Below are 60,948 nucleotides of genomic sequence, written 5' to 3'. Positions count from 1 at the left end.
CTTAAACATTTTATACTGGGGATTTTTTTTGTCTGTTTTTGAGGATGAAAAGTATGGTTGCATCTTGATCTTTCCTCCAGGAGGAAAAAACCCATCCGACAGTGTCTTATCAACACCTACCCAAGTCATGGTGGCAAGGAAGGGATGTAAAAGGGACAGAGGGAAAACTGTATCCCTCCAGCAATGCAGACATGGCATTTTGGGGCGAGGGGACTGCTGTGCCATTCCCAGGGTCTGAAGCCCTGGTTTACTTCAGCCTAATGTGATGAGGATCTCTTCAGTTTGTTTCTAATGCTAGTTCAGCACCTGTCAAGGATAGTCTCTGATTTCCTTGACATTGTCCCCTACCTCGGTCAGATCTTGCTAGCCAAATCGGTAGGGGGCAAGTCAGTTCACTCTCTGGGGCTGGCGACTGATGGTGGTCTTTCCGCTGAGATGCACAAACCTCACTTGCCCCTTGGTGTATGCCAGGGCTTGGCAGGCCTGGGCTGAGCTTGGTGGGGTGGCTGGGCTGCAGCTGGGGGCTCTGCATCTCTCTGCTGCTGCTGAAACGCTACCCTCACCCCGGGAAGGCTGGGTGTAGGGCACCCTGCTCCTGCAGCACCTGGGACCAGTGTCTGGTAGGCAAGTAACAAATGAGACGAGCTGTTGTTTCGCAGGACGTGGCCCCATCCCATGCAACAAGGAAGGTGGGAGGATCACTGGGCATGTGAAGAAGCTGTGGGGGAAAACTGGTGGTGGAGCAATCCTTTACTAGAGGTGCCTTACCTAGAAATCATTGCAAGCTAGGCAGGGGCAAGCTGCAAAGTCCAAGCTGTTCATGACAGGTGCTTTACCAGAAGGAATTTATTTAAGCGTGGCTTAATGACTCTCACTCATTGCTGGGCTAATCAGGACACTGGAGCTAATGAGAAACTCTTCCAAACAGCCTTAGTGATGTTAATAAGCCCTTGTACTAGTGCTTCTATGTAGGTCTGATTATGAACAGCAAAGCTTCTGCCCACAAGCATCTCGTGGTTAAATGCCACCATCTAGCGTTCAACGGAAGGGAAAAGATGCAGGGGAGAGGCAGGCAGCAAATGCATTTCATTAGCGACCTGAGAGCAAAGATGGCTTTGCAGCCCAGCAGCTAGCCCTGGCCCGAGAGCGCTGCGGACTCATCCTGGCCGGCACAGCCAGCTCCCAGCACCCTTCTCAGCAGGACACTCAAACCAGCAGGTCCCTACCTGCAACTGCTAGCGGCTGTGTAAAATCGAACATTGCAATTTAGAGCCTTGTTGTGATACAAGGAAGATCAGGAATGGCTGCAAATAGCTCCATAGGTGACTTTGTGGGGACAGAAAGAGAGATTAAGAGCAGATCTCTCAGGGAACTGGGTGCTGCAGGTTCCTGCTAGGCTGGTTTGCAGCCAGCATGGGTGCTGGTTGCTGGTGGGACAAATGAACACACATGCTGCAGGGGGAGGAGGGCAGTGTGGGGAAATGGTATTTGCTTTGCAATGCAGGCCAAATTGCGCGTGTCCCTCCGCCACAAGCCAGGCTGTAGTACTTCTGATGCACCCCCGGCTCTCAGCACTAACAGACAAGTATGGGAGCTCTGCGCATGCACCTAAGTTATTTTCTGAAGTGGCTTGGCTGCCTTCACCCAGCCAGGGGACAAAACTGAGACCCCAGCGAAACAGGGTCAGAGCGGCCTCGCTCTAGGGCGCTGTTAGACGAGCGGCAGCAGCGCGGCTTGAGCAGCTCTCCATGACCCCTCATCCAGCTCCTTGTGCCTGCAAGGTGGAGAGGGCAGTGTACGCGTGCCCATGGCTGCATGGGGAACCTCTCTGCCAGGAGAATAACCTGCCAGAAATGTTGGGTGTTAAGGCGGGTGTTTCTTTTTAGTTGGCTCAGTTTCCCAGTCCAGGTAAATTCTGTATATGAGCGGCTGGAGGCAGGAACTGTGAAGAGCTGCTGCCCTCGCAGACAGAGCTGCACCATCCTGATGTGGGATGTTGGATGTAAGAGGATACAGGGGAAAATGTAACAAAAACAGTGGGTCCGGGTGATGGCCATGATAATTATGTGTTTTATTGTGTCTTTGCTTCCAAAAATACAGGTCTCAGACACTTAAACTACAGAAAGCCTGTAGATTTGTACTTAGAGTGTGTGGGCAAGGCGGCAGCATTAGCCACGGTTTACACGGCTTCATAACTCTCCCTCTCATTAAGGTATTGCTATGAAAGAGCCACATAGCATGGGGAATGGGGCAGACAGGCTAAATTCAGGTTTTAAAGGATAAATATCTGTTCATAGCACTTTTCTGAACTGCCTTTGCATCCTCTGGTAACTAAACACCAGTTATGAGTCAAAAATAAAACTGGTAATGTTCCTCTAACCAAAGGCAGTATTTTGGGAGCTAATGAAGAAGAGGCTATTTGCATTTAAGATCAAAGTAACCGGTGTTTTGGAAAAAAACAAACAAACAAAGAAAACCCAACAAATCTACTTTAGCAGCTTGATAACAGTGCTGGCACAAGGACAAATGGGTATAAAGTAGCCATGAAAGAAAGTAGGCCAGAAACAAGGATACCCACCAAGAAATTAGATGATAGAGCAGCCTTCTGGCAGGGTTGGTGGAAGCCAGGAAGCTGATTGATTTTAAGATGTAGTTTAATCATTTCATGAAATGTCGGATGCTTGCTCAGGAATGGGGCATTGCAAATGTTGTTTCTGGACTGGACTTTCTTCTTATTAAAAATGCTCTCCATTTTCACTCCAGGATGGTTTAATAGTATCAGCAATAGTGACTGAGTTGAACAGGAGCTGGTAAATTTAACTGCCATGACATCCAAGCCAGAACAGACTCTCAAGACGACACAATTTGAAATATTGTTGGCTTTGGTCTAAACTAGCGCATGCTCCACTGCTATTGCAAATGGCACTGCAGCAGGGGCAGCACCACCTAAGCTCTCTGAGAAAAATATCTAGGGAAAATGAGTTGGGAGGTCACTTCCCTCCTTAGGTTTTAACCTGGCATTTGAGCCTGTAGAGGGTTACGAGTCCACCCTAAAATGTGAAACATACTCACCCAGGTTGGGACAGAGACTTCTTAGCAGAAGGCCCATGATGGTGGAATGTGTTTCTTTGCTTTGTTTGGCAAAAAGCTGTTGGTTTTATCAGTGTGAGGTGTCTAATTTATGTGACTGAACTCTAGTAATACACCTAGGGAGCTACCGGGAAAATAAATCTCTGTAGATGCTCTGGGTGATCGCCTATTCCCTGCATTTAGCAGAGCTAGCTGCTTTCCCTCTACTTTTTTTGCAGGGCAATGCAAAGTCATTTTCTTACGAAAGAAGAAACAAATTCTCTAGACACAAAGCCCTTCTGGGCAACTGTTGCAGTTTCTTCTGAAGTTTTCAAAAACCCCAAATACTTTTCCCTCTTTTATTGGGATCCATAACTTAAAAAGTTACTTAAAAGCTGTATGTGTCCCCTTTTCAGTGTAGGGGGAACATGGGAAGGTAATGCTTCCCTCCCTTCCCTGCTTCTTAAAGAAAGCCTGCCTTGTTTTAAATATTTTCCTTCTGCCTGTCTCCTTAGAAAATATTAGGGATATGGGGTCTGGTATTCATTATAAGCTCCCAACAGAGTAAGATCAATGAAACTTTAACTAAAGCAGCTGTGAGCCAATATGTTACTTAGCTGTTGAAGTTAAAAGCATTTATAACAAAAATTGAACTTAACCAGTTGGTGAGGACTTTTTTCCCCCTTTTTTCAGAAGTTTACATGATGTTGTCTTGTTACTAACACTTCATGGTCGCATGAGGTAGATCTTGCCTGAATTTCTTGTTTGTTTATCTTCCTATCTACTAGAACATGAAGCACTTGGATATTACGTAGGCATGGATGCTTTTATCTTTACAGTGATGATTTAACCACACACCCACCCTTTTCTTTCTGAATATGAAAATATTAAGGTAAAATATAAAAGTTTATTAAAGTTTTCCTTTTTTTTTTTTTTTTTTTTTTTTACAGCTAGCCTTTAAAAAAAGAAGCTTCCCCTACCCCCTCAAAAAAAGACAATACACAAAAGCCCAGTGCAGTTGTCAGGAAAGCTGTAAATATTTCTGCATATGCTGTTTGGTCACAGTGCATTACATACTGAATGCAGAACTGGCAGTATTTTCCCTGGGTAACTGTTCTCCTCCACCATGAAGCAGTCCGCCAGAGCTAGTGGCATAATGTGCATATTTTTATCGCAGTCAGATGGCTGAGCTGGAGTCATGAAAACCTTTTTGCGCTGGACAGGGAGTCCATTTTCATCCCTCTCTCAGCAGTGCAGTACAGAGTGGTCGAGGTTTGATCTGCCCACTAATGTGAATTCAGCTCTGCCTGAAGAGAAACTCCCCAGACTGATAGGAGGTTTACTCCAGCAAACAGAGGGTAGGAAGGAGTGGAAGGCAGCTGGCAGAGCATCCACATTGTCAAGCAGAGTGATATTTATTTTTTTTTAATCAGCAGTATTGCACCTAAGTCTGAGATGCAGAAAAACAGAGGAAAGCTCACACAAGAGTGACAAAATGATCAGAGGCCGGAAGGACTTACACGAAAAGATTGAAAGAGCTAAATATGTATACCTTGGCTAAGCAGGGACAACTAAGGCAGGTTTATATAACCATCCAAAGGGAACAGTCCCCTGGGAGAAAAATGGAATCTTTAGGCTAGTTCAAGGGGCTGTAACTCCGTTAACAGGAGGAATTTTGAAAGGCAAATATGGGTTAAACAGAAAAAGCTGTCCTCGTGATGTTGTTTGTTAAACTAAAATGACTTCCCACAGGGAGCAAGGGAAGCCCGGGTTCTCGGCTCGTCTGCATGTCAAGGGTGGGAAAGGGTTGCGCTTTAAAAAAGGGAGGAGGTTGGGGGGGGGGGGGAACTAGGAAAAAAATGAGCAATGGACTGGCCTGCCAGCTTTTTTGTCTTCCTGTTTCCTGTTCCCAGACAGAACATGCTTACTAGGAAAAATGACCTGTGTGGGCCGGTGATCCTAAGTGCCACTTGATGTTTGAGTCTGACAACAGTAACAGAAGGAAACTCTTCTGCTGGGTGGGACGTATGTATGTGCTGGGAATTAGCAACTGAGGACGTCGGAGGGTCACGTAGCAGAATCAGATCCCTGGCAAAGCTGATAATGATATGTAATGATGCGGCTTTATTTAATGTATTATGCACTGCACTAGCCATCTCAGGGGGTTTGTATGAGAGATGCATTGGCTATTTCAGGGCAGCAGAAATGATGCCAAAGAGAAAGCAGATCTGCATAATCATGTCTTTTGTTGCTGGCAGATGCACAGTCTGGACGCTGTGGTGGCTGAACACTTAACTCCAGAGCAATAGATGTAATATATACCTGTGAATGGTCTAGGGTGAAGAACAAGCAGAAAATGTCCTTCCCCAAATTATTCAATCTTCCTAAAACAATGTAAACAGTAGGTTTTCTGACCATCGTGTTCATGAGCAAAGCTCAAAAAGTATTCGAACAAAGAATCTATTTTCCCCAAAAGGGACATTCTCAACTCAGTGCTGAAAAAGTAGCAGAATCATTGATTTGAATGCAGAATTTGGGAAGGCAGCTGCTCCATCGTTATGTCATATCTTAAACATGCAGAAATTTCCCCACGAGAGATGACACCAATTCCTGCACCAAGCAAAGAGGTGCTTTGGAGCAAGAACAGTGGAAGGAGCAAAGATAATGTGAACAGCTAATAACTTACTGGCAGGAACTAGAAACCAGCACTTCTGGCCTTGTCCTCTGCAGCTTCCCAACAATTGCAGGATTCCCGACTCTACAGTTGTTTTCCAAGATGGAACAGGAAAACCCTGCCCCTTTCTGGCACCGCAAGGAGCAGCCGCCTCTCTGGCAGGCGCAGGATATGGTGCCTGTGAGCCCAGGGCAGTGCAGGTGTTACTGGTGAAAGGTCTGGGAATTGAACTGCCTTTCTTTCTAGAACAGGCAATTCAGGCAGTAGCTGTGCTGTTTCCTTGTAACGGTCCTTATGCCCTGGCTCAGAGCCAGAGGAACCCCCATCTGTGAGGCTAAAAGTTTATTAACTTCTGGCACCAGATTGACAGCATGGTGGGTAATTAACAAAAAAGACCAGATCCAGATAGACGTGCTGCCTGTGCTCCCCCTGAACCCAGCTCTATGACAACTGTTCCCTCAGTGGCCCGTTTAGGTGGGGGAGAGAGGAGGCAATACTGGAGACATTTATGACATCGGGTTACTGCTATTTTGGAGCCTGGCACATACACAGCAACTCCCTGCACACTGATGTCAGGGCTCTGAGTTTAATCTTCATATGAGCTGACCTTTGCACCCTAACATAGGTCTTTAAAGTCTATGCAAAGGGTAGCACTGCTCAGTCAAAGCTGGATGCTTAGATGCATGTAAAATCTTCCTCTGACCCTTTTACCAGACCAGCAGGCAAACCAAGGCCTGCAGTTGGATGCTGTGGGCTGTACCACCTCAACTGGTATATTTGCTAGTGTAAATTATTTCCTGGTTGCTGTATGTGAGGGTGCCTTGTAGCACCAAATACCAGGTGTGCTGACTGAGCACATCTTGCAGAAAGAGCTGCTGCCTGATGATATGATGAGCTCATCCTGCTGAATCTTGTCTTTCATTTAAACAACATTTCCAGTGCTTGTAGCTGCAAGGGAAACATTAAAAGTATGAGTTATTGTCTTCTTCAGGGCTTAGACAGCTATTGTTATGGGCTAGGGAGAGTGTGCGTTACAGTGTCCTTCCTGATTATGCTAGCTCCGCACTGTTATGTCTATTACATAGGTTGCAGAAGGTTTAAAGCCCAGTGGCCCAATGTCATGCGGTGGCATGGCGCCTAGCAGGAAAAGCGTCTTGACCCCATAGCACTTTGGGGTTAAATGAGTTGTTGTGGATTCTCTAGTGGGGGTACCAGTGAGATGTGGTTCTAGTTACTAGACCTGGGACAGCAGAGCCATCTCAAGGGGCTCCTAGTCTCTCATGCTCTGCTGCTTGTTTTTGCCCACCTCCTGAAGTTTACTGCCCTCTAAACTGGGTAAATCAGCTGTTTGTGTGACTTCGCTCTCCAGTGACTCTCTATGAATGACCCTTTTTATCTAAACATATCTTTCCTCCCCCATTCTTCACATGTGGAGGAATATTTTTGTTTAGAAAACATAAAAATTGGTATTCAAGCCCCCTGAAAGTTGGGTTGGTAAAACGGAAGGAGAGAGAATAGGGAGTGTGAGAAGCTGGGAGTGGAAACCTCCTGAGCTGAGTCTTCCACTGAACTGACTGTAGTATCAAATCATATTTATAGCAATACCATGTATTCCGGTATCTTTAGTCAATACGAAGAGAAAGACTTTTTATTGGCATAAGGATTTCCAAAGAATTATAATGCTTTAATTGCATCTTTTTCAAAATGAAAGCTGGAAAGCAGCTCTGCGGAGAAGGACCTGGGAGTGCTGGTGGACACCAAGTTAAGCATGAGGCAGCAATGTGCCCTTGTGGCCAAGAAGGCCAATGGTATCCTGGGGTGCATCAGGAAGAGTGTTGACAGCAGGTCGAGGGAGGTGATTCTCCCCCTCTACTCAGCCCTGCTGAGGCCCCATCTGGAGTACTGCGTCCAGTTCTGGGCTCCCCAGTACAAGAGGGATGTGGCACTACTGGAGCAAGTCCAGCGAAGGGCTACAAAGATGATTAGGGGACTGGAGCATCTCTCTTATGAGGAAAGGCTGAGAGAGCTGGGCCTGTTTAGCTTGGAGAAGAGAAGGCTGAGAGGAGATCTTATCAACGTGTACAAGTATCTGAAGGGAGGGTGTCGAGAGGATGGAGCCAGACTCTTTTCAGTGGTGCCCAGCGACAGGACGTGAGGCAACGGGCACAAACTGAAACACAGACAGTTCCATCTGAACATGAGGAAAAACTTCTTCACTGTGAGGGTGACAGAGCACTGGAACAGGTTGCCCAGAGAGGTGGTGGAGTCTCCTTCTCTGGAGATATTCAAAACATGCCTGGACGCAATCCTGTGCAATGTGCTCTAGGTGACCCTGCTTGAGCGGGGGGGTTGGACTAGATGATCTCCAGAGGTCCCTTCCAACCTCAGCGATTCTGTGATTCTGTGATTCTATGAATATAGTGGCATAAAATTCTGTATGTGCTAGGCATAATTCCTGGATGGTTAAACAGTAGATAAAATTGGAACTTGTGTTTTTTCCAGCAAGATCTATCAGAAGGTTGGAGGAACCAGGATGTCATATATATATGAGTGTGTGTGTGTGCATATATATGTATATTTATGTATATATACATAAAGAACAAGTTTTATCCTTTCCGCTTTGTGTTTACATATGTAATGTGACAGCATTAGTACAGCTAATTTAAAAGGGCTGTTGTGATTACCACTTAATGACAGTTTGTCTGGTTCGCGCAAGTCTGTTGTTTTAATGTTGTGTTTGCTTAGTATAACATTTATCTAAAAATAAGTGATGGGACATGTACCATCTTCCCCAGATAAGAAAAGCATGTGAAAGTTAGGAGAAAAGCATTGTAGGTGGTATAAAGATGAAAAGACTTTTGCAGCATTAATAATACAATCCAGCCTTCTGCAAGGGTCTGACCTCTATTTCTTAAATATATAACAAAGCAATATATACCCCAGCTTTGTCATACCTGGAGGCTTACTGCAAAATCCACAGCTTTGTGTGGGGGTTTGCTTTTCTGGGGTTTGTTGTTGCTGTTGTTCTAGTTTTTTAGATAATCGCTCTTTGTGAACTGTGTGGCAGCCAGATGTGTGTTTGAGCAGTTAATGTGCCACAAGAAAATGGAGGTCCTTGTTAAAGCTTTGCATCAGAGGGTAGTGCTTTGGGAAGCATCAGCCCTTGCTATGATTATATCATTAAGCAGATAATTTCTTGTCCCTTAAATACCATGCTTCCTGTTGTCATATCCCAAAATAGGATTTTCCTGTTTCTGCAACAGCAGTGTACTCATTTACTTATTTCTAGATGGTGATCCACTTTAGCTCCCAGCCATTACACATATTACTACTTCCAGAACAGGTATTTCCAATTTTGTACTGGTAGATTAGACTTCTCCTTCCTAAACATAGTTTGCCCTTGTTCATGCAGAATTTTATCTTGTTGAATCATTCCTCTCATTTGTCAGACTCATTCTGAATTCTGTTCTTGTCTTCCGAGTATTTGACACTCTTCCCAGGCTGATTCATCTGCATGCTTTAATACTGTATGCTCTATTCTGCTAAACAAATTATTAATGCAGGCGTGCTAATAAGATATCCCTGATTCCACAAAGGAATTGTTCCCAAGTTTGTCAATGAACTACTTTGAACACAGACACTGAACAGGGTGTGCTTCTAGCTTACAGTGAATTTTATCCTGACATTTCCCTGTTTGCTTAAGAAGGTACCATGTGGCATACCACTAAAATCCTATTACAGTCAAATTTAACACATATGTATCTTTTCCCCTTGCCCACTAGCTCAGTTATTCTAGTACAGAGAGGAAATATATTCATTTGAAACAACTTGCTCCTGATTGTCTGTCATGTTGGCAAGAAACAGCCTCTCAGTTTACAGATTGAAAATGCATATAAAATGATTACTTAATCTTTTGTTCCATTGCCTTTCTGGTCTTTGAAGTTAAGCTTGCCAGTCTAAAATTCTCTGCTCCCCTGGGAAGCTGGGTATTCAGGATGATGCTAGAGATTTTTCAAAGACGGTTTATCGGTTACTTCAATGAGTATCCTAAGGATATTGCAAGTGCTGTCTGCTTGAGTACACGTAAACTTTATTCTATTTTTTTCCTACTATGGCCTACACTCTTCGCACCCTTCTTAAAACGAATACTGGGTCTCACTTAAGCAAAAGGCGAAGACGACATGACATACCCAGTCTTTGCAATATTCTCTCTGCTAATAACAAAAATTCTTGCCAGTACGAGTCACTGGGGCTGTGTAAACAAAGAAAGAGATGGTTTGCCAAAACCAAGATGTGGTATGAACTGAGTTGCTTGGAATTGTAATGGCAGAGCATGGTCATGAGCAGCAGCAATGTCACAGGCTGCATTTGGGAGTTCATCTAATGTTGGGTTAATACAGAAAGGAGCTCAGGAGGCCTTCGGGAAATGTCTGTGGGCTAGCCAAAGAAGGACATATGATCCTGCAGAAGCTCTCCCATTACCCTCTGAAAGTTTGCAAACAGCTTTGACCCAGGAAAGTGTTTTTGTAGTGGTGCACAACTTGCTTTCACAGGGTCGTGGTACTTCCTCACGACTTCACATTCAGTGTCCAGAACTAAACATACTCATCCAGTGTAAACTTGTCCTGATGATTCAAATATTAACCCAGAGAGGGGGAAAAAAAATCTTTTACTTTGTACCTGTAAGTATCATGTTGGCCCAGATATCCTTTGTCCTTCTGCAGCTGGCATAAATTCAGCACAAAAGCATAAAGCTAACCTAAACCCTACCACATGCACTAGATGATGTCAAAAACATGGTGTGTAATGTCACATTGGCATTAAATCTCTATTGCTGTGTGATCTGATAATGTATAATTCTGCTGCTAATGAGCCTTAATTGCCTCATACAGTGGCAAACCCCAGAGACGGAGACAGTGCCTTCTCCAGATCCCAGCAAAGAGGATGTGGTGGGTTCCTGACACAGCTGCTTTTTCCCAAGCTACAGCCATTAGCCTAGCCCTAAATAACAGACTCGCACCAACCACGAGCAGCAGGTCTGCAACTTCAGTGATGAGCTACAGATCCATGTGTTAGCATAAGCTACCTCAGGGACTAGTTGAACACTGCTGCAGAGCTATAATTAACAAGATGCTAATTATTATGTTTGGCTGGGAAAGACAGGTGTGAGGAACTGCATCTAAGGGATTTTAGTGTAAGCCAGCTGCAACTAGGTAGGTTAAGCAGTGAGGATCAGTTTGAACTGTAGTAGAGTAACTCTTGAGGCTCTCAAAATGACTGCTGAATAACACAGGCCTGTGGCGGTAATTTGCTCACTGAATTAGAGTCTACTGAGTTCATCTTAGTGGAAAATGTGTGCTATAGCTAAATACATTTATGGTTAGTGGATAAAGACTCTTAGCATGTCACTAACATCTATTTGGTGAGGAGCAACTTGAAGGGTTTAGCTTTCCTGAAAAGTGTGTACAAAGAAAAATGGAACAACACAGTGAAAAAATTAATTCTAAATGTCTGTTATTCTTTTCTTTCTACCTCAATTTTCATTTACTTTCTTTGAAGATTTTGAAAAAAGCATTTGGTGCTTAAATGTGAAATTCTCTGTGCTTAGTTTTATGCCATCTCTCTGAGACTTGTACAGAGTAGCTCTAGAGCCTTTGTTGCTGCTACCTCTAAGAGAGCTACACTTGATCTATCTGTAACAGAAATGTGTTAATTCACAGAGCCTTGGGAAAAAAGGACAGGGAGCAAATAGACAAATAAGCGAATAGGAAAGAAGAAAGTAAAGAAAGGTGGGAGCAGAGTAACTTAGTGAAAGCAGTAATGAATATGCTCACTGATAGCAGAAGAGGGTGCTAACAAACACTTCTGCTTCTGTTCACAGAACCATTGTGGAAGCTGGGCATGTGCTGAGTATGTCTTTGGTTATGTGGCTTATACAAGCAGCTTCACTTGGGATCTGAGGGGCAGTAATTTTTCAGATGGTCTTCAACAACTGAAGGTAGAGTCTCTGAACTGGAGCCCCTCTTTTTTTCTGTCCTCCTTTTTTTTATGTTCCCTCCTTCCCCCTTGTTTATAGCTGTCTGTAGGGTGAAACCGTATACCCAGATCATCTTCCAGTAAGTTATTCCAGAGGTCTACCACCAGTTGGTGAAGAACCACCTCCTTTTGTGTGGTTTGAACCTGCATCTTATCAGCTTCATTTGATGACTTCTAATTTTTGTACTGGAAGAGTCAGTGAACAGCTAATCCCTATCCATTGTCTTTATGCCTTTCATGACTTTGTAGATCCTCATCAAATCTGCCCCCACTCCCCATTCAAGAAGGATATGCATTTATGGCCTACTGCTTTAAGAACAACAATAACAGTGTTACAGCCCAGCCAGCAGTGGTCAAGAATTGTGCATCCCAAACAACCCCTCTGACTTGCCCCTCTAGTTCCCAGGAGCAAATGAACAAGCTGGGATTTCATTCTGGCTTTCACTTAGTCTCCTGCTGCCTCATCCCCTTTTTGCTTTCAAATAGTCATGTAGGGTAGAGCATATAAACAGGCCTCTAGTAAGGAAGCAATGGTAAGCCTTGAGCCTACCATAGAGGACGTGACATCTTAATTTCAGATAGCCAAATGTATATTCCCTAGCCATTTAAGATGTTTGATGGTGTAGATTGAGACTGTGAACTACTTTATGGACTAGGGTCATCACAGATTAGGCCGACTTGTCAAATAGCAATGATGGTATTTCACCAGTAGCCTTGATGAATTTAACTAGATAGATTTCAGCCTGCTTGTGTGGAGAAATGTAGGTGTTCTGCACCTCACTAGACTAGCCAGTAGCGGGAGTGGTGAAAAGTCCCAGGTGGTCAAAAAATGGCCTGCAAGCCCCAAAGGGAGAAATATTCCTTCATGTTAACACAGAACATGGAGAAACTGGGTGGAAACAGATGGGTCTGTAAATGACTCTCGTGTGTGGGAACTCCACGTGAATAAAAGAGTACCAGACCTCTGTGTGGTAACACCTTTGGCTAACAGGGAAGCCTTTCAAAAAGTGATCCTTACCTCCTGGATCCCCTCCTGACTTTCACTTCCCTGCTCCCAATGGTCTGAAAATGGATGAAGAGGAGATTTCTGGCTTGCAGTAACAAAGACAATGCTTTTAGGCTGCAGTTTCACACTGCTAAAATGAGCTAACAGCTGTTTCTTAATGGGGTGCTCCTGCTCCTTCCTCTCCTCTCTGTGCCAGCACTTGTTTTGATCCCACTGCAAGCTGATTTTCAGGGAGTTAAACTAGCAAATCTGCTTGCTGCCTTTTTCAGGGCTAGTTTTTGCTAGTTTAGCTCGGTGAAATGGCTCACTGTACGGTCAGAAGAGACAGAGTGTTGACAGCAACAGGACTGACTGCCTGTTCCAATGTTACCTGTTAGAACGGTGTAGCCCATCGTGAAATCACTGGTGTTACATTTTAGATGGCACACCTGAATCTGCCTTTTTCAGTAGGTAAGGGTTATAATCCACATGGATTATCACAAGTGTTGTCTTTTATTGCCAAAATTCTTTCTTCTACTACACATTCTCCTGTGTGAATCATCTTTGCTTTTTTCACAGAGCCAGATGTCACACAAAATGCAAGTATTTTTGTAATCAAAGAGCTAGTGATACTGCTAGCTGTCCATGCTATATACCTCTAGCTACGCATCTTTGTCATCACTGACTCTGCACATAGCAGAAATAACATTCTCAGTTTTGATATGCTGCACACTGTTGCAGTTTGAGGAACAGAAAGGGGAGAGAGGTGCTCATATAATGCTACAATGTCAGGGGCATCCCGTGCAGTATTATTCCAGGAAACTGTATTTCATCTCAGTGACTAAGTGTGAAAAACAGAAAGTCATCCCCATAGAAATGCTTACTAACAGACACACAATGTAACAGCGATAGCATCTCACAGTCTGTAAGAGGAATAACTGGAAGCTGCATGGGATTTCAGGTGACATTGTGGGAGAATGCTAGCAAAAGAACCATACTGTCCTCTGGCCAACCTGACATGACTATAATTGTAGGCTAACACTTGTGTGTTAAGGCAAGTGATGCAGCAGTGCACAAATCTGGCAATGATAAGCACAGAGCTGCAACCTCAGTCTGTATTAGAAAATTATTGGATATATCTTCAAGTTCCAGATGTCTTCTGCATTTCTAATGCCCTTTGGGACAATTTGTTGCCTTTACTGCAATAATCTTGAAACCAAGCTGTGATAGAAGTCTGCAAAGTTATGTAAAACAGAAACTAGGCTCAGCTCTTGTCATTATGCGCTTGACTCCAAATGAGAAAACAAATAGATCAGGTGCTGCTTGTGTGATTTTTTTTCCCTCTCTTATTCCTTGCTCTTCAGGGGCAAGAGAGAAATGCCTTTTCCTGCAAGACTCAGCTTGTTCCTGTGCCTGCCTGGAACACAAATGCAATGCAATTTTTCCTCTGTTACACATTATAGAAATTTAAGAGCATGATGGTTGTTTACCACATCATCTGAGCCTTAATTACAGCCTTGTGCTATGTAACATCATGAGAAAACAGGTTTGTTTGTGTTTTTACTGCATTCTCAAAATGGCTTCCAGATGAAGTAGCTCAATTCAGTTTTTATATTCCACACTAGTACTAACGCCATTGCCAATTTTCTTCACACACCAGCAGCTTCAGTGTACGTGTATGCGTGAGCTGGCCTATGCAGGACGCCTCAGGCAGCCAAGGCTTATACTCGAGCTGCAGCCTCACTCTCCCTGCACAAGGAAGGGGGTCTGGGGAAGGCCCGGTTACAGAGGGGGCAGCAGCAAGGGGGCTGGGGCCCAGGCCGCCCCCAGGCCTCCTCCACAGGCTGGAAAACGCCGAGGGGCCGCTTGTGCCGACGAAGTGCAGGGAGCGCCGGGGCCGGGCCGGCCCGACAGCACCCCGCAGGCTTCCCCGGAGCCCGAGGCAGCGGCCAGGCCCTGCTATGACACGGCAGGGGTCCGGGCCGCCGGCTCGGTTAAAGAGCTGCAAGCCAGCTCGGCCTGGGGGCAGCCCGTGCCCAGGGCAGAGCAGCCGGCGCCAAGGCCGGGCCGAGCGCCCCCTCCCCGCAGTGACCCAGATTCTCCGGGGGGAACGGGCCGGGCAGCCGCCTCCGCCAATCGCCGCGCCGGCGTCACGTGGAGCGCCGATGACGTGCCGGGCCACCTCCATTTTGCGGCGCAGCACCGAGGCAAGCCCGGCACTCGGGAGTGCGCCGTCGCAGAGGGAGGAGAAAGCTGCCCGCTCGCCGAGCACCGGCTTCACCGCGCGCCCGCCCGGCTCGGCCCGCCCCGAGACCGCCGCAGCCCAGGTTTGTGACGGGCCGCTAGTCCCTGCGCTGCGCGGCCGAGGCCGGGGACCTTCCTGTACGGTGCCGCGGGCGGGTGGGGTCGGGAGAGCGCTCGGCCGAGGACTCGCTGGGGCATAGAGCACCCCGGCTCTGCAGCGTGCTAGCCTTCGTCCGGCTCGCCTGGGCGGCAGTTGGTTTTACCGGCTGCTCGTGTTTAAGTAGTGTCCCCCTTAGGAGTGGGCGCCATTGGCGTCGCTGTTGGGCGCGGCTCGGGCCGCCATTTTGTGGTAGAGCTATGGCGTTCGCTTTTCTTCCCCTGGTTGTTCGAGCATGGCGCGCATGTGCAGGCGGCTGCCGGCGGCAGGCTGGGCGGAACTAGGCGGCTGCGTGTGAGGGGCGGGAATACGGCAGCAGCGCCCGGTTGCTATTGGCGCAGAGTAGGGCGGACACCACCTGTCCCGTTCCTATTGGGCTGGGGCGGGGGCGAGGCGGGGCCGCGGGCCTGCTGCGGACTGCGGCAGGGAGCGCGGCTGCGCGGGGTGGGCGCGTGCTGAGTCACCGGGCCGGGGGCGGGCGGCGGGCCGCGGCGCTCACGGGCTCGGCGCCGTGTCTCCCGCAGCGAGCTCCGCGCCCACCACCATGAGCGGCTGCCGCGTCTTCATCGGGAGGCTGAACCCAGCCGCCAGGGAGAAGGATGTGGAGAGGTTCTTCAAGGGATACGGCCGCATCCGGGACATCGATCTGAAGAGGGGGTTTGGGTTTGTGGTGAGTTCACCCCACTGCAGGGCCCGAGGGCACCTGTCCGCTAGTGGTCACTCGGATCTCGGCATGTGATGTAGGAAGAATTATGTTTTAAAAGAATGCTATTAAGGTTTTTGGATTAGAATAGCATGTAGCACATCAGTTCGACAATTTTTTTGATATTTATGCATCAGTATTTTAAAGATCCAGTCTTTTTGCTGTGATGGTGTTGTAGGAATTTGAGGATCCGAGGGATGCAGATGATGCTGTCTATGAACTCGATGGAAAAGAGCTTTGCAGTGAGAGGTAAGCTCTCTTATTTTATGTGCTACTTAAAATTGACTTTCTTATTTTATATATTTAAGTTCCATTTCGTTATCAGCAGTGCTAAAACCACACTGTGGGTATATTCCTAAATGACTATTAGGGAATGTTAAAAGACATATATAGATGCATAGTTTTGTTTCTTTTTTTTCCTCCCCAGGGTTACAATTGAGCATGCAAGGGCACGCTCTAGGGGTAGAGGCAGAGGGAGGTACTCTGACCGTTTTAGTAGCCGACGTCCACGTAGTGACAGGAGGTATGTAAAACTGAACTGATGTAGGGAGGGGAAAAAAAAAATGGTTTCATCTGATTCAAGAACTTGAACTAGAAAGAGATACTAAAAGGCATTATTTGCCTTTTTTATTCAGTCCTTTGATGTGACAGTAAGATAGGATAGTGAGAATTACAAAGTTTCTTAGATATGCTAGCCTCTTCTGTCCTTTTGGGACTTTTCCCTGACTAAACCAGTGTAAAGGAAACTGCCTTAACTACAGTTAATTTTTTTTTTTTTAATTCCCCAAATTACTTAATGCCTGTCCTATATTACTGAAGGTATCACATAGTTGATCTGTAACACTAATACCAATTATTGGTACAGTTTCTGTTGATACTGAAATGCAGTTACATTTTAATTACTACTGAAAGTCACAGTCTTTTATTTCTGAACAGAAATGCTCCACCTGTAAGAACAGAAAATCGCCTCATAGTAGAAAATTTATCTTCCCGAGTCAGCTGGCAGGTTTGTTAACACACGATTAACTATTTTGACTTCATTTAATGGGTATGTAATATAATAATTTTGTAAATTATTAATTAAAATTAAATTAAATTTATTATAATGTTTATATAATTAATGTAATGTTAAATAATGTAACTTAAATATTTGCAATGAAAACTAGTTAAATTTAATTTATAATAATAAATGTATATATTTGAGGAAATATATTTATTTTTTCTTGTTTTTTAAATCAATTTTAACCACATATTAAACCCTTTATTTGCCAGCCTATCTGTGTCGTTGGCCTTATGACGAGGAGTGCCTGTGGGTTATCCTAATCGTTCTGTCTTGGTCACTCTTGGTTGGGCCTGGTTGACTTTCCAGTCAGCTCCTACAATGTCAGTTGGCCACCTCTAGATCTGTGTTTGCCGGTCTAGACGTTATCGATGCACTCCTTAAAGTGCCACATTGCAGCGATCCCAGAGCGTTAACGAGATCTGATTCCTAAGTTGAGAGCTGTTCTTCCTGTAACGCTTCCGAATAAGAGATCCTGGTCGAAAAGAGTTGAAAGATACGAAATTAGGTGGTCGTTGGAATCCTGATCGCAGTAAAGTGGTCCTTGGTAACTTCAAGCATAGAAAATGTCTGGATCCGTCAATAGTCTCCTAATAGGGAGGGCAGTGCGATTAATGGCTTCCATCGACTGGGTAGTGTTCGTCAAGTGGGTGGCGAAGAGCCAGTCGGGCATAAATCATGACGGTATCTCCGGTCGCTTAATGCAGTTTGCTGCTTGGCTAGCCTAGGGAAATGTTAATAAAGGTAAAGTAAACTATATTTTTAATGACATATGGGGCACAAAATAATTGGTGTTATGTGAATGTAATTCTGTATATATATATATAAGCCATGTAATGTAAATGAAGACTGACATAGTACAAAAATGTATGGGTAGTATTTTGCACTCAGTCCAGTGTATATATATATGAATGTATTTTTTATATATTAGATATAATCTTTATAGACTAATATGTTCCTTAATGTTAAATGAGACTTTATTAGCATTTTGCTTAAAACAGTATGCTTTTTTCATTTATTTCGTGCCCTGATATAGATAATTCAATTTTGATAGAATACAAGTATGGCAATTGCCATGTTTGTAATTTATCTAACATTGTCTCTTTCAGTAGTCATAATTTTATTTAGCTTTTTAAAATTTATATATATATATATATATATATATGTATATAAAAATACTTAGTTTCACTTCTTCATATAACATAACTGGTCTTGTGTTAGGATCTCAAAGACTTCATGAGACAAGCTGGGGAAGTAACCTTTGCAGATGCACACAGACCTAAGCTAAATGAAGGGTAAGCATCTAAAATCCTCTCTCAAAAGCTGTAGAATAATATTTGTGTATATTACATAAATACTTGAGGAATCTGTCTAATTTTAGTTCTCAGCAGCTACTGAAGGTTTAATTTAGCTACCTTCTGAAAATGTATTCTCTGGCATTTGGGGAAGGAAATCTTGGAATTCATGGTTGAGTTTATGATGTGGGATGACTGTACCAAGCAGTGTGGTGTACGTGCATGGTGGATGGTGATGGTGGGTGGTTGGTTGTTTTCCTCCCCCAGGGTCTGTTTTGCCATATCATCAAAAATGTTTTTTATAACGGTGAACTATTTTTTCCTTGTTTAATTTCTCTAGGGTGGTTGAGTTCGCCTCTTACAGTGATTTAAAGAATGCTATTGAAAAGCTTTCTGGTAAAGAAATTAATGGAAGGAAAATCAAATTAATTGAAGGCAGCAAAAGACACAGGTATGTATTTCTAATCTGTGAAATAATGCTAAAATATTCATAAAAGAAAGCTTTGAAGTCTGACCAGAAAAAGCACACTGGAGACCAGTGAATTGCCTGGTTATTGTAGTGGCCTGTGATGCTTCATTGCTAACAGTGATGCTCATTGTTTCCCCAGTAGGTCCAGAAGCAGGTCACGATCCCGTAGCAGAAGTTCATCCAGGTCTCGTAGCCGTTCCCGTTCCCGAAGCCGCAAGTCTTACAGCAGGTCAAGGAGTAGGAGCCGTAGCAAGTCTCGATCAGTTAGTAGATCTCCAATGCCAGAGAAGAGCCAGAAACGTGGCTCTTCCAGTAGATCTAAATCCCCAGCATCTGATCGGCAGAGGTCTAGATCAAGGTCCAGATCTGTTGATAGTGGCAACTGAACTATAAGTAACTTGCCCTGGGGGCCCTTTTTTAAACCATACTTGCTAAAACTTGTGGTAAGTATGTGACTTTCTGTGGGAAAGGGTTTGGACAGGGAGGGGGGAGGGGGAACTTTGTAGATGTGGACCATGGGGAGGGAGGGATATTGACTAATTGTATTAAATGTTTTTTGATAACCCTTTTCTTGCTCACATTTTTGTGAATGTCTGAAGTGTATAGTTTGTGTATATTGGCAGAGCTCTTTATAACTAAAGCAGACAAATTTTTTTGTACTCAAAAAGTTATCTAAACACTTAATTCCCAGTATATTCAACTGTGAATGGCAATTCAGGATATTAGTTTAATATCTCAAATTAATAGCTTTAGGCATCTAAGAGCTCTACATGTGCTGTACATAAAGCTTTATTTCAGAGGGTATTTTTTTGTGCTTTTGAACCATTGTTTCAGTTATAGGTCAGCAGATTAAGTGCTGGTCAATATTGGTAATAAAACTTTATTTTGAAAGCTTTTCATTTGATATGACTTGCACTACACTAAGAAAACACCCATTTCACTGGCCTGTGGTAATAGTATTCTATAAAGCACCCTACTTGATACTTTAGAAGTAAATAGCTCAAATAAAATATAAAGAAGAAACCTGTCTCTGAATCTGGTGTGTTCTTACTGTTAATAAAGCATTTGTAAGTGTGCCTCGTGCAGTTAGGCAATGGTAGAAGGTCTCTTAAAGATAGAGCTATAGTAAAGCTGTTGAGTATTATGGGTGGGGGGTGGGGGGAAAGACTTTCTTCCCTTTAAATACATCATACTAAAAAGTTGAATTTTATTGTCTTTAGAGAACCAAGCAGTCTTAAAGTTAGCTCATTCAGGAAGCTGCCTTGGTGAGACTATTTTGGTATAGTCATAATATAGCTGTCCTTGGATCTCAATGGGCATTTATGTTTTGAAATAAGAAACCTGACAATAAGGGGGACCCTCCTATGATAGTTCATAGTAGAAAGGATGAATCATTTATGCTTTAGTTACTGCTTAGAGAATAAGCCTGTAATGTTAAAGACAAATGCAGTTGTCCAGTTAGTGTGTCTGCACTTACAAACCAGTGTAGTGCTTTCTAATCACTGTTTCCTCTTGATGTCTGTGCTCACCTTTGTTCTTCTCTCCAGCTTCAATGTAGAGTCACTGCTTGTAATTCTGCTAGCATCCCCTGAACACCAGTTGCTGCCCTCTACTGTTTTCCAGATATTTAAACCCAGAACACAGGTTGTAAGCACTTACAGCGGTGTCCAGACAGTCGGGGTAGTATGTGAATTCCAAGGAATAAAGATGGCTTTGCTCTGTTCCCAGAAAGGGCAGTGGTGATCCGTAACTGAGGGGAGGAGGAAAGGAGGCTTCATGAGAGTGCTATGCTATGTGCTTACAGAAGGCAGTTGAGGGTTTTGGCTCAGTATGATCCCATTCCTTTTTCCCAGAACAATTCCGGAGTTTGTGTGTAGTGAACAGCATACTTGAATTAACTCATTTCAGTGTTCAAAGCATTTATTCACCTAGGAGGCTGAAGTTTGCTTTGTATTCATTGCTGTTGAGATGGTTTATTAAGGCTTAACAGGGCAGCTGTGAACACCATTTCCAAGTATAACAAAGGAATCTGAAAAGTGAGCATCTTGGAAGACTTCTCTGCAAATGTTCACTGCTACCATTGACTTATCATGGGAATTCTGGATGATGACGTTCAGCTTTCTTGAGGGAAATTTCTGAGCAGTAGCAGGAGGTGACTTTCACTGTGCTCTGAAGGAAGAAATGCTGAGTTCCAGTAATTTGTCTAAAAGAGCTGCATTCTGCACCAAAACCACCTTGCTTAGGTTTTACCAGAATACCCTGACTATAAGATCAGTTAACGGGAGCTGTGCCTGTGTAGCTGTGTCATATAATTCTGTATTCTTATAGCTTTGCTAGAAGAAAATAGTCCAAGCTTCTGAGGAAATTCTCTGACCACCACTGAATACTTACTAGCAAGATGCTTGTAAGAAGATAATTTAAATCCCCCCCTCCCCAAAGTCTTAATTCCAGTATTGACATATAGCTCAAACTAATTCTGAAAAGTGAATGCTGTAGGAGAGAACATTGAGGTGTAGATACAATATTTTTATAGGCATTAGTTCTCATTTTGAGGGAAGAGGAGGGATTTTTAAGTTTGTGGGTGGGAGTACTGCAGTAATGTTGCCCTGCATTTCCGTGTTCTGGTATCTTGTATGTTTATGCCTTACAGTGATCCTCTGTAATCCCAATGTTTCTCAAATCCTCATCCATATTACAAGAGAGGTCCTTAGAATTTAATTTAAAACTTAAGTAACAAACGTGCTTTCTTCTAGAGTGTTTAACAAACCTAATTCAGTAATTCACCGAAATGTTTAAGAAGATCCTTAGAACCTAGGATGGACTGTGGATCGGGTTTTAGGAAAGGCAGAAGGTAGTTCAACTCCGAGCTGGCTGTGGTCTTGTGGGATTTATTTTGTTTTCTTCTGCAGACCCTGTTGGCTTCTCTCTCTACTGTTTTAGAGCTGCTGCTTCTTATTAACTAGTAACGTAGTTACCTGAAAAGTTCTTGGACCTCGTGATGAATCTGTCCATTGATGTGACACTATATCAAACTAGTAAGTGCTCCTGCAAGCAAGAATATTGGGGAGAGCTATTCAGATTGACGTGCAGTTAGTCTGAATTATTTTTAGTCTGCTTTGGTGGGTGGGCAGTCGCTTTCAGGCTAGTAGTTCAGATGTTGGGTCATTCTCTTAGGAAATGTGGAAGAGGAGGGCTTTTAACTATAAAGAAGGCATTGAAACTTGCCTAGAATGTCAGGTTAGCTGCTCTGTCTTTAGTTATTTGATCCTTTCTGCTTGCTTGAATGATTATGGGCATTTCAAATAGGTTCAAGTGGGACTTGGCTGCAGGTAGAATCCACATGGGTGAAGGCACCTGATCACTGGAAAGGGGTGTTATTTCAGACACATCACTCCCTTATATTTAGCAAAACAAAAATAATTCTGGGATGTTTTCTGCTCCAGCTGTTGTGAAGCCCGTTTCTAAAACAATTCCTCACTGGCAGCCTGAATAGATTTTTGTATTGGCGAGCTAGCTGCCATGATGCTTGGTGTCTGGGTGGGCTGTAATCTTAAAACATGTTGCTAGGCTTTGCGCTGCTGAGAGTTATGTTGGCTTGTCAAAAATGATTCTACAGATGATACTGTGATACCTATACTTGTGCATCAGGTTACAGCGGTTATGACAGAAGCTTTATTAAGTGTAGGTTCTCATTACAGTCCTGTTTATTCTTTAAGCTGTATTACTTTAGGTTGCAATGCATACTTAGCACGTTTAAAGTTCTAATGCCAATCCTTCAACATAGTCATCTCTGTAGTGTGATATAAATAGCAAGATGATGTCCTGAAAATATGCTGTAGTTAGCTGACTGGCTCATAAAAAGGAAGGCATGTTCAGGGCTCACGTACAGCTTGCTGGGCCCAAACTCTTCACACTAATGCAGGTTACGTGACTGTGTGAGTTTTTGTGATCTCTGCTATGTAGACACAAATGGTATACCGTACAGTACTTGGGTTCTTGGAAAATGGGAATGACCAGCAGTCCATGGGTTCCCTGAACGGGACATTGGTCTCAGTTTGTGGATGCTGTATTGAGAAAGTTTCACACTTCATTTCGGGTCTCCACTAGAGAAATTAATGTACATTAAGTTTCAGGGATGTCTTTGGGAATGGCCTCCAACATTTGCCAGTAAGACAATTATGAAAAAGTGAACTTAAGGAATTGATACTGGAAATGATTTTTCATATGGACAAAGGTGGGGGCAGTCACTTGGGAATGCAGCAGAGAGGTTAGTGCATTAAACCATCTCACATGAAAAGGAGTAGCTGTAGGTTGTCATGGATGTCTCCACACCTGATCCTGGAAGTCTCCCTCATGGGGATGGTGGGAAGAGGCTTAGTCTGTGGAAGAAGGTCTTTGGGAGATAACACAGGGTGGGGATAGCTCTGTGGGAGATCCCTTCCTCTGGTTTAAAATGAGCATGTAGTACAAGTTTTACACACAACTGTGGGAGACTTGTAAGCCTTCTGCAGAAGGTAGAGCTTGAGGGGTTAGTGGTAGCATCTGTTGCACAATATTTCTATACTGTTTTCCTGGTTTCCCACTATTTCTGTGGGGTCTTGATACTGGTTTTATTTCTTGGGCGATATCTCTGTCTTGGGTGATAGCTGTGCAGGTCATTTTTGCTGCATCTACAGGAAAAAAAAATTAATGAGAATGCATAGTTCTGAACCTAGGTTATGGAAAGCTTGTAAAAGCTAAGATTTGTTGTTGCTAGGTGATAAAAGGAACTTGAAGTCTTATCCAAATACTTCAGCCATTTTGTTTCCCATCATTTCGTGAATCTGCCTGGAAAGCCACCCTTTTTGCAACAGGTTTATGAGCCTCCTCTCTGGCTGTTTCCAACATCATCTGCTTTGCACTGAAGATGTGCCTGAGGATCAAAACTGAGTGTTTTTATGTGTAATAGGAAGTGTTTGTGATCATTTATCTATAGTTGTAAAATATAGCAAAATGCTCTTATAACAGCCCATGGTGCTGCTCAGCTGCTTCTCTGTATCCCGAGTGACTGGAGATGGCAGCTAGAGGCAGGGCTAGGGTGGCTGGTAGAGGATCTGATTCAGCAGTTCATTTTCCAACTATCTTCACAGAGACTCAGCTAGACTTTGATGTTATGAACCTGTTGAAGCTGGAGAAGAGTCTACCTCACATTTGTACTGATACTATATATATCAAATGTATTTTTAATTAAGCTGAATTTGTTTGTGTACTTTCTAGCAGAAGATCTAAAAGCTTCCTTCTTCTAGCTACAGTACTCAGCAGAAGTTCTGTTTGTTTCCTCCTTCCACCCTCAAAAGTGACACCCTCAGTGAATCCTCTTCAGCTAGCAGTGAGGCCAGGATTTGTTGCATCAGAGAGTATCTAATGTTCTCTTGTAGTTTTAGACAAGCATGTGACTATCCTTTGCATGTGTTCAGTGTAAATCACAGCTTTTGAGCAAATCACAGCTTTTTTGAACCTACTGTGGTTCAAGCACAGAACTCTGAAAACCTGTGAGCACTGATACCATAGATAATGTATTGCATTACAAAACACTGTTGATATAAGAAGCAATTTCTAATGTCTTCAGTTACCTCTGATTTTTGCTTGTGATTTGTTTAGCCCTTGTGTATTGTGTATGGTAACTGAGTTAAAGGGCAACTGAATTCTGCCCCTACAAAGCAATGGTTCATTGGTAATTGTTTATAAGTATATATGGTTGGGAATGGAAAACTTGGGAAATACAGGAACAAAAGTGCACTTGCCATTTGGTTTTGTTATTCTATCATGGATCCTGAAGACCAGGATGAGCAGAAGACCCTCTCCAAGCTGGAACATCAAGTAGAGAAGTGGGAAGAAGTACAGGGGACCAATGATTTCTGGGGCAAAGGTGACCTTGAGTATAGTAGAGCAAAGTTGTACGTTCTGGCAGCCAGTTTCCATGCACACTGTCCGTCTGCATCTGGAGAAGAAACAGGTAAACCCAGACATATATTAAAGACTTGATCCATTTCTAAGCAACTTACCTTGCTGTTCGATACCTCATGCACTTGCTTCTTGATGAAGCAGCTTCCAGCACAGGCAATACTGGGAAACCCAGAAAGGAGATTCACTTTGTGCTCCCTTGGTAATGTGAGGAGGCAGCACTATAAATGTGGACTTCCTGCTTAACAGTGTTTTGGAGGCCTTGTGTCATGCTCCTCTGGGATCTGCAGCTTCAGGGAAGGAACCTAGTTCTGAGGTAAAAAGAGGAGTCTAAGATGTGATGACAAAAAGTGAATAGAAAATAGGTGAGGGCTAGGGGACTTATCTGGATTAGGCAGGATGAGAAAGGGAAGGAGTGGGTTTTATATGCAAGGTTCAAGGTTTCTGTTTTGAATTCCTGGGGCTTCAGCTGAATGCACTGACTAGTTTGATGTAATTATCAGTAGAATAATAATTTTGTCACTTGAGGTTCAGTCTCTGTTGTCATTCCCTAATTCTTTTTTTCCATTGCTCTTTGTTTGGTACTGTTCATTCTCCTCTTTCTCCTACTTCGTTGCTGAAAACAGAGGCTGGTAACGTACACTTTGTGGGTCACTAGTGACCTTAAGTCAAAACCATCCTCAGCTTGTCCAGGGAGCTTGTGTAATGGACTTCCACCCTTCTTGTGGTGATCAGGTACACACTTCAGAGAAATGGTTCCTCCTGTTCCTCCCCACTCTTTGCTGAGGTAAGCAGGGAGCAGAGGTTGAATTCATTTCTCTCCCCACTCACAATATAGGAGTATTGCAGCCAGCAGGGTATCTGCTCATACTTATAGAGCCAATTCTGGGAGACTAGTCAGTGTTCATTTTATGAAAGTACCTCCATGTTGAAACCAATGCATTCACCGTTGCTCTGCATCAGAGCTCCCATTATTCTATATTTCTTCTGGCAAGGAGGGAGTGGAAGAACGTACCGATCATTAAGCCTGAAGACTGCAGAGAGAACATAGCCCAGCAGGAATCCAATAAAAGGCATCAAGGCAGAAGATCCCAGGAGTGCTGGTGAGAAGGTGGCCGTGATACTGCTTCCAACATTGATGACAGACAGAATGATTATTGCAACAGATGATAGTAGAAGCACAGCCATCCCTGTCTAAAATGAAAGTGTTCAAGACACGGACAAGACAAAAATCCTCATCAAAATGTCTCAACTGTTGGAAGCAGCTGTGTCCAGTTCCATCTATCATATATGTAAGTATATAGTGAGAGATCCACAGTGGTGCATAGGTGCCTTTCATGGGCTTAAATGTTACCAAGTAATCAAGAAGAGACTTGCCAATGCTGTTAGACATTTCAGCTTCCTTTGTGATTTTGAGGTATTACCTAGAGAGACCTTAAATAACAACCTTCCTGGCACATGTGCAAAATGACTGACCAGTATTTTTTTTGTTTGGTCCACCAGCCACTTGTTTCTCAGGCAGAATGACAGTATGTCACTCTGCCCAGGTCCCTCTGTTGGTCAAGTATGACATACTTTTCACCCAAAGTAGCTGGGGAGGAAACCATGTTACTCACAGGTAGAACCTGCCTACAGCAGGTATGCAATGTGGTAGCTGCATTTTCAGATCATCTCACTGGGGCCTGGTGATTCAGCAGGTGAAGTACCTGGGTAATTTTGGGAGGCAGAATATGTAACTCTCATGCCTCTCCACTTTGGAGAATAGTTTAGATGGAGTTCTCCAGCTGTTTATTTACAGCAACTGTACCCCCTCCCTCTTCTAGAGAAGAGAAATACAAAGATGGTGTTAGCAGAAAGGAAAAAGAGCCAAGGGTCAGCTGGGTCAGTATAGGTTGCCTTTCCACTCTAGACTTTTAATGCTTCTTTTAGAAATCTGGTCATCACTTTCCTGTGCTTAGTAAAGGAACCTATGAAGAGCTATGGTCCTCCTACATTTGCTCTAGCCTGACTCCTGGGTTCCCATGCTTCTTAGAGTTTGGCTACTCCTAATACCATTTTATCAGGTGTGTGGGTCCTGGCACCCAAAGTTTTGTTCCATTTTCTCTGATGAGATGGAGTCTGAGTGAAAGAAGCTATGAAAAACAGGTTTGCAAAGTTGTTAGCAGCTCTCTGGGTACTGCTGTTGAAGTTGTTGGGTTAGGCAATGTTTACCTGGTTGTCCAGATTTCCCTTTTGCTGTTTAAATGCTAGATATACAAAGAGGGTAGGGAGATGACTGCAGACTTAAACAGGTGCTTAGTGATCTGGTGGATTTGGCTGGATGGATATCTCATTGCTCTAAGTAGAAGCTTTGCAGTTTGCCTTTTGCGCAGTGCTAGAGCTCTGAGAACAGCAGGGAGGTTTTTTTGTATCTTGGGTCTGCTTGGTTACAGTTTTTAGTGCTGCTTGTAGCAATAGAAAATAAAGTTAAAATTGAAACTAACAGAAGAGAGCAAAGTAGGAGATTGCCTACAAAATGCTGTCCATCCAATAGAAGTTGAGGACCTCTCTATTAGCAAATACTGTTTAAAGACTAAAGTGATGGTTTTGAGTACTGTACTCAGCCATCTCACTGGTTTGTGGCATGCCTTAAAGAAGTTAATTTCTCTATACCTCTAGTTTTGTAAGCTTCCTTGAGGCCCTTGGCTGAAAGGTGACTAGCACAGGATACTTCTTACCTTGATGACGAAGCCAGTGTACTCTGTTTTCTTCTCATTCAAGATGATGCCAATGGCACAGGGAATTAGCATAAGGACCAGGGAGACGATTATTCCTTTGTATGGCACCTTGCCCTCCAGATCACCCTCATATAGTCCTCCCAAATAAAGGTACAGAAGCAGCGGCATTAGTCCAATTGCCAGGACTGTTGAGCATGTGGTCATTACAATGCTGAGAGGAAGAAAGAACCTTTCAGTAAAAGAATAACATCTTTTGTGGAATATGGTCATTTTCTTACTAACCTGGACACATGATTTTAATCTAAAACTTTACCTTGCTCTTTCCAGCCTGTCATTGAACTTTCCTCAACATTACTATCAGGTTGTAGAAGGACTTAATACAAATAGAGACGGGGGAAGAAAAGCTCTAATTTAAGCTCAGAAAGGACCTTTGTTACAGGTACAGCTCGTATTTCAGAAATTCATAAGTGCCAAAACCATGCTCAATATTTTTGCCTGGATATTGCTAGGGTTTGTTGGAATGAGGGCCACTTCTAGTTCCACATTTCTCATGGATGCAGCTTCTTCAGACAACGCTGTCATTCTACATGCAAAGGCAGCTGGTCTCCAGCTGTACCAATAACTGGCATGGTGGAGAAGTGAGGTAACATTAGGCATGTGTACTACTATATGGAGGTGGAAAAAGTGCTCCAGCACCCATCTCATCAAGAGTGACTTATATTGTATGCTTCATAGAAAGGTGTAAATTCCATTTTATTGTAAAGCAGGGACAAATTGGTTTGTTGAGCAATGTGTGCTTTAAAAATATTCTAGACTTAATATTTCAGTCTTTGTTTAGCTTCTTGGGGATTGCTAATGTTGATTAAGCTAGCTTCTGAACTGATTGTACAACTATACTGGCCTGGGCAATGTATATGTGCTCAGTTTTCCTTACCTGAGGTTCATATCTCCTTTCAGTGCTAGGCTAAAGATGTTTGAGAGGTTTCCACCTGGACAGCAGCCACAGATGAGGATGGCCAGGGATTCTATAGTACCTAGCTGGAAGAGCTTGCCCAAAATAAATGCTGTCAAAGGCATTACACCGTACTGAGCCATTACAGCAATTGCTACCCCTTTGGGTTTCCTGAGGTGAGTTGTGATCTTGGTTATCTCCATTGTGCACCCCAAAGATACCATGACGATGAAGAGGACCACAATAAGGATCGCATTCAGGGCTTTGTCTGTGGCCTGCTGGCCAAATGCAAATGGTGGTGCAGTGCTGGTCAAGGAGGTGCTCTGTGTATGACCTGGGCTCCAAAGCTCCGGGCTCTCAAAGGCTCCCTTGGTCTTATTCATTCTGCTGAAGAGTTTAGAGGTCCCTTCTTCCATAAGCGGCTGGCAAGGTGAGAAAGGGATTGATTCAGAAATCTGAATAAAATTCAGTAAATACAAGCAAAATGTGAGCTCTTTTCCTGCCTGTGGTCTGCACCTTCTCTCCTTCAGGCCACCACTCTTATCATTTAGCAGCTGTTGAAGCTGAAGTCTGTTTTGAGGGATTGTGTTGATTATAATTTATGCTTCTTGGAAACTTCTTGCCTAGGATGTCGAAGCATTCTCCTTATGCATAGAATCACAACAGAGTATCTCTACTACTCACATTGTCAATCAACACATGTCACAAAGCCCAGTTTCCGTCTCTGTTTCATAACAATGAAACATGAATCCTGCTCGCTTCAGTAGTACCTTGTGTAGCTTGCCTATACTTCCACTCTGGTCTCCCACTCCGTTAGTGTCTGTTTTCACCATATGTGAACAAGGGCATAGCTGGTGAAAATGAGAGGGAGGCTCATTTAAAATCAATAGAGAGAGACATTTCATACAAAGCAAAATAAACCAGAAGAACTCTTGGCCATGAAACATCTCTAAGGCCAATGCTTACAAGCATGATGCATCCAGGGTACTTTATTTTTAAGAAGGCTTATAAAATCCTTATGCTCCTGGCCATAAGTCAATCTCTCAATAGTAAGGCTAGGTAGAAACTACCTCTATGGACAAGTAGTTTCTCTGGTAAACTGTTAGAGGCTTTCATATCTCTTTTACTGATGCAATTTCCTCTTATCAGAGCCAGGATATGGACAGAGACATGCACTGCTTGACGTTGCCTAGCGAGTTTTTGGTTGCACGAGAATGAATTCTCTAAGCTTTACCAATGTTCAAAATATTATTCCTGCCTTGGTGTCAAGGGGAGGTTCTGTGTGCGAGGAGCCCCTGAGCAGCTCCTACAGTGCAAAGCAATGCTCGCTGCATACTGTGCACAGCACAGGTGGACAGGCTGCATGGTGAAGCCTGAGGTACCTTGCACTGTGATCCAGTGAGCAGTGCTGGCATGGCCCAACCTCTTCAAGCAAGGTCAAGCAAGCAGTTTTAGCTTAGCCCCCTCTCTGCTCCGACACTACTTGCCTTCTGCTTCCAGTGCAAGGTTTCATGTCACGGCATGGGTGCAGCTCTCTGGTGAGCAAGGAAATAGGAGAGGGCACGGAGGCAGGAAGAGGGACCGAAGAGGTGGCTATCAAAGATTGTTCATCTAACTGCTGCAGAAGCTGAAGGGACCCCTTCTGCTCTTCCCTGCTGCTTCCCATCACCTGGCTGAACAGCAGGTACATGCACCATGCTAGGGAACAGCATGCTGCCTGCCCCATCAGCAGGTGCTGTGCTCCCTGACCCCTCTACAGGTTTTGCCTTTTTTTAGGGAGCAATTTGACTGGAGCCCACTGCCAGAGTCAGATGTGGGGCTATACAGAAACACACAAACCCAGATACATTAAACCAGAGTGAAGTAAATGCCGTTACCTTAAATGCCTGTGAATACAGCTTTAGGAGGCTTCAGTGAGATTGCTTGCTGCTCCATCCATTCCTGGTTGAACTTGGTGAGCAGTAACACTCTTCAGTCCTCCTGATTCAAGAAAATCTTTTTCCCTTGGCAAAATCTTGTCTTTTTGCAGAACATAATGCCCATGTCTAAAAGAGTCTTTTAGATAGTGAAATTCTCAGAGTATGTGTTGTTGTAGGACTGTTGTCTTTTTCTCTCTGGCACAGAATTAGGGCAGGATTTTAACCAGAGGAGGGGGAAGGAGTTGCTGCAGTATGGCCAGACTTTAATCCTTTGCTAAAGATCATTATAATTCTGTTCTGCTTGTTTCAGTAATGTATTCATCATTTCTATTCATCTCAGAGCTCAGCAGGCAGCAACCTTTCCAGCCCGGCTGCTCTGGAAGAATCACTGGATGCAGGCAGGATTGTCAGAGCTTTTCTTCCTGGTCCTTGCTTGCTCTTATTTTGGTTGGGAACTTTGTCTTCTAGGCTGGGTGCCATGCAGGAAAAGCAGCAACAGCAGCTCTTGAGCCCGGTGCATGCATCCCCAATCAGGCTGGGGCAGAGTGGTGCCAGGAGCCCTGTGGGAGAGAGGCAAAAGCAGCAGGACAGAACCACACCAAGAATTCCCCATTTCTCTCCATGTTTGTGCCTGCCAGCTTCTCATGTACCCTTTGAATGCTCCACCATTAGTTTGGACTGTGCTGCTCATGCCTGGAGAGATGTGCTCTCCCCATAATATGCAGGCGGTGCTTTGAGGCAAATAGTAATGTATAGTCTCATTTCTGGAGTCTTGGCTAAGCAAACAGGAAGAGATGCCCTGAAGTACAGCGAGTATTTTATTTTTCTTTGGGCAAGTGCAAGATTTCCAGGCACAAATAAATGCTGTTAGAGTAGCACATGGGTAAAGCCCCTAAGAGTTGGTAGGAAATGCATGAGCAAAGTCTGCAGCAGTTCCTTCTGCATTTTTCTCCCTCCCTTCAGTTTTATTCCCAAAGAGCTTCAGACTTTCTAAGAAAATGTTTGTTTCCACTGTGTTTGACTGTGCCTTTTAACTGTACACTGATTTTTGTCAGAAGATGCAAGAAAAGTCAAGTCACACAATTAATTTGCTTATAAAATGTATCTGCCTCTACAGCCCACAGAATTCCCCCAGCAAGGTCAGTACCATTCAGTATTTTACAATGGCAATACTATAATTCTCTCCCCATTTGTCTTTGCAGGACTATAGAAGAATGTTTCAACTACCCTGATAATTAAAAAAAAAAAAAAAGCCTAATAGTTTTATGCTCTTCAAAAGTTCCTGCTGGCTCCCTGCTGGTTAAAACAGGAAATGCCAGAGGAACCAAGAGAGAGATTCACTGGGAGAAGGGGAATAAATTATGATCCCTGTTTCACCCCGATTCATGCTGGGGATGTCCAGTCATTTTACACAGACACTGGAGCTGGACATCTCTGTTCAGACGTGGCCAGATAACCACATCTCAGCTCTGAAACAGGCTGGAGCTGGGTTGGGCCAAGGAGCATGGCTGGAGGAAGGTGCAGGCTGTGGTGCCCGGGGCTGCCTGGGCGGCTGTCTGCAGGCACCTTGCCCCGTGGGGACAGTCGCGATGCTCAGGGGTGGCAGTGCTGAGAGCAGGTGCTGCATGCTGCCTGGGCCTCTGCTCTGGTTCTCCTCCCTGGGGAAGCAGGACGGCTCTTCTGGGGAGACCTGAGGACACCCAGCTAGTTTCATCCCGAGGCAATATAGGCTTCTTCTTTACTTTGACCACTTCCTGGACTCAGTCTTTAAAAGATAAGTTTCTAACTGTTCCCTAAACGTTCTCCCTTTTCTTCCTTATAGTTCAAATATGCCCAAGTAGCTTTCCCCCGTAGTGCGAAGGTCCATGTCCTTACACTGTATAAGGCTAAGGAGCTTAGTGAAAGGTCCTGCACAGCTCCACCACTTGAGGGCAGTGGTTGCATGCTAAGGGCCAGATTGCTGTTTGAGGATAAAAGACTTCATAAAATAGTACGTCTTCTTGTAGGTGCCATCTCTTAGATCTTTTTTATTAGGTCAAATACTCCCAAATTCAAAGATACTGTCTAATACAATGGGTATCATAGGATACTTAACAAGCCCGAGGTATTGAAAATAATTTGATACAAGTCTGCAGGCTTCTTGTTAGAGCTCAAAAGTGTTGTGGACTTTATTTTTAAAGACACCAAAGGAGTCAGTACTTTATGCTTTCTAAATACAACTTCATAAATTTACTAGATAAATACGAAGTGGCTCGTGTGCCTCCTTTAATGGTGGGGAGCTGAGTTTTTCAGTTTGCAGCTAGGACTGTAATTTCTTTTGTGTTTTTACAGAATTTAACACAACTGAGCTTACCCTAGTTGTTGTCCAAAGGCCATACTTCAGCAGATGTGCCCAATACAAGTGACGGTGACTTGATGTGTGCCAGATTTTACACTAAGATGACCCACAGTCCAAACAAGATCTTGACATCTGGTGCCCATATTTAACTCAGGTAAGGTTTTCTTAATGCCCAGTTATGCTGGGATAATCAATTTTCTCTTTTTGTGTGTGCATTTTTGAGGCAACTGGCTCTCTAGTGCTTGCCTCTCCTGCCCCCTCCCCAGGTGTGCAGTGGAAGATGCTTTCCCTCCTATTTTGCTGGACTGCTCTTCCTTGCAGGCCCGGCTGCAGCTGCGATGAGGTGGTTGTGTGTCTGCCTTCATTGGCACACTCTGCGCTGGGTACCAACACACATGTTTCTCCCCCTCCCACAGCAGTAAACCTGCCTGTGCTTTCTCTTCATTTTTGCTTTGCGCTGTCCTGGATGGTGACAGAAATGTCCTCCCTAGCCTTGCTTATATTCTTGTATATTCTTCTTTCTCCCTCCAGTTGTTCAGCATTGTCTGATTGCTCATGAGGATGTTGGTAGCAGGTCAGTACCAATCTTACCTAGATGAGGCCAAGGGGTTGCACCACAGCAGCCATGTCCATGTGACTGGCACCGTGCTGAAGTGGCTGTCAACAGGTTCAAGAGGGATGTTTCTACAGGAACAACTGCTCTTTGTCAGGGCTTGCTCTAATTGTGGCTCCGCAAGGCCACAGTTTTTCTCCTGTCTGTGTTTTCCATTGCTATTATCATCTGAGGATGCAACCTCTCTGGCTTTACCATTGAAGTCTAGGTACATTTAGGTCTTCAAAACAAAAAGAGTCATAATTCTTGTCTAGTGGTCCCTGTCATAACTAAAGCAGAAACTAACCTGGTTTTGTGCTTCCTCCTCAGCCTTTTGAGCTCCTTGAATGACTGAATGTACTGGTTACCCTGGGTTTATTTTTGAATATGTATGGGGGTAGGTTTCTGAGCTGACTAGCAGCTGTCGCCTGTGGTTTGGTCTGGCTTGTCCGAAGGAAAATTGTGCGTTTGGGGTGGCATTTAGGTTTGTTTATGTCTGATTCCATTCTGATAGATGGAAAGAAATGAGAACAAATAGAACAGACTCGTCTTGAGAGGCAAACCGGTCACCACCTGGCTTGAAGTAGTCCAGGCAGGGGCTGTGATGTACCATGGGCCAGGGCAGCTGTGGCCTGACACCAGGGTGAGGGCTGCCCTCCCCTCTCCTTGCCCCTATGCTAGGTCCTGTCGTGTGGCCATGCCTCTGCATTGAGTGCCGTGTTGGGCCAGCTCCATGCTGGAGGGTGGCCACATGGCACATCACAGGGAAGGGACAGGTCTGCAGCATGTCCTTGGAGCAGGACAGACCTTCAGGGCGAGGGGCAGCTGGAGAGCGGCACCCAGCCCTCACCATCCCAGCAGCTCTCACTGGATGCCTGCAGCAGTGCCAAAAGCTCCTGCAGTGCTACCATGGGAGCAGCTGAACCCCTGAGACCGCAGCAGGGGAGCAGGAGTTGGGGGCTTCAGCCCCCTTACGTGCCGCTGCCCCTGTTCCCCCAGCTCAGGCTGTGCATGTGTAAGGAGGGGTTGCTATACACTGTGCACTTTGCAGAACAGCAGCATCAGTTTATGAAAATCAGCTTGCAGTATGATTCGCTTGTCTTCCTATCACAAGCACAGAGACAGTGAAAGACAGCCAGGGAGTCGTGGGTTCAGCCCTGGCTGGTGGCCGGGCCAGTGACGTCCTCGGCTGCCACCCCCTCCCGGATCAGCATCACACCGCTGTGGCCTCTCGCAGACATCCAGACGTGCCAGAGACAGACGGTGGTGCAATATGTGATTCACTAACCAGCTGCGTTTGCTGTGTGGCATCCCCAGAACGGATCGCCCAGTTGCCATGGCCCTGCAGTGGGGTGGCCAAGATCATACGCTGGTGCTTTCCTGGTGGCTGGCATTGCCGTGGCCGTGGCCATCTTCCACCGCTGGGTATTTGTGGGCTCTCTGCCTTGGCAATACAAGTCTCTTAGCAGTTCTGAGTGCAGTGAGGAGCCAAAGTTGTTTATATTTATTCAAATCCCATTTAGCATCCATCAGGCTTAAAATTCCATGACTGCCCTCTTATACAATTTTGTTTGATAGGAAAATAATTAATTCTGCAATTAAGTTCTGCCCAGAACAAATGATGTAAGAGCACCCCATATGGGCTAAATTAGTGCCTGCTGAGACACAGCACCACCATCTGTCTGGTTTAGTGACACCTCTTTTAAACAGTCAGAGGAGGGTACAATACATCGTCCTGTGATTTTACTGATGGCTTAATCTTAAACGGAGGCCCACAGAACACTTGGAAGTGTTAGCTCGAGTATGTTTCAGTTGGTTAGCAGTGAAAAATGAGCTTACGCCTATGTTTCTTTTCCATTTTAGGGAAGTCATTTTAAATTTGAGCTTGCTGGTCAGGTGGGCTTTGCTTATGCCTCAAACAGTAAGGGAAACTCTGGAGAAAAAAAAAACACTCCACAGATTGTGATGTACTGTAGGCATTGAGACCAAAATGGTGATACACTCATAAGATAATATGCTCAAATTTCAGTATGTTGCCTCTTCCTCCTAATTTCTATAGTGAGTCTTTCCTTCAGTATTATGAAGTGATGAAAAGCCTTGCTTCCAGTGTGCTGACTCAAGGAGAAAGGGCCCCTTCCCATCCTGTGAGGTTACTACTCTAAGGGTTTTTAAATTGTTCCAAATAGAGAGGTCTGTTTCTGCAGAAGGGCAATTTTTACAGTTAGTAAACGTAGGTTGCAGAGTATTTCTGGCTGCTGCAATAGCTGCTAATTTTTCTCTGAAGAGTCAGTAGCAGCTATTGTGACATGGTGGTAAGTAGTAAAGGCTCTGTTTTTCCTTGGCTGGAACCAGTGTGCAGGTCTGGGGCAGAAACCCCTGTGCTGACTGGCATTGTGTGGGGCAAGGGGAGCATGTGGGGCACCACTGAGTTACCGGCTTTGAAGGGAGATTCTGGCTTTGCTACTCATCTTAAAAGGCAGATGTATGGGTGGGGATGGAATTCCAAAGAAGCAGGATGGAGGAAGGATATTAATTTCAGTGATGTTCATTTTTCCCCATGGGAAAAGAGGTATTGTTTATTATCTATTGCAGTCACTCGTTAACTCCATAGTTAGTGAGTCTAGTTAATCTTGACTTTGGTTTCCTTAGGGACCAGATGTCAATGACAGCTTCATAAATATTTGACAGTTTAAGTTGCCTTGAAACTTTGGCAGAATGCTGTTGGCGGGCCATCAGGAGCTTCCTTAAGCCTGTATCCAATCCATATAGCCCTGATTTTTGCTCTTAGTTTCATGTGAGAAGCAAACCCTGCCTGCTGTTTTTCTGACCTATGGAGGGTTGTGTCTTTAAAGGAAATGTTGCATTTTCTCTGGATCAGGTGGCAAGTCTTTATGGTACGAGCTCAGGAGAGTCGATCAGGATGGCAGAAAGTTTCCTAGTCCCTTGCCCAGCTATGGAGCCCTTAAGCTTGTGAAGGGTAACTTCACCTTGTGCTGAGGTAAGTGTGTTTAATGTATAAAGTTCATATTTTAAGCAATTTTTTGGGGATAGATTGTGTTTAAGTTCTAACTGCAGCTTTAAGCAGTTCAGTTAGTGACATGAATTAGCCCTTCTTTCTGCCTGATGAATATAAACATTTAATAAAGGAGACAGCTAGGAAAACAGGAAGTAAGAAATAAGGTAATCAAGAGTTGACAAGGATTAATGAAAGAATCTATGGCTTTTACTCAAACCCCAGGGGAGAACAAGGACATCCCTGAAAAGGCAGACTCATCACCCACTCTTTCCCCTCCCACTGCTCTCCACTCATCTGAAGAGTAGTGAAATTGCCTTAGATAAGAGAGAGAAATCTCCATGTCAAGGGGAAGGCATGGTAACTACATGCAAACCGCCAGGGTTTAATCTTAGCAATAAGTCCCCAGTGGCTGTATGGGAAACTTCTAAAAGGCATGTAAGAGCCAGACTGCGTAGTGGGAATTTACTCTGAAGTGATGTGCTCCAGCAGCAGTGCAGTAGAGCTGGCCTTGCCTCCACTCCAACTCAATGCTTTCATGTGAAGGATCAGTGCGACAGCTGGGGAGTTTTCCCATGCAACTTGCACGCAGCGCTGTGGGAGAGTAGCCCATACTCTTCCTACATGGTTTGCCAGCAAAACCTAGTACTAACAGGTCTCTGCGGATCCTCTAGTCCACCACTCTGCTGTGATGTCCTCAGCCACCATCTTTCCCAGCACGTCAGGCTACACAGAGCGCCCTGACTCCTGCTGAGTGTCAGATAGAGTGTTTTTGTCTTCCACTTCCCATTTCTTTGTCTTGCAGCTTCCTTGAGACTAGGAAGAAAAGATGGCAGAGGACTGGGAAAAATATATTGGGTGTACTGGTTACAGAAGCTGAGCCCTTCAGCGCAGCAAGTCTTTGATGGTTCTGGTTGTCCCTGTTGGTATTCTGTGACAGGCCACAATACTCCAAAGAGCTCTGGGAAAGCTGGTGAGGACCCTTTGTACCTCTGCCAAATGCATCACAGGACATTTGCCACACTGTATTCTGTTTGATAGGAAGAACAACAGTTTGGTTGGCCCATTGTCTCAGAGATGGGCTAAAACTAGTTGTCCTGCTTTCTGCTGGAGATGTGTTGTTTCTCCCAAGAAGTTGCTCTCCAGTGCTTATTTGTACAAAGCTGCGCTTGCTCCTCGTCCTGCTGGGGACACCCCCTGCTCCATGGCTCCCTAAGCCCCACCTTTGACTTCTTTATGCTAATCCATAACAGAAACCTTTATACACGCAATCTCTTCTAGGCTTAATACAGAGGAAGGTCAGCAATGCTTGTTGGAGCAACTGACCCCTGAGAAAGCCTCTATCCTGCACCAACAATTTGAGCTGCTTTCCCTGTTGCCATCAGAAATGTGGGGCTCTAGGGGCAGAACGGACTCAAGTGGTGTTGCCTTGAGAGTGTGGGGTGGGTGCTCATTGCTTCTTTCTGATGGATGAAAGCAGCACTGCTTCCCTGAATGCTACAAACACACTGTGTCTGGTCTGCCAGGCCACTGAGGTGGCATCAGAATCACCCAGAGAATTGAAATAGGTAAGCGAATGATGTGATATTGCAGGATTAGAGAGAGAGAGAGAGATGAAAAAATATAAACTAGGATCAGCTGTGGCAGTACAAGGCAAAAAGTGCATATCCAAATGTGCCCAGAACTGGAGCAGTGGCCACAGCAGAAATGAAGTTTGGGTCTTTCTTGTTATTACAGCCGGACTCTGTAAGCTCTGTCCCATATTTTTGCTGTGCACACTTCTGATTGTCATGCTGAAACAAGAACGGTTGAAATCCAAAGGGTCTTTTATAAAACTGTCTCTTTTGGAAAACAAACAGAAAAATTAATTTAAGAAATGTAGTCCAAAACAGAGCTATGTTTGAGTGCATGCCTGACCTTGTAGGACCAAGTTGACATTTTGGAGTTACAGGGGTAATAAGGATGAAAATGATGCTGCCACCTTGGAGTTTGTGGCTTTGCCTGGCTCAGAACTGCTCTTTTAGCATCCTTGCCCCACTGACTGCAATGACTGAAAATGATCTTGTATCTGTTCTCTCTTACTCTTGTGTTTTTCTGTCTTACTCTTTGCAGCAAAGCTGTAGATGGTGTTATTACAAGATTAGCCTTATCTCTGTCCATAGGCATGATAGGTGCTTAGAGAAGGAGAGGACGTGTTAGATTTCTTAGGAGTCAAGATTTCCCTGAGAGGCAGAAATGGCTGCTGTAGCCACACTGCACTTGTTCACAAAGCCCAGGACCAAAAAGTCCCTGAGCAAATGGCCTGGTTAGGTCTAGATCCTGCTCTCTGCTTTATCACTGTCTCCTGTGGAGTGGGGAAAGCCACTGAAGCAATCTGAGGTTAATCAGATGGACATAATACTTTCTAGCTGCAGAAGAGTTTCTTCATGTTTGCCTGCTCAATGTTTCTTTTTCTAAAGGTAAAGGGGTTAAATCTTCTATAGGCAATGGACACAGTGTTAAGCCATTGAGAGTGCAGGCGGTTTTATTGGCCATAAGCAAGGGGAGGATATAGAGATTCTGAATAAAGAAAAAGCAAAGGAGGAAGGGAAACATGCCACAGAAGGGACTGCACTGGTTAACAGCTCCAGCAAACGTCAGGAGTGACCTATGGTGTGAGGCTTCCTGCCCCAGCACCCTGCAAACACCCACCGGCACCCCAGCACCTTCCTTTCACAAGGCTCCCCTGCTGCCAGGGCTTTGCTCTCCCAACTAGGAAGCTGCTGCTCTTCAGCTCACCTTAAGGCCAGGCTGTCAGAAAACAGCATTCAGCCACAAGACTCCTTGAAGTGTTCTCCCCTGCAAAAACTCTTTTTTTTTTTTTTTTTTAAACCTGCTTCCATTCTCATGGCAGCTGCAGAAAGGCCGGTGTGAAAACGTAGCTCCCGGCACAGCACAAGGAGGTGTGCCGTCCTGGAGGAGCACCCGGAGGGGGCACGGGAGACAGCAATGCCTTCACAAGGCAGCACTGCAGCTGAAACCTGTAATCTGAAACCATGTCATAAGGGATGTTTGAAGTCTGATCATCCCTGGGTCAGTCCTGGGCTATTGGCCAAGCTGTCACATGAACAGCAACCAATCAGTGGAGTAATACTAAATAAATACTAGATGTAAAGAAATACTTGGATACCCTCACCTGTTTGTGTACAGGACAAACTTTCTGAGTATTCAGTGACATGGTTATGTCACTGCTTTTTTAGTTTGGATTTTGGAGGACTTTTGCTCTTTTTTTCCCACATCTGTTCTGTTTTTCTTGAACTTACACCCGTTATGATAAGATCCTGGTTCAAAGTGAAGGGGCAGGACATGCAGGGGGTTATGGTGCTCATTTGCTGATGAAGAGAGCTGGACCTATTTCCTTGCTTTGCCCTTGGTGCAGGACACAGACAATTACCATTACCATCTATCTTCACCTTTTCCAGCTCTATAGACCCACCTGTGCTGAACTTTCCCTGGGACAGTGCTTGTGGATGGCTGGTTCACAGTTTGCATGCCAGCAAAGCTGCATTCCTGTGGCTGCCAACCCCACTTCTGCTTACTTGCTGGTGAGTTCAAAAGCCAGATGAATTTGGGCATGCTTTATCACATGAAGGGAAAGGAGACCCTCATTTCACTCATTTAGCAATTGCCCTACCACATTAAAGCAATAAGACACATCCATCCTCTGTCCTGCCTCTGAAACTGGCCATGGTGAATTATTTTGAAAACTGAAGAAAGTGAATCCTTAGCCAACAGTTATGGAATAACCTGCTCATGGAAGAAATTTCTTCCTGCTCCCATTAACAAATACGCAGGTTATATGCTGGAGCCTATCAAGCCCTGTGGGATCTTCTGATTATTAGAAAGCATTCCTTGTCCTCCCAGATGTCCTGCTGTGTTTCTGGGCTGAAGGAAACCTGGCGGCTTTGAGTTCCACAGATGAACCAGGTGCTGTTGTCTTTTTGTTACTGCCACTCCTGTGGCGACTCTGCTGGGCTAGTTCTTGTCCAAGGACCCAGGCAACAGTGAGCCAAACCCAGTAATGCAATGCTTTTGTCTAGCTTTAATTACAGTAGAAGGACACAGTTATTAGGAACATACTTTCATTTCCATTTGTTCATTCTGACAGCAAACAAAGGAAGCCACTGTCTCTACAGGAGGATGCCTCAGGAAGTGTATGGTAAATACACCTAAAGAGATCAGTGCAAAAGAGAATAGTACAGACTTTTACAGGCAGTATAATCAGATTGTAACAAGCCAGAGCCTTTCAAGAGGCTTGATAGTGAGTTTACACTCAGACTGGCCTTTAATCTTGGAGGATCACTGGGTGCTTTACAGACTGGTACATTTATCACACTTCATCTGCACCTGTAAGATAGGTATCCCTGGAAAGATGTATGGCAGCTCTTTCAGCAGCTTAGGAAATGAACAAAGTTAGTTGGACAGCACTTAGCTGCCCCTTTTTGGCAATAAGTTTCTGTTCTGCAAAGGCAGCATGGATCAGGCTAAAGACTGGAGGTCAAGTCTAGGTTCGACCTTGGATAATATTTCCCAAACTTTCTCTGCTCCATAAACAGCAATCCAGAGCACACAACATATTCTTGGAAACACTGGGCTTCTCTGTCCTTGTTAGCCTGGGACAACAGGCTCAGTTTTAACTTTCTGTGCCCCATGGCTGCAAGCAACATTGTTCTCTGAAGCAGAATGTTGTTGAAGACCTGCTCTTAAATTTGACAAAAATTCACTTAAGCAATTAGATGTTTTTTAAACAGCAAAATAACTTCTAAAAGATTTTTTGCACAACACTAGGGAAAAAATGTTAAGAGACATATATATTGCAGGTTTCTCATTCTTGAGATCTCTAATGTTTCCTATTTTCCTGGTTTTCAGCATAAGTCTTTTGATCTTTGCTGTTTGCCCCAAAGCTCTGGGCATTAGGTGAGGTTCTCAACTTTATTTTACAATAAAAATGTAAAAGTTTGTAGCCTTCAGGGATTTGGAGAAAAGTTTGAAAATGTGATCTAAGTGCATCATAAAGTTCAAGAAACCAGAGTGCAATTAGGAAAAGCGCAAACATTTATAATTTTCTGTTAAAACCAGAACAAAAACCCTTGTGATTTTTAAGCCATGATTCTCTGGAGCCTGACACTTAATTTTTGAGTATGTGGGGTTGGCAGTGCTGGAAAGGATGCTTTTCTTTGCCTAGATCACGCTTTTCTGCTAAGAACTATACTTACCAGTTACTTTAACCCTTTCTGTGTTGCAGACTGTATGGTCTTTCGGCATTGCACCTCCCTGCACAGAACCCACCAGCAGCACTTCCAGATGGCAGGGCCCTGGGCCCGATGTGGGCTCAGTACCTGCACCTGCTTGGGGGAGCTGTGAGGAGATTCCTGGGGCCGCTTTTCTAGGTGCAGCATTATCACCTTGCCTGGGGAGAGCGATGGCAGAATTGACCCACAGTCTCCCTGCCAAAAAGCTTGCAGGGACTCACCCTACTTCTCTTCTGTGCACAAGCCTCCATCAGAGCCAGGCACAGAGATGCTCTCTGTGGTGGGATTTACTCCTTTGTGCAACGCAGTGAAGCAAAGGGTCCGAAGGGGAGGGAAAGGGACTCTCCAAGCACCTGACTGGCCCAGGGACCCTGGCTGCGTATGAGTTCAAAAGCAAGAGGCTCATGATTGCAGGTGGGGTCTGGGCCTGGCCTGCCCCTCTTTCTTGGCTGATCTTTTCTGCAGCTGGCTGTGGCAGGGGAGCTCACACGAGCTGTGATCGCTGAGGATTTGGGAAGGGCAGCTGGAAGCAGCAGTGGTGGTGTTTGCCTGAAAGGCCAAATGCCATGCTGCAAGGCTAAGTGCAGGTGCATCTGGCTGTGAGCTTCAGCCCTCCTAAGGTCTTGATGTAGCAGCATCCCCCTAAGGCATTAAAGCCTACTGTCCCTTGAGGGAAGAGTCTGGGGAATTTATCAGGGACAGCAGCCCTAGTTCTGCTCGGCTGAAATGTAGTCAGGCTGTGTGACTCTTATTTTGGAAACCTACGGCTTTGCTTAGAGAATTATCTCCTACCTGCAAAATTTGCTAGAAGGATGTGATTTCCCCAGAGCGCTAATTAGGAGAAGTGATTCTTCCCTTCTGAGGCTTATTTGCATGGCATGGTCACAGCCTGCAGTCAGGTTTTGGTCCCCTGTAGCATCTATTTCTCCCAGGATCCCAAAGTATTTCTCTGAGCTGGGCCACCTCGCCCAGTGGGTAACACTGCTCTCTGAGGGGCACGGAAACCGAGGCACCAAAAGGCAAAGTGACTTCTTGAAAATCATACAGAGATGTGGTGACAAAGCCAGGCTCTTCCCTCCGCTTCTCCTGCCCTGAGCAGCTCTCCCTCAGGCAGTACTCTTTTATATTTTTAGAAAGCATACTTTATATTTTTCAGCGCTATCTTTGCATGTCAGCAACTACTTCACAACGATCTCTCTGGGGCCTGTTTATTTTGTGAGCAAGGGTTGCGCTCTGTGACAGTGTTTTCTGCCATATTGTCAAAAGCACCATGGTCTCTAGCTGCTTCACCATGGCTCTCTATTGTTCAGGCTGTGTGTCCAAAATACTGCTTGAAATAAGGCCCAAAGCCAGCAGGCTGAAAGCCTGCGCTCCCTCCCTGGGAATGAGCCTGCCCTCACCCCTTGCAGGGAGACCTTCCAGGTGCTTGTCTTACCTGGAAATTGTCTCCCTGCAAGCAGGTGCCGGAGAATAGCTTATTACTGTGACGATACCCTTGGGAGAAGGTAGGAAGGAGGCGAGATGCCCTGGAGGGAAGGAGACCCTGTGGCCAGCTGGCTTAGGTCCTGGTTTGGGACTGGCACTTGGACTTAATTAAGGGGGCCTTGCTCCTGGCCAGGGCAATGGGGCTGGGAAGCCTTTGCTTGTGGGGGACTGCTCACCTTCCCACAGCTGCGGTGGTGGCTCACAGCATCGCCACAGCAGCATTGCCTTGGACTGTCCCTGTGCGAGAGCGGGACAACAGGCAAGGCACATTCCCATGGGTTGTTTTTAGAAAGGTGGGCACAGTGCCAATGCCTGGATGTGAGTCAGTCAGGCAAGGAGACCTTGGAGGGCTGCGACAGGGAAAGCTCTTCCTGGCTAAGCAACACATACCCTTTCCCCTCCCATCCTCTTCTTCCTTCCCTTCCCCCAAATAACAGGTATTATCTCTCTGTCTTCTGTGGACTCCTAATTTAAATGCAAGTGAAGAAGAGCCATGTAGGATGAATCACTTAGAAGGTGATTAGGGTGGTTATATTTCAGTTTGTCAATGTGAGAAGTAAGAAACAGCCCTGGGTTGGGACATGATACTTCAATTTCTTTTATTTTAGAAAAAATCTCTTACGCAGCTTTAAGACGAGTATTTATTGCTGCTCTTGGCACCTGGCAGAAGAACTTTATTTCTCAACTCTATAATGAGTAGGAAAAGGATAAGAAAGAGCCATCACGAAAGACAGGCTCTCTCCTAAAGCAATGTGGCTGGAACTGTTGCCTGGCTCACAGGGTAAGAAGTCAAGATGTGAAGGGGTGACCCCAAAATCTCTTCCATTTGTATAAAGCTGTAGGTCTTCCTGAATCTACCTCTGTGGGTACAGGCCAAGCACACTGTTTGACTTTGCTATAACTTCGTGAGGGGTGTTTGCCTTTTTTTCATTTCATTATCTGAGACGCACTTCCATCTTCTGTCCCTAAGGCTACCATTTCAACAGTGCTAGATTGCTTCATCCTCCCCTGGGACTGGTTTTAATAACTCCTCTCTGTGATCTATTCCCCTAGTGCTTTAAGTGTGAGCAAGGTAGGAATCGTTCCTCATTTATAGACTGATACAACAACATACTCTAAGTAGTCCCTTTCTCTTCCCTCCTCCCCAAACTTTTTGGGTTAGTCCCAGGTTTAACTAGTGTCAGCCCCTTGCAGAATTGCAAGTTTTGGAGGCTGGCCACGCTCACTACACCTTTCTCTTAGCTTTCTGGGCACAGCCCAGCACAACATTCTTCCTTTACAGAATGATGCCTGCAATAGGGAAATTATGCTTTGGCCACTCCTCTTCATTCAAAATGATAGTTTTGATCAGACTCACCAAAGTAGCCCCAGGAAGGGCTGAATTAAAAAGAAATCAGTCCACTGGATAGCCGCTGTGCAATGATGAGCAGGGCTTTGTTATGCAGGTATAGGATGGAGACTGAGGGTACTATTCATCACCCTTCCTCAGAGAATGTGATAAGACCAGTAGAAAAGATCAGAGGCTACAGCCTCACTGGGTAAGGCCAGGATCTCTTCCCTTGCTGGGAGGGCTCTGTGATACAGTACCAGAGGCAGATGTCTTTCTCATGCTGACTATGACAACTCTATATAGAAATGTCTTTGCTCCAGCTATCATTGTTCCAGCTGTGCCCACCCCTGATAATGTACCCTATCATTTTTCCACAAAAATATCTTATTATAGAGAGCTTGTTTCTGCACTTTCCCACCTACTGTAAACACCTGTAAACCATATGGCCATTGTAAAACAACCTTGACTAACTTGTATGATCTCAAACTAAGCTTTCAGGCCTTTGAATGTTTTCATAGTTTCCTAGTTGGGCTGAGTGTCCTTCCAAATTGTCAGCTTCACATTACGTGTAGATTTATGTTCCCTGAAAAGCACGATTATAACCAATTTCATCAAGACAGCTCTGAAAAGCCTAAATGACTCAAATGTTGTGAAGGATGCCCCATCCTAGGACTATATCCACCCCAGTTCCCTAAAATTGCTATAGTGGGATCCATTATATTTCCCTAAATTTAGCTGTACCCAGTGCTTCAGCTAGAACAGTGTTTTTATCTACAGCACATTCATATATGCAAAGGCACTGACTACATTGACCTGGTGTCCACACTTTCAGGCTCTATCAGAATGCCCTTCTATCATTAATGTTTCCTATCACAGCATTTCTCCCCAGGTAAGTGCTGCTTTTGTTTTGACCTGTTCCTTATTATATTTGCTCCTCCATTTTGAAAATAAGATCTCCAGAGCCCAGGATATTATTGTTGTTTATTTTGGGTCAGCAGCATGTTCAAGGTTTTATCAGCAAAGAGGGCACAATTTTTGCCTAATTCTTAGGACAATGCACTTTATTTCAGACACAAACGAACACTAGCTTGCACTTAGCATATGCAAACCATTGTACAACATTGCATTCACCTACAGAGGTATATAAAGGGTAATGATAACGTTGCCCAGAAGGCCAACACATCAAAGGCCAAAGGAGCAGTTAAAATGTATTATGAGCTGTTGGCAGTGATTGTGGAGGGTATTAGTGTATTGCTGGTTTGGATAGCCTGAGTAAATGAAAACCCTCTGGATTAATTGGTACACCAAAGAGATCTGGAGGAAAATGGAGGCTGATGGAAAATGACAAACAAGGGTAAATACAGATAGCTCAGTGTACTGACCTATGGCAAGGCACTGCTGATTAACTTGTGGCTCCCTGCTGCGCCCCTGGAAATTTCAGCAGAGCTGGGGGATTTGGACAGGCCAGTCCTGGCCAGCCTGTCCCGCTAGCAAAATGTCCAGTGATTCAGTGGGAGCAGGCTGAGGCCCACAGACAGTTATCTGCACTACCGCTGTTCCAGCACAGCAGACCGGGTAGTTAAAGGTGAGACTTACCAGGTGTCTTCCAGCACCTGACACCATGGGACAAGAGTTTAATTATTTTTAATGATGTGGGGGTTGGGGGAGGTAGAGGGAGGCCATGCTTAGTTTTGTGGTGCCTGGTGTCACAAGGCAACTAAAGCTTGGGAACTTAAAGATCTGTTTGCACAGAGACTAACAGCTGAATTGGATGATAACCCACATGGGGAATATTGAATGATATCATCCTTTATTACATAAAACAGTTCTCCAGCTAGTATTGTCTATTCTACTACTAATGTTTTAATTGCATTAACAATTTAATTTAATTGTACAAACAATATCCAACCTAACCCTTACAGTAACAGTATATACAGCCATACAAACACAAATCATACTGGCTCATTCACAGACTAAGTGACCAAGCGGAGCTGGATCACCACCTCTCCGCTCATCGGTGACCCAACACAGCCACACCAGGGAAGTCATGCTCTTGTAGACTGCCTGACTGGAGACTGGGGCAGGGTACCCCTGCTGATGACAGTGGACAGCTAGTGTTGACTTGTGGCACTTTCAACCATTCAGACCATGGCAGTGAAGGCAGAGGGTCCTCATCTTCTTTCTGATCAGCATTTGGGTCCACCAATGAATTTCCTCCAGGGTTTTCAGAGGAATCTCCCCAGATGCAACCCACCATGACTTGTGCCTATATTGGTGATCTCTCCTCTCAGCATCACTTGGATACTTCCTCAGTTGTCTTGCCATGATCTTATCTAGTTTTCATCAGTCTCTGCCAGACCCTGATTTCTACTGTTAGTTTTAACCAGCTACCTCACAGTCTGGGTATTTTCCTATTCTGTTATACCAGTGCCCTTGCAGTTCAACAGTAGCTTTGCTCCTGTACCCACCACCTTAAATCCACACTTGGCATATTTGTCTCTTGCAGACTTCAAGTGTCAAGGAAAGAAAAGCACAGAAGAGGATGTGCTTTTGATCATCTGATAATTTAAACGCTCTGTTTCTCATTGCATTATCCTTTGAGTGCCTAGTATAGGGGAAGGAAGAGACTTCTAAAATTGGCAGGTTCTCCTGAATACTGTGCGGCCTTCTCCTGGTGGCTGTGTGGGTGTGAAGGGAATGGAAGGTAAAATAATATGGCATGGGGGAAAACTCCAGGGGTGTCTTTCTCTGTTCTTTCCCCAAATATACTTAGGAGAAAAGTATGTGAGTAAAGAGTTGGTAGAAAGACAGAGGATGAAAGTGCAGTAAATGACAGGCACTTGGGGCTGACAGAAGTGGCCACTATGTTCCTCCTTTCCCCACCCTGTGCCAGGTGTTGTTAGCTCCTTCTGCCCATGAGCCTCAACAGCCTGACCTTAGGAGCTGGTCTCCTCATCATTCTGGGGTTATTACAGTGATAAAGTTTGGTCTGAATAAACTGCATGGAGAGACCTTCATCTATCCTCCAACCAGGTAGCTTTAGGAGTGGCTCAGAGGCAGAGAGAGTATCAATTTGCATGCTTCTCTCCATGGCAGATCTTTGGTGTGTGAGAAGCTGTATGCAGTACCACCTGCCCAGGTAGGATCATTGACATCCCCGAAAACTTGGTTCATGCTGACAGAAGTCTGACAGTCTCCCAGCTCATTACCACAGATGAACAAAAGCACGGTTCAGCTCTGCAGCCTCTGTTGCTACATACCCCACCATCTTTCTGCTGGCAGTCTCCTCCTTTTGATGGGCATCATCAGGGAAAGTCTTGCTTTCTGCCTGTAGTCTTAGGTTAGGCTGTGTCTGGGAGCATTGGAGCAGAGCAGGAGAAACAGCAATTTTACATTTTTGTTTTAAGTAGTGAGGGCATTAGACTGCCAGAAGGTATTGCACACAAGCATCACCAACCTATTTTTGTCATATTCCTGAAAAAGTCCTTGCTTCTCCTATAAATCCTAGACATATACAAAGAATCTGCTTTCAGGCTTAAAGCTAAAGACAAGCATCAAATTTAAAATCTATTTTTAAAGTGAATCACATTGCAATTTATAATCATAAATTGAAGTTTTAAAAGTGCTCTCATCCCGGAAAAAAAGAGATCATTTCATTTTTAGTGACTAATAAAGTATTTTTTAAAGTTGACTGAGTGTAGCACAAAGAGTCTTTAACATATTTATTAGCTTATTAAGCATAATAAATTGAATCTGGTTGCTAATATTAGCTATGTCTTTGTAAATGATAAGCACTTTAAGTTAGCTAGACAGTTGCTTATCGCAGAACCAAAATGCAGCATTTTAACATACTCAGCTTGCTGAATGATCATGTTATTTGTCAGACAAGCAGAAGAATCATCACTGAAACACTCTCAAAGCACCAAATTGGGTAATATACATAATTAGGACCTATTTAATTATGTATGTGCCCATGGTAACAGCCACACTCATGAGCCACATATTAGTACAGCCTTGAAATAGTCTTCAAGGGGGATGATGGCAGCAGAGCACATCTTAGATCTGAAACTTCACTGGGGAAACTTTTGGAACATAACCTACATGCTGATTTCCTCTGTTTCTGTGGTTATTCTTTATTTTTAAAACAATGCATGCCTTGGTTCTGAAAGGTGATATACTGCTTCCATGAAATGTCACTATGCTTTTATCCCTAAAAGGAAGATCTCTTAATCATCTGCATCCCATTTTAAAGCCTGAAAACCTTCCTATATTTAGGGATATATCCCAGCAATTGGCAAGACTGCTGCAAGCTGTTATTAGGAGGTGGGAACAATCATCACCTGGAAGCAGACCCATCTTAGATGAACTCTCCTCTTCCAGCCCAGGACAGCCTAGTGATAGATAAGGCCTTCTGGATGTGCTTTTGGGCTGTAGCAGGAGGCCTGTGAAGACACTGCAAGGACTGAGCTACAAGACTGATTTTGCATCAGATCCAAACCTCTGAGAAAGCCTGTAAGTGCTGATCTATTGCCAGCCCACAGGGAATGAATCTTGGAGGGCACTATTCGGGTAACAGTGGAACCCAAGAGAGTTTGTTTAGGCATGGATGCAATTTAAATTGTTCCTGCAGTTTATTTTTACATGCTTAGAGGGTATATGAGTTTGGAAAAGTTAGACAGAATCGGAAGATTACAGAATGAATTAACAGGGATTATTTATACAAAATGAGAGAAATATATCTCCTGGTGCAACAGTGTGTCTCCAGGACTGATGCAGGTTGCTGCTTTTGTAGTAATGCCTACTGGGAAATATTTACAAGAAACTTTTTCCCCCAATAAGGAAGAGGCCCGGATATGGAGAGTTTCCCCCTAATGAAGGCACTGGGGGAGGACTAGGTTGCAGTAAAGAACCTAGGAGATAAATGCCGAGAGTCTGGCAGGAGAAGAGCACAAAGCCCTAGAAAGACCTCCTGGCCAGTCTTGTCCAGAGGACTAAGGTTGAGGTGGCTAAAATCTGGGCATGTGAACTGTCCCACCAGTGCCAGAGAGTGGTAGTGCACCCGATGCTGACGCCTCACCCTGTGCACACAAGATAGGACCTGCATCATGCGACCCTGTGTGGGGGATCTATAATAGAGAGGAATTCAACCCTGAAAGACTGTGCAAAATAAATGCACAAAGGTGATTTAGGATGTCTTTTGGCTTATGGGAAACAGAGGGCTATCCTGAGTATATGGGAAACACCCAAAAGCTAAACAGTAATGGGGGAGCACAAGGAGAAGACTTTGCTCACTGGCTTAGCCATTGCACTGGCAGAGGACAAGCACTTGCTTCAAGGTGTCTGTGACACAAGTAGTTGTGTTTGCAGCCTTCAGCTGGAGGGCAAGAACACTCTAAATCAGGCCCACGCAAAGCAGTCAAACTGTTACTAGATGTAGTGGTAGGATTACACATACTGAGGCAAAAAATAGACCTGTGCATCCATCTTCAGCATGCAGTGCGTGTTTAGAAATGTGTCACCTTTGCCTAGTAGCCATATTAGCATGCTTTTAATTGCACTCAGGGGACAGGATCCATAATCCTCAGCTACAGCTTTAAGAACACTGGTCAAAAGAAAAAGAAAAGTTGTTTGTGAGATTCCCAAATACACACATCTTATTTTCCAACTAGCACAGTTTTTCAGCAATGCTCCCCAAAGCAGGGGATTACTCAAACTAGTTCCTTGCCATTCACATTGGCACTAAACCATTAGGTCTGAAATGGTTCAGACCAAAGCCCATATCTGCCCTGGCTGAAAGCAGGAGGGCTCTAAATGGAATTGGTTTGTGTGTGACACCTGTGGTGACAGTAGTAATGTCTGTACCACCCCTAAACATCCTGCTCGTAGGTTGCCTTGGGGGCAGCCACCAGCTGTGTTTGACAGCACGCTTGCTCTGGGTGTGCCCAGACACTTGGGATCTCCTGTGGACTGATGAAGGGTGTCCTCTAGTCATGGGCATGGAGGTCTGGCATCAATATGGATGGTGAATCCAGTCCAGAGAGAGAGAGCTCTCACATACATACATATGTAAGGAATATTGGTCCCTCCTCTGATAAATGGTTCTAAGTGGAGCTATGTGAAATTTTGAATTTCTGCTTCTGTTTTTCAGAACAGAACAAATTGGGACAAAAATAGGAGAAAAAATGTTTCCTGGATTTAAGACAGTCATATTCAGAAAGGTCTACATGTTTTGTTTTGACATTTTTTGGATCAAAATGAAGCATTTTGACGTTTCTGAGGTAGGAATGTTTTGTTTCAATTTGTTGAACTGACATGAAATGTTTTGTTTCAAGTCTGCTTAACATTAAAGTAGGCAGTGCATTTCCTTGGGTTTGGGTCCCATTCTCTCCTCTGGGCTGTGCTCCCTGGGAGCTTTGCCCAGCTCCCATAAGACTTGGGCAAAGTCCACGCTGTTCTTAGTAAATGTAGCTCAGCCACAAGGCCCCATACACAGGAAAGAACAGAAGCCTTTTCGGGAAAGTTCATTTTGATGCTGAACTCAACTAAAATGAAAAATTTGAGGGCAGTTTAATCAAAGCACTTTGTTCCAGTTCGCCTCCAACAAAACATAATTTCTTTTTAGCAGTATCACCATTTTCCCATGGGTATTTTGGGGGTTTTGCAGAAGCTATGTTTTCTGACCAAAAAAAAAAAAAAAAAGGGGGGGGGGAACTCTCCCAGCAAACTCCTGCATAGGTGTTGACATGATCTACATCAGTAAGCCTCGCAAGGACTCCAGACTGGTCCCCTGGACTTAGTGTTAATGTTGTTCTCTAATGTTAGTCAAGCAGATTCCCCCAAAGCACATATTTATGTGACACACTAAAAACCCCCGTTCGCCTGCTCAAGTGGCTGGATAAAGCAGCTTCTGGCTCTGCTGTCTGTAGGTGCGAGTTAGGGAGAAAAAACTTAAGACTAAGAACAAAGAAGGAAAGGAGTTTCACTTAGGACATCAGCAGACCCTGTTCTTTTCTGGAAACATCTAAAGGATCTTCCCGGGAATTTTTGAAGAATTTTTACCAGAAAGTAGATCCAAAAGTTGATTTGGTTCATTCTAAACAGCTCTCAATAGGACCAGGCAGGTCCTACTATTTATTGTGGTTGATAATTGAAACACCCCTTCCCCCTTTTCTGGGGAACAGCTTCAAAAGATCTCTGATTTTGCTCACCAATCAAGCAATCTCATTTGCAAAACAACTGCAAGGGTCCTGTGAAAGCAGAGGGCCCAGGCCTTTGTTAAATACTCGCTTCTGGTGACACAAAGGGACCATGAGGTGATGGAGCTGAGGCCTGGATAACAGCATTTCCTGGATGGTGAATGCTGGCCTCCCTCCCCCCAACTGTAATTTCAGACTCTGAATGTAAGGACTATGCAAGGTTGCGACCAAGGAGAACAAGGTGGATTGCAACTATTCTTAGCTACAAAAGTTATTCCTGCCTTGCTTTGAAATCTGAGGCACGGTTAAGTTCTCTTCCCCTTCCCCCAGTCCGTTTCCTCGCCTCTTTCATGTACCTATTTGCATAGACTGTCATGTAAGAATCTCCATTAAAATTGAAAGCCTCCTTCCTGCATGTCACCTCTCGCAGGCCCCTTCCACTTGCCCTGCATGACTTTTGGAGGGCTGGAGAGCAAAGGTCCTTTGCTAGCATCGCCTTGCTGAGCAATGCATTCCCGCTGCTGTCAGTTGTGCTGCTCGGTTGCTATAGGAACATCTATCAACTTGGGAGTGCTAGAGAAAAAGAGCAGAGAATTATCTTAATTATTTAATGATTGATTAATATGTGTTTATAGAGCACTTCAAAAATGTGCATCCTTCTGTAAATTGTTTATTAACTGGGCAAGCGGTATAATTTGCTGAACGTCCTCCACTCCCATTGGTCTCAATGGGAGAAGAGGGTATTATGCAGCTTGCAAGATTTGTCATAATTATATTATTAGTAGTACTAGGAGTTCTAGTTCAGGAAAAGAATTTAAATATAAGCCTTCCCTTCAAATTTTTGTAGGCAGGGTTGTTCTCCACACCTGTTGTTAAGGTTGCCCAGACATTTCCATTATAAAGACCTGTGCTCCACTGTCCTACACTCAGGCAGATTTTAATCACCTGGAAGAAATGATCATGCTTGATGTCTCCTCTGGGCTGAAGTGAGGAAAAAGAAAAGACTGGGGGAGTGCTTGTAGCTGGTGGCACAGAGTGGCTGGCTGGTATGGAGAGCTTTCTGGCTCAGCCACTGTCCTGTTGAGTGCTGGTGTTTCTGATAGGAGGCCATGAAGCCCTGTAAGGTTATTGCTAGAATTTGTGTGCTTTGGAAGAAATGTACAGGCAGGCTGAGATGTTATTTATGCTGGGTCAGGAAGTTTGGGAACGGGAACATAATGCCAGTCTTCTGGTTGCTGCCCTGCTCCCACATCCAATTGAGGCCACTAGTTAGGCCCCCATCTACTAACCATCTAGATTGTAAATCTTGATGTCTGCCTAGCCTGATCCAGGTATCGTGCTGAAATCTGCCTGTCTGTGCTCCTAGTACTGCTCCTTCTAGTCTGTCTGAACTTCTTTGGACACTGTAAACTGAGTACATGATTTCAGCCAGCACTGGTCCTGCAATCCCTTTCCCTGACTCTCTGTGTCCTGCTTCCTCCCTCTACTGCTCATAAACTGGACTCAAGATAAGTGCAGACTGATCCCCCAAAGATCACAGGCGGTGAGAAGGGCTCATGTAACAGGATACCCTGAAAGTTGGTCCAGTTGGTCTGACTCAGACAGGCCACTTCATGGGAAGCTGATGGACTGCTTCTCTGTGTAAGGCCTGCAGGACTGTGACTGCTGTGACGGAAGATGATCAGGAGGGTAATAACTATAACTGGTGCTCATGGAGGGACTGATCTCCTGGGGTACTGCTCTATACAAAGCACAAAAGGCTTCTGATGCTACAGAATGAGCGTAGATCAGGTGTATGATGCACACAGCTTCTTAGTTTTCAGTGGAAGTACAGGAATGAATGAAGACTTGCAAAACAAAACAGATTTGTTCTGCATTCACACTGCTGTTTAGGAAGTGTTAAAATCTTATTGATTACAAACTTCTGACTATGCCTGTGAGTCCATCAATTGTAGATCCAGTAAAGATGTCTCCATGCATGGCAGCCACCTTCTTGGCTCATTTATGGGGCTTAATCATGGATTGCTGCAGAAACATCAATGCTCCAGCTGAAGAAATCACTGGCTGTATTAGGTTGTTATTCTGTAGTAGTTCAGCACTAGAGGGGGATGTAGCATGTGCTTTCCAGCCCTTTTCATATGTGTATGCAACAATATTTTACAGCAGTATTTACGAGGAGACTGTTTTTTTAACTGCTGACACAAAGATTTTTCTCTTGCAGGGGGGATTTTTTTTGCATAGGATAAATCCAAGAGGCAACTATTTTCCAAGCCTTAGAAGACTGTGCTTGTAGCCAGTGAACTTTGTTATTTTTAACATGTGTCCCGAATATTGGGACCTCAGGATTTAAGGCAATTCTCAGGCCTTTTTTTGTGTGTGTGACATGATCTCACATTGCAAACAGCAAACTGAGATTGCTGTTTAGCTTAGCTTTAGTCCATATGCTGGCTAGAAGGGTCTGAGTTCTGTTCTTCTTGCTGTAGTGACATTCAGAGTGTGCTGTGCCAGCGGGCTGCAGCCGAACTGTGGTAGTGAAGCCTGTGAGTGCCTGAACTCAAGGCATAAAGCCAAATCCACCCGACTCTGCCTGCCCAGAGAGCTGCACGTTTCTGTTCTGAGCAAAAAATGGCTCTTTTGATTTCACAAGTATCCCGGTAATAAAAACCAGTTGTCAACTTCATGCACAAGCAAAACACTTAGCAAAAAATGTGGCTGTTTCATGGATGTTTTGCAAACTTGAAGGCTACAGAACTCAATCAAATTCCTGTCTCCTTCTCTTGTTTTCATCCTCCTCAACTCCAGTGAGCCTTTCTTACTCTGTGTTTTATTCCACAATGCACCAGTGTGTCAGTGTGGGGACATGATCTGATAGCCCTTTAGCTCAGGGATGTCTCCTGATGTGTTTGGCCACCACCTAAAATGTGTGCTTTGGGTCCCTGGTGCTTTTGTGCTATTGTATCCTGTGGATTATTTGAAGCTGAGCACTAACTGGCCTTGCTGTGTTTGTCTGGCATGCAGCAAGGCTTGTAACTGAAATAGCTTTGCTGGTAAAAGCCCCTGGTATTGATGTAGCAGTCTGGATGAAGCTGTATTTCACCAGTCCAGCTTCTGCTTCTCAAGAGGTCTGGGGTACAGCATCTTGGAAAAAGTGCCATTTTGTTGCTGTATACTACATATATGTACCAACACAGCTGTGTAGGCAATGCACTCCTCCTGTACCTCGGCAGAAGTTGGGAATGCCACTTGCTGAAGAAAATCCATGTTCAGACCAGAAGGTATGGGCTCTCTCACATCTGAAGCTTGCTGTTTTGCTCAGTCCTATTGGAAACTGTCCTGCACAGCTCTGTGCCCTCTTCTCCTCCTCATACCCTGGGCTTTGCATGGTGCTGTGGTTCCCACCTCGCACTGATGGCACAACTGGCTAGCCAGAAAAGATGTCCCCATTCACACTTCCAAATATAAACTTCTTCCCCCCTACTTTTAGTGCCTGTAATTACCTCTTTACTCCAGTGCCAGCAATCTTCCGTCAGGCATCGTTATTAACAGACAGAAAAGAGAAGGGGAGGGAGTGAGAGCCACAAAACTTAATTTAATCACAGCACCCCATGCTCAATTTAACAGACACAACAGCTCAGAATGGGGTCCCTGTGCAACGGGAGGGCAGGCAGTGGAGCGTCCCTGGAAAGAATTAATTGTGGATGACAATGTGTAAACAATGCAGATGAATAGGGCATGCAGGTGTGAGGCACCGGGGCCATCCCGGGGACTTTTTCACATGAATTTCAGTTCCTTCACTGCTGACCTGCTCCTGAAAATGTGATTAGTGTCGGCATTGGGAAACCATTCAGGGTGTCAGGATTTGGCACATATTAACTAGCCCTGGGGGAGAGGGGAGGGAGCACATGGGGGCTATGAAAGGAGGAAGTCTGGTGGACAAGGGGATTGTTAAAGGGCCAGAAAATCCTTGTTGCTCCAAGGTGCCCTTGCTGCTGGGAGGAAAATGGAAGTGAGACGAAGCAGAATAGCTCTCTGAGGCATCCTAGCCATAACCGAGCTATGTGGAAAACAAGGCATTGCATCGTGGAATATTTTCTCTGGGTGTCCATCATAAATATTGATGATGTTTATATTACTGACTTTTTCTTGGCTGTGGCTTTCATAGTTCTAGACACTTCAGCTTGAGAGATAAACAGTCAAAACAAGCAGGAAAATTAATGACACAGCAGCACCGAGAACAGGAAATATCTCCTGGGTAACATATGGATGTTATTCAGCGTGCAAAAATCCCCCTTCATCAATATGTACTCTATGTGTAAGGTGATACATAGAGGCAGAGAGTTGTATAATGGGCCCAATTTACCAAGCACAAGGCAAGAGACTCTTAAATTATGTGTCCTGGTGCCAGCCTGGCCCTCTGCATCCAAATGGAGGATTCAAGTGGAGAGAGCAGATGAGGTTACTGTTTTCTTTTTTTTTTTCTGCTCAGGGGAATGATGCAAGGGGAAAGGCAGAACGTAATAAGGACTACCAAGAATATCAGTGCCTCTGCTGAACTATATTATGCTCTTTTTCCCTTGCTAGAAATTCTTCCGTCCCTACTTCATGGCTCGGGGAGCATGGCTGGGGTGCTGAGCAGCCCCGTGGGCGGGCGGCTCTGCAAAGGCTCCTGCTGGGATTCCCAGCTTTGTGCTTCCTAGAGTGCCACAGCTGGTGGGCTCGGGCCCCAAGTAATAATATAATGCAAGTTATTCTAACCACAAACTCACCTATGGATCTGAAGGTCAAGCTGAAATCCTGCTGGCTTGTTGATCCTAGTGAAGAATAAGGGTATTGCCACCAGCACTGGTTTGACAGTCATGAGTGTGATGCAGGAAACAGAGTAGGATCCAGTTGCTTGCGGTTCTTCTGACTTTGTGAGATTAAGCAGGTGGGGAGGAGAGGGCATGAAATGTCAGTCAAAAATCATGAAGGCCAATATGCCTAGGAGAAGTCCTGTCCCACATTCAAAGTTGAATCTTGTTAATCACTGTTGAAAGTTAAACTACTTATTTTGCTTGGTAACTGACTTAGATGTGGGCCTTGAGTTTATGCATCCTTTTGTGAAAATTTTGGTTGTGGATGTCACTACATACAAGGGGCGTTGTGAGGCTGAATTCACATAGGGAATCACCTTGCTCAGACAATGAAAGTTTTGCCTTTATTTCTGATGGTGGTAAGTGTAGATGATTTCTCTGGTAAATTACAGCAATGGCCATGTGTGAAAGGTACTTCGTAACTACTGACGTGACCTGACATGACTTTTCTATACATGTTACCACTTGTATAGCTCAGTTGAATGGCTGGCATAAGAGTAAAACTTATTTTTTTTGCGTATTTGCTGTTAAGCCCAGTCATATCTATGTTCATAGGGAGCAAGAAATAATGACACACACTTTGTCCATTTGTCCAGTGTGCATCTGGGGGGAGTGCAATGCTGCAGCTCTGATAATGGGACCTTCCTCTCCTAACTAGCTTCCGAAAGCTGGATGCCCAGCTGAAGCCATTCATCTAGATCCTCTCTAGGACTGGGGTGACTCCAGAGAATGGGTCACCTCGCCTGGCTTACATACCCCTCTTCAGCTGGGATGAATGACAGCTGTTGCATTGCAACCTGCTTAATCAACTGCTGTTTTCAGAAATGATGATCAATGTTACTAATATTTCTTACTCCTGGCCTGCCCTCAGGCATTTGTTCCTGCCTCTCTCCACCAAGATATCTGCCCCCTCAGAGTGCAGCTACCCTCAAGAAAGCAGATGCTGAAAGGACTTACTTCATAGGAACTGTAAATGTTATTTCTTAAAAAAACCCCAAACATATATGTAACCAAAAATATATGGTAATTTTGTAATGGCTGTGCTCACCAAGGAGACTATGACATTTTTCACAAAAGTTCATTAGCCTTGTTTCCTCAGACAAATTCCAAACCGGATATTGACTTTCTGCAGTTTCAAGGAAAGGGTGTTCATTGTATTTGCTGCAATATTGCTGTTATGCAGCTTCTGACTTCCATGTGGTGGTGCCTGTGCCCATGGCCCATGGCTTCTTGTGCTTTTAAAGCCCACCTGTTTTTTGGGGGTACAGCAGTTCCACCTTGTCATCATTTCATGGAGTCGCTATTTTGAGAAACATTCACTCATCTTCCCAGTTTTGGTCTTTATTGAAGGAGAGTAATGCGCTAGAAATCTCACTAGCTAGAGAGCTGCTAGTTTTTCCACTGTGTGGGAGAGGACTGCAGGAGTCAAGGAGATCAGCTCCCCAGGCATCTGACCAAACCTGGGGACTACTGCAACCAAAGCAGGACTATGTCCTGGCATGCTCTGTGTATCCTCGCGTATGAGCTGGACCTTAACTGATATACTGACCGGTTCCTTGGGAAGGCTGTAAAACTCAATCAGTTAGAGGACCCAACAGATGCTCTTCGTTTGTACTTACAGTTGGATCCTTGGATCTTTGCTAATGCTACGTTTAAGCTTCTACATTCTCTCTCTGTGCTTCTGCCATAACTACTTTCTGTGGGAAACTTTCCTTGAGGCAGCTCTCTTGTAAAGGTGCTGAAGCCCTCAGGCAATCCAGCTCAGAGATGCCCTGAAACAGCAGGACTGCCCTGGCTTGCAGCTCCTAGACCTAGGCCCTGACTGAGAGACGTGGTGCCGCTCCACCAGCAAAAGCCCTGTTGATTTTTGGCAGCTGAGGATTGAGCTAAAATGCCAATTTATCATAACTTCCTTCATTTTTTGTGTGAGGTCTGCTGTACAGCTGTTTGCTGCCGTAGCACTAAGGAAAGCTTGAGTTGCTTTAGTTTTAAAGTGGAGGAGATCAGGGCTCAGGGATGGTAAGTATCTTGCTGGCAGTGCAAAGCAAACAAATGGGACAGCTGAGGGAGGCAAGAATATAGCTCCCCAATCAGTCATGTTAAACATAAGAACACAGCTCTAGCCTGAATTTTTACAGAATCCTTATTTCAAACAGATTTAAAAGACCTCTCTAAACTGATTTTGCATATGAAATACATTCCTTTGGGGACAAATCTCTTTCTGGTAGAGTCTCCAATAAGCGTAGAGGTTCTCAGGCTTGCTGAGAAATCAGTGTAAGGAGGGACTCTAGGAAGTTCAGAAGTTGCACAGGGATGTGCCTCTTTCCTGGCCAGGTCTGCTGTTGTATGTGGCACATAATGTGAGATCAGAGCCTAGCCTGGCCAGGGTGGTGGCAAAAGGGCTGAGCTGTTGGGAGCCAAGAGCTTTGCAATGCTGCTGATCAGGCTGTGGTTCAGGTAGGAAGATTCTCTGTGCTCCCCTGCCACAGGAACTCTTGCATATGAGCTTGTTGTTTTGGCTGTGGACCGAGTGACAGATTTACCTACAGAAATCTAAGCAGCTTACATCAGAAAGAAAATATGGTATTCCCGAAAAACTGTGCCGTTCATGTTGCTCTTCTTCTCACTGCTTTTTCTGAAATCAGCTGCCCTTTTCCAGGCCTGGCAGTTTGTTGATTCAGCCTAGACCCACACGCCACCTGAGGCATGGCTTCAAATCTGTGCCATTGGTTAACTAGGAGAAGATCTCTGGTCTGGAAACTTAATGTGTAGACCTCATTAAAAATGAACTTGTCTCTCCAGTTGACACCCCCACTTCGTATTGTGTGGAACTGTGAGAATAGAACTTGACATGGCAAGAGGAGAAACAAACCTACCCTTCCCCCAAACCAAGGCAACAATATCGAACAATCTCCTTAATAGCAGAAAAAAACAGATGGTCAAAAGGGACGTTGCTTACAATTAAATAAGAAGGGGAACTGGACAAGCAGTTTTAATTGTTGAGAATTCTTCATGGTGATACCCTTGGCCAGTTGTGCTAAAGCTCCCCAGCTTTCTCTGCTCTCTCGTAAGCACTTCTGCAGTGGATATAAGTTATCATACCTGATGAACTTGATGAGACAGAGTCCAGCTTTGCAGATGCTTCCATTCTTCAAGAAAGCATTCAGCAAAATATTTGGCTTCTTTCAGCCCCCTGTCCAGTGTCTCTGCAACACTGGCTTTTTCCACAGTACTCTGAGACACAGAATTTGAATAACTTATTTTCCTTGTGGTAAGACAGGAGGAAAAGCTGCTTTCAGAAGAGATTACAGCAGAGGGCAGGGCAGCAGGAACTCTGGAGTGACAAGGAGCAGTCTGTCCTAGGAAAGTAGAGCAGAAACTCTGAATCCTGAGGGCTACTGGGCTTCCCTATTGAATATCTAAGCTAAGATGAATTCTGAACCTGCCAGTGGAAGGAGCCCTAGGAGTATGGAGGAAAGGCTGTGAGGGGAAATTCACTGCTCAGCGTTCAGGCAAAGGAGAGATATCTCACAGTTTAGTCTCCAGGGAGTCATTCATCACTGTAGCTTAGCTGATGTGCTAGCAAATTGTGGTGATCTGGCTGCAGCACAGAAATGCAGTGGTATGGCAAAAACCGATGCAGAGGAATTATGAAATACTGGGTCCCTGACGGTTTATAGGTGATCTGAGGGACTGAAATGCTGTGGAGCTCAAAGTGAAAATGTATTTCTTTTAAGTTGGAGATGCGTTGACTAATTCCAGTAAAATAAGATTGTACCAAAACTTCAACCAAAGCTCAGATTAAGTAAATTTTGAGTAACATTCTGTTACTGAAACATTTTTGAAGTCTGCATTTAAACCTTCTGGTGGGAGTGCTTGCAGAACTGCTAAGTATCACTTTGGAGACAGACTTATTGGATATTAAATCATTGCTATTAAGTCTTATCTTGGATTTCTTTGACCCTTCTCTTCTGAGGCCTGTCTCACAACATTTAGTTCAGCCTGACGTGCAGGAGGCGTGCATCACAGCAGTCTGACTCAAAACCTGCAGAAGAAAGGTGGTCACGCAGGTCTGTCACACAGCTTGGACTATAAAGTAACAGGCAAAGCTGAAAGAGTCCCTGTGATAATTCATGAACTGATCTGCTCCCTCAAGCCACTGGCTCTTACCAGTGCCTCATGTTTTTGGTAATTCTAAATTGTGTGGGTGCTTAGCTTTGAGTTTCCTGAGTGACTTTATACATCTACCCTCAATGTTTCTGTGGTATTTTGCTATTCTGGGGTTAGTTTATGTCTGCTCCTTAGAATTTATCTAAAACCTTGGAGAAATGTGAAGAAAGCCTGCATATTAATGTGGTTGTCCATATCTCATATTGTGACTCTCATCCACGTCTGAAATAGAAGCTTGTGTTGGCTTCTGTGACTTTGACCCTGTTCACCTGCTAAGAGGAGGAAGGAATTTCCTCATGAAAGCAAGGCCTGGGAGGATGCTCATGTCTGGAGTGGCTGGTTCAAATGCATTCCTTATTCTCAGGATATGAGAATACTAGAATAAATACTAGAGTACTGGTGTTGATAGCGCACAACAGCAATTCCACTGCCTAATAATGACTGAAAATTTCACAGT

The 60,948-nt window shown here is 44.5% G+C and overlaps 2 protein-coding genes across 3 annotated transcripts; one reads left to right on the top strand and one right to left on the bottom strand.

The window, feature by feature from the left end:
* The first annotated feature begins 14,948 nt into the window (after positions 1 to 14,948).
* On the top strand, positions 14,949 to 19,587 carry SRSF5 (serine and arginine rich splicing factor 5). 2 transcript variants are annotated; one of them, XM_067296546.1, is made up of 8 exons: positions 14,949 to 15,091; positions 15,690 to 15,835; positions 16,047 to 16,117; positions 16,296 to 16,391; positions 16,805 to 16,874; positions 18,150 to 18,223; positions 18,564 to 18,674; positions 18,835 to 19,587. In XM_067296546.1, the coding sequence occupies exons 2-8, from the start codon at positions 15,710 to 15,712 to the stop codon at positions 19,076 to 19,078; spliced, it is 792 nt and encodes a 263-aa protein (XP_067152647.1). In that variant the 5' UTR covers positions 14,949 to 15,091; positions 15,690 to 15,709; the 3' UTR covers positions 19,079 to 19,587. The 2 variants fall into 2 exon arrangements, with proteins under 2 accessions (XP_067152647.1, XP_067152646.1); XM_067296545.1 differs by having other exon boundaries at positions 14,951 to 15,091; positions 18,832 to 19,587.
* Positions 19,588 to 24,032: 4,445 nt separating this feature from the next.
* On the bottom strand, positions 24,033 to 28,725 carry SLC10A1 (solute carrier family 10 member 1). Its single transcript, XM_013959330.2, has 4 exons — positions 28,287 to 28,725; positions 27,353 to 27,563; positions 25,651 to 25,829; positions 24,033 to 24,672 (listed from the first exon to the last, which is right to left on the bottom strand). Exons 1-4 carry the CDS (start codon positions 28,718 to 28,720, stop codon positions 24,414 to 24,416), a joined length of 1,083 nt encoding a protein of 360 aa, XP_013814784.2. The 5' UTR covers positions 28,721 to 28,725; the 3' UTR covers positions 24,033 to 24,413.
* Between the last annotated feature and the right edge of the window lie 32,223 nt (positions 28,726 to 60,948).

Source organism: Apteryx mantelli, chromosome 4, assembly GCF_036417845.1.
Source record: "Apteryx mantelli isolate bAptMan1 chromosome 4, bAptMan1.hap1, whole genome shotgun sequence".
NCBI lineage: Eukaryota > Metazoa > Chordata > Aves > Apterygiformes > Apterygidae > Apteryx > Apteryx mantelli.
Note: the sequence above shows the minus strand (reverse complement) of the source record. Positions and strands in the feature narration are given on the sequence as shown.

Coding starts and splice junctions, on each gene's coding strand:
- SRSF5 (XM_067296545.1), top strand. CDS start 15,710: ATGAGCGGCTGCCGCGTCTTCATCGGGAGGCTGAACCCAGCCGCCAGG. Junction 15,836..16,046: donor AGAGGGGGTTTGGGTTTGTG/GTGAGTTCACCC, acceptor ATGGTGTTGTAG/GAATTTGAGGATCCGAGGGA. Junction 16,392..16,804: donor CGTCCACGTAGTGACAGGAG/GTATGTAAAACT, acceptor ATTTCTGAACAG/AAATGCTCCACCTGTAAGAA.
- SLC10A1 (XM_013959330.2), bottom strand. CDS start 28,720: ATGGAAGAAGGGACCTCTAAACTCTTCAGCAGAATGAATAAGACCAAG. Junction 25,830..27,352: donor ACACTGGCTTCGTCATCAAG/GTAAGAAGTATC, acceptor CTTTCATTTTAG/ACAGGGATGGCTGTGCTTCT. Junction 24,673..25,650: donor GTCTTCAGGCTTAATGATCG/GTACGTTCTTCC, acceptor TTTCTTCTCCAG/ATGCAGACGGACAGTGTGCA.